Here is a 72,089-nt window from a genome sequence, read left to right on the forward strand (position 1 = left end):
ATAGCTTCAAAGTCGACAGATACGGCTGCCACTTTTTTACTCGAGCTAGAGCATAAGGGAAAGGAACTCGGCGATACTCAAGCTCCGCTTTAGAGGTTGCGGCGCAAAAAACTGTTGTTGTGTTGCGTTGGATTTTATGGTGCGTAAGCAAACAAGGCTATCATGCGCTAAGAATTAAAGGCTCTCGTTTGCAGGCTTCATTTATGGATCCTTGTTGGCATCTATTCACTTTTCTTCCTCCTTTATAGATACTCTTGTGTCTGTACCCCTACTGTTTCCCCCATACTTGGTTGTATACAGCTGTAGGATACCACGTTATGTGAAAAAAAATTACCCGACGGGCGAGATATCATTCCAATCTTTAGTCGAGCTGAACGTATTTGCTTACATGTTCTAAGGGAAGTGTGTCGATCTCTGGTCCCAAGGGTGCTGGGAGGCCACATTCCCCTCATTCCCTCCCATCTTAAACACGAGGCCTGAGCTGGCAGTGCTTGGTTGCCAGCTCTGAAATGTCATGCAATCTCGTGACATCACATAATCGGCCGACGCTGAGAACTGTGATGCTGGAATTTCTGGAAAACGCTCTAACTTTAACGCGGTATTCGACAGTTTTAGCGACGCGTATTAGTGCCTCTGCTGCGCTCGCGGTGCTCGCTCAGCCTAGCCAGAGAGTTGGCGACAAAATTTATTTTTTACATTTCATTTATTTTTAAAAATATATTTAAAATTTTCATACCGAACTTAACCGCGGTAGATAAACGCTCATACAAGTCAAGCTTTCCTATTGTGCAGAGAGTTTACGGCTGCCAAAAATCATTTAACACTTATTCGTTCAAGTATGGCAATGTTTATATGTGTATATCGTGAGGCTCATTTAAAGGAACCGATACGCGAGCACAAAGCGTACTTTTTAAACACGGATAAAAACATCGCCAGAAGCATTGCTCCTCCGAGGCCTCACCAGGACACACAATGCTTATATCCTTTAGTAAACATTTCTAAAGCTAGAGGACTAAAAACCGAAAAGGCAGTTTTTATTATTATTATTATTATTATTATTATTATTATTATTATTATTATTATTATTATTATTATTATTATTATTATTATTATTATTATTATTATTATTATTATTATTATTATTATTATTATTATTATTATTATTATTATTAAATTGGCACAGCATCCAGTTTTCTGTTTAGGAAAAACAATTTATTCGTGTATTATTGGGGTTATAGTGCCTTTTCCGGCAGCCTTTTTACTTTCTCTGAAGGGTACTGCGTATACACATTCGGCAATTGGCCTCTTGCTCTGCCGTAGAAGGGGCCCATGCCGTCCCTGGTCGGGACTCAAGCCCATCATAGCGGGTCGGGTGCGGGCTCAGTATAGATATAATAAAGCAGACTGGGCCCGGCTCTTACCCCCAACTTCGAACCCGGGCCCGGATTCGGATTTGGAGTTGCGGATATGAGCCGAGCCGTCGTGCCTCGGACTCGAGCTTGCCCTAAGCTCCGGAATGAGGCCGGTGTTGTGATCTAATCGAAATCCATTTAGGAATCTGCTATGGCTCGTCTAATAGGCACGCGTAACACCTAATTCTCCGTTTAGATACATAGATTCTGTTTCACTGACCGATGGAGCAATGCTGACAGTTCTTGGCATCAATTTCGTTTATCGTCATTTATTGAATGAACCATGTGCATTTAAATACACACACGAGCCGAAATAAATGGTTTTAGCTTTATTCCTGGCCTAAAATGCTCAGCTGACGTTGTGCTATGCGTGTCTGCTAGTGCACGGCTCCGGCAAGATCCCACGTAAATTGTATGGTATAAGCAAAATACCTTATTATCATTATTACCTGCCTTTAGTAGAGACCATTTATCATATTCCCGCATAACTGCTTCTCCTTTCTGTTCAAGTCATCAGCCGTTATATAGCTGTTGATTGCCACGCGCAGAGTATCAGCCCAAAATTAAAAAAGAATCAGGATGACCGCTCTGCTCTTCTCTGTGGATATTTCTCTTTTTATATCAGCAAGGGACAAGTATAATGACACCATTGCCTGAAATGTTATTGAAACACGTAAAAGTACACCCTGAACTCCGTCATCGCGTCTCGTCTCTTCAAGAGCGCACTATTATTATAATTCTCCACGATGAATGAAGGTTTTGTGCCGCGCGGCTTTGAGACGGCTGTTCGCACCTTCGACTCGCAGAGGTCGTGTGCGACTGTTTATGTAGAGAAGCGACTGTCGCAAATGGTCGCAAACAGCGACAGTCGTATGCAGTTAAGGCACTGCTCCATTTTGCGGACTTATTGCGACTCCTGGACGCAAACCGGTAACCGACTGGCGGTGCGGCCGAATTGAACGGAGGTTAGTTTTGCATCCGGTTTCTCGTTATTGATGAACAGTGAAGGTCGACGAATCTCGTCCCGAACGAGACGAATTCGTGAAAACGTCGCTTTTTGTGTGAACCTCGGTCGAGCTGAGCATCTCCTTGGTCGCGTGCGATCGCCTGTCGCACTCCCTTCGTGACTTGCAAGTGAGAACAAACGTTCAGCCAGTTTTTCATAAAGCGAAATGTTCCAGGCCTTAATTCTGTACCACTGCTTCCACGTGCCTGGCTACTTCAGCGCGCGCTCTCGTAGAAGTGAACGGCGAGACTGTGTCGTTCATGGAAAGGACCTGCTTATTGGCTCGTGGACCCACCCTTTGAGAATGAATGTTTTATTTATAGTTCAATTTTAATTATGAATTGCAAAGTTTTATGGCGTACGTAAAGTGTACTCCCACCAGCATAAATATCTGCATGCAATTTCAATAGCGGCTAGAATTGTAAGTATAAAGAGAAGATCAAGGATGAAAAATTCAAAATTCTATTTAACCCTTAGGCGATGAATATCCTTGACAGGAACTCCCGAGTCAGATGCCCGCTGAGTAGAAGTTACACTCAGTCAAAGAATAAAATTACCAAAACAGCGGAAGCCAAGGTTCTGGTTAGGCAAAAGCGCCATCAGAGTGCACCAGTTTTGCGTTGTAAGGCAATGCTGTGAGGTTTTAGAAGAGTGCTAGCGAAGTTTTAGTCGATCTCTATCATCTCTTACTTAGGGAAGCTAACTCGTTCAGCAGATTTCAACACTGCATGTTCGGGCACTAACACGAAAGCTGGCAGAAACCTTACGAAACAATATTATGTCCTGGGTATCATGACGATTCAACAGTATTTCTATCACTCATCCCAACAGTAAGTTGGACTCTTAAATAAACCTTATTTAAAGTTTTAGAGGCAAATGTTTATGTGCGTTTTTGGCTAGATCCCTCTCATAATTTAACATCAGTCATTTTTGTAGGATACCAGGTCCTTCGTAAATGACATTATAATACTACCATGTGTGAATTCATTATTGTTATATCGACAGCTCACGCTGAGTAAAGGGTCCAGATAAAAACATTGACTCTTGACAATACCAGATTGCGTTACAATAATAAAACTACTAACTAATTCTTATCTTAGAAAACGTATTTGGATAAAAAAGATAAATTTGCCGTTTAAAGTACACAGTGCTTAAAAGCCGGCCGCACTTTTAAAAAAATGAAGCCCGGAGCTCCCACGGCTAAAGTTAATCTTATCTTCATAGAAGGTTACAATTGATTTCATTAACTTCTTATACAGTCTTCATCATTTTCTAGAGCTGCGGTTACCGCCCACTGTCGATTGCGACGATGATCTGCATCCTTTTATATCGACTATTATATTCGTTATTAGTTTCAGAAACCCTTCGACGTCCGATCATGACGAATACAGATGACTGACCACTTTTGTTAGCACGCTTGTGTATATCTTGGTTTCATGAATTCACCTTTAATTATTCTAGAAAGGCAACAGATCTCTACTTAGGCGATCAAGAAACCAAACCTGATATCAGTTCGCCAAAGTAAAATTTATATTCCTATTTATTCTTTCAACAAACTAAATTTTTACTTTTCAGATGAAATCCTTTGCAGCTGCAGCAAGCAGCGAGTGCCCAATTGCCTAAGTGACAATTCTGAACGTTTTTGCCACCGCTCGTGCGTTTCTGACACATGTCTGAATTGGGTTTTACGCCATGCTGCTCTCGCATTCGTTATCGTCTGCGGCTCATGCATGAAAAAAAAAAAAATAAAAGTGGACATTTCTGAGAGTCTCGTCCGTGCGCGCTTATGCACAGGAGTGCGCTGCATCCGGATCCTGTCTTTGGAGGTCCCCCAGACGGTGGTTGTGGGCACGGAGGCCCGGCTGAGGTGCGCCTACGACCTCGAGGGAGACGTGCTCTACTCGGTCAAGTGGTACCGAGACGACGTCGAGTTCTTCCGCTTCGTGCCTTCTGACCGACCGCCCGGCCAGTTCTTCCCCGTGGACGGCATCAGGGTCGACGTGAGTGCTATCACCTGGCTCTTAGAAGACGATTCCGATGTGACATCCAAGAAGTGCTGCATAGTTCTGGCGCTGTTCGTTAAGTTGTAACCATATTGTGTACAGACATCACGGCGTTAATGAATGCTTAACGGGTTAATGTCAGGCGTGAAAAGTTTAACGGACACATGCCCCATTCTTCTATTCTTATATGGGAGAGGCGGGGGAGAGTGGCAGGAGGGTGGAAGTAATTTAAAAAGTTTCCAGGGGCAATGTGGCGGGTGCTACAAAAGCTGCTGTCATTTTTCATGTATGCTTGTCATTTTGTTGCTCAGAGCTCCGAAAACGCCGACGAAGGATTTTGTGTAGAAAGGCACTGGTAGAATCAGACAGATAAAACTGTCGCATTATTAAAAAAAAAATTGTTTATGTCTAAGCATGGCTTGAACCTAGTGATAGAACGAAAGTTGTGAATGTTGCAGCGAATTGTGCCGCCGTCACAACGTTCGAACGAACCTTCTGTCCTAGCAACTCGCTGTTGGCGTTCGCCTCTACCAACTACCGAGTTATCGGTCTTCGTCTTCTTTTTCTTGCCCTTTTTTTCGTCTTATTCTTCTTTTACTTCTTTCTCTTTTTCCACCCCGCCGGGGTGGCGCAGTGGTTACGGCTCTCGACTACTGTTCCCAAGGATGGGGATCGGATCCCGGCCTCGGCGGCCGCTTTTCAGTGGGGGCGAAAAGCAAGGCGCTCGTGTGATGTGCGATGTCAGCGCACGTTAAAGAACCCCAGGTGGTCGAAATTTCCGAAGTCCTCCAATACGGCGTATTTCATAGCCTGAGTCGCTTCGGGACGTTAAACTCCACAAACCAAACCAATCCTCTTTTTCTTCTTCTTCCTTTTCTTTTTCTTCGTCTTTTACTTTTTATTTTTCTTCTTTTTTACTCCTCAAACTCCTGGCCTAGCTCTCGGTCTAAACCACGTGACAGTTCTAGGCAATGGCATACGGTGCCGCGGTACCACACCGACGGCTTGAGAACCTAGCGCAGTGTAGCTTTCGCGATAAAAAGCTGGTATTCTTGTACTTTCTGAATTCACGGGGTTACTTGAAAATAAGAGATGGAGCAACAAGCAATATACTCGAGTAAACATACCGGAACTGGCCACAACCAATCCTGAACAACGCCGTTCGAACATAGTATTCCGATTCTCAAGTGTGCACTAGCCCCATGACACCCATCGACGCCCATCTCATGTGCAGATTTCGGACAGGGTCACTCGAAGGAAAGCGCTTTTATATGTGGGCGTTAGCTGCTCTCCGGCGGCATCCATATCCCAGAAGCACAAAACAGGCAGAGAAAAAAGGCGGACTGCCGTAACATTGTTGTGCGAATACTGTAGTGCCTGCCAAGCGCAGCAAAGACTACGTCCGAGCCGACGCTGAGAGGTGTGAGGGCTCTTCCCAGCACGCTTTAAACCTTTGTTATTAATACGGTGAAGTGTTCCGCTGGTAATGCACAGAGCTGGAAAAGAAGGAGGCGTGTGGAAGATTGAAGGAGAGTGCGAGAAGAATCGCTCGGCTTTCAATATTTACACGCGCGCACTTTCCTTTCCGCTTCACTCGTTATTATGGTAATGAAGTGTGCGCCTGTAACTTTGTTCGCGGCGCGTCGGGCCGATGCGACGGTGGGGGCACGAGTGTTTGAGGGTGCGTAATGCAATGCAGTTCGTGCTCATTATTCTGCCATTTTCATATATGCGCAACATCCTAGCAATCGTAATGGGAATGCAAATGGCTCACCTGCGGATGCCCTTCGTTTGTCTTGATTTCTCGAACGATCGCAGGGACCCATACCACCTCTTCCCCTCCGCTTCCCTACCTTCCTTTTCTGCGTTCCTCGAGCCCTCACCGGCCGCTACCCAGGCCGGAGGCGGCGGCTCGCACCGCTGGCTGGATTTATGCGCCCGCGAGGTGTTGTGCCGCTGAAACCCACCGCTTGCAGCTCCGCCACCTGTCGTCTTCAAGAGTGTCTCGCGTGGATGCTCATGAATTCGACGGGCCTTACCTTGTCTTGCTCATCCCCCCACCCTCCCCACCGATTTCCCCAGGACGACGAACCGTGCGCGCGTGTGTGAGACTGAGACGGCGGAGACCCGCGAGATAGCGTTTTTGCGGGTCTCCGCGCTGTGCGTAACGTGCGAAAGGGCGAAAGGCATGCGGTTCGGTGAGTCTCGCTCCCCGCGAAGTGTCGAGCCCTCGGGTGGCGAGGAATGAGTGTAGAGGGGCGACAGGGAGAGAGGAGGTTACAAATGCATAACAATACCAATATTTCCTCTCTCTTCGCTGTGCAGATTCGTGAACCACCAGGAGCAAAAATGAGCACATAAACAATGAGAACTTGTGTCGCACTACTGTACCGAATGCGGGGGATTTTTTCTCGGTTCTGACGAGAAAACTGTAATTATTGCTCACGTTGATCTTTTTTTTTTGTATTTTGCTCTATCTCTTGGGCTCCGCTATTTTGCCTTAATTTGCATGCAACCATTGCTAAGCGAATGTACATAGTAAGAGTTGTTTCACTGTCTCGCGTAAAGAGTGGCTGCTCGCGCCCTGGTAATTTTTCTCATCTTCGCCATGAGTTGCCTGAGTTACATGAAGCCTGTGGATGACGAGTCGGGCAAAAGAGGTTTCCACACAAGGAAACACCAGCTAGCGCATTTTGGACGCTTGATGTCCCACACTCACTTCTGCTGTGATGACTGTAAATGATATAAAATTTCTGCAGCATTCCACTTTATTGAAAGGTGTTAAACATTTTATTTTAGCTGCCTTAATAATACCAAGTAATTATCTTCGTTTCGCGCATACACGAATATCTGCTTGCATGTCAAAGAGCTTTCAATATTTCAGCGTCATGGAAAAGCAACGATACTCAATTCGCATAACTCTGTGCACAAGTCATATAAGCTCCATCGTAGCAAAGGTAGGAGTATGAGTATAAAGAAACGAAATTGAGATCATATTTCAGGTTTATATACTGCAGCGCTCGTGACGAATATGCTACAGAGAATTTATAGCGCTGTGCTTTTGTTTTCTTATTTTTTCGCCAGTCGTTTATTCACAGCCAGTTTTAAGAGGAGAAAGGGGACTTTTGCTGAGAACAGATAACTTGTGAATATAATTTTCACTTCCAAGTCAGAAAGAAAGTAGTAGACACTAGATGCACGCAGAAAATATATGCGCCGTCTAAACGAGTTCAACCGTGACTACTTTGAAGGAGCCGCGAAATTCCTTTATTGTGCATTTATTTCACCTGCAGTAAAGAAATAAAAGACATGAGCTAAAAACACCTTTCCGTGTTTATTTTTGCGTTCACTGGTAGACCTTGCAGACGGGGTCCCGATGAACTAACCTGCGAGCTAATTCGTGAGTTCAACTTAGAACCAATTACCGCGGTTATCGAGAGCCTTATTAGACGCCGACAAGTCTGTGGCACGTCCACACAATGAGCAGGTGCATGCTGCCAGGCGTTGAATTTGATCAAAATGCGGGGTGCTGTCTCAGCTAATCGAGAGTTCTATATTAGCGGACGTACGTCAGCTAAACACTATCTGCAATCCAGCATGTTACATTTTCGATATTTGCAGATGCAAAAGCATAATTAATGATCGTGGCGCGATCTGGACTTTACAAACTGAACCACTTCTACATAAACCCAAGCTTCTCGTTAGGCCTAGAAGCTGCTTGATGGCCCAACCCAACGTCATTCATCCATTTTGCGGTAGTGAGATGAGACGAAGCGAAAGCCTTATGCTCGAGTTATAGCATGCAAAAGTGTTCCCTCCAATGCGAGCGGCACTTCGGATTTATTGTTCTGTCATGTTGGCTATTAAATATCATTGGACATTTTGAGCATCTGCTATTGGAGCTTACGCTATGTGTATGTCGCCGTCTAGTTTTTTTGGGACGTTTCTCTGCGTCCGATCTGTGGCGTCTGGTTCTGGCGTTTGCACCAAACAGGTAAGGGTAAAAAGAACACTTTCAAAAAGACACAAACTCGAAATACAGGTCCTGTTCAATATGGACACCTTTCGGCCTTTTGTAGGTAGGTTAGCATATGTTCGATGCATATAGATTCATCTCATTTGCTGCAGAACAACAGGTAGGCATGTCAACAAAGAAACATTTCATTGGATTTCGGTGCTCTCGACAGATGGGTTGATAAGATAGAGAGAAACGCCTTTATATTTTTTGCTGAATCCCGTTGTTGAATTCCGTTGTTCAGCTTTAACGAAATTACAGTCTCGGCATTGCTTCCCCTGGGTTTCAGGTGCGTAGTAAAACGATAGTGACAAGCTGCTAGAATCTTCTTAGTGGATATGTCTAAATCGAAGGGGATCGCGCAATAGTCCGATGCATCGATAATTCGACATATAAAACATGCCAACAGATGAGCTTCTTTGTAACAAAGAAGTGTCAGACAGTGTGCTCAAGCCAACGGTACGCTTCTTGCAAAATGTGCTGCAAGCTGAAGTATTGGAAGGCCGAAGCCCGCCTCAGGAGTGGCGACACGCCCGGGCCACGTACGAGCACTCGTGCGCCGAGGGTCACCTCGCGCCAGGAGACAAACAGAGGAGTTGAACCCCTCGTGCCTTTCCATGCAGGCGAGCGCGTTCTATAAATATCTGATATTGTCAGATAGGAGTGTTGAAGCTCGCGCTGCTCACGCCTAGCCACCAGAGCAGCGTGGCGCAAGTGCCGTCAAGTTTGGAGTTCACATCAAAGCTGCTGTGGACGGTTCTTTTGGAAACGTCACCGCCCAGCAGGAGAGTCATTATAACATTTATGGTACACCACATATGGTATAATAACACAGTTAAACCAGGGTGCAGTTGCCTAGTATGGCGAATAGTCCTCCTGCAGATCATCATGCCAGGCATCAAGCCTATAGACGCCATGAATGCTACTGTCGAGTCCCTTATCTAATTGAAGCTTTTTGTCGATGACTGAATAATTTATTCTCGCATAGGACAAGCTGCGACGAAATCAGAATAAACCGAGTACTCCATTCTTAAACGTCCATAAATGGAACATGGAAACTAATCACACAAAAATAACTTTTACGCATTACTATCAAGAAGAGTGTGCGGTTATTTTTCTGTAATATTAGAGCAAATACACTATATATATACTAAGTATTTAGGAGTCCAGTTAGACATAATCCAGTATATATATATATATATATATATATATATATATATATATATATATATATATATACTAAGTATTTAGGAGTCCAGTTAGACATAATCCACAGTCGCATAAGGAATTTACTAATATGGACTCAACAGGTCCCCAAAATCTTTGCTTTCTAAGTAAAAAAGTTAGAACATGCAATTAAAGAAGTCAAATTTTTGCTTAAAAATATTTCATCCGTGTTAGGTTGGAGTACGTCTGTATCTTCTGAAGCCCCCCTCTCCCCAAGAAAGTTTTAAACGATAACCAGTAACGTGCTGAAAGAATCGCCACTTGTTTTATTTTGTCTAGATTCAGAAGGGCGGTCTAAATTACTAAATTCACGTGGACTCGAGTTACTTGAAATTCGAAGGCTGAAATTCAGAATAAAGCTATTCTTTCAGATAGTTCAAGTGCATTTAAATATAAGAAAACATAGATATGGCTCAGTCCGTGGGAAAATGGAGTGCGAGAACAAAGCACACTAGACCAATCAAGCCTTACGACACACGTGTTGATGGTTTTCGCTACTCTGTTTTTGCTGATTCGATTGAAGCATGGAGTGCTTACCCGTAGAAATTGTCCAGCAGACGGACGTGCGTAAATCTGAGAATTTCATTGTTATTGTGTCGGGCGTGTTCAACGTAATGTTATGGGGCGTTTTGCCTGTTGTGCATTCTTTATATACACTCCCTGCAACGACCCTGAAGCTAACGTTGACAGTATCATTATCAATAATATAAAAATTAAGCTCTAGCAGGTGCAATTCACTCTTCGCCTACTGGTGAGATTATTTGCGCTTGTATGGCTTAGGCAGGTTCCCCGTGCGTAAAGCTGTCGAAATTATTTGAGGAAACAGGCAAGTAGCTTGATTTTGCCCAGGAATTTACTATAACACCTATACCTACCAAGTACACCTCGCGGAGCCTGCGATGCCATCGCAAAAGCAACGCGAACATGAGCTTTTTGGTCGTGACTGCTCGTCCGGCATTCTTAAAGTACCTTTCATTGTGCGAATGTGTTGCGCGATTAAGTATTCTGCTTAACGGGAAGCATGGGGAAACTAACGTTCAAAAGAAGCGCTGGACTCCCATTTATGCCCTTGTGATGTTTTTCGGTGGCCGGCGCCTTTAAGGACCTCGAAATCATCTAAGTAGCACCAGATCTTTAGGCGTTTTTTGTCGTATATTTCTCGGCATTTGTTTTTTCTGAAGCCGCAGTGAGATACTAAAGAAAAAATGTTTTCAAGCCAGCAATAATCCTGTTATAATTCAGTCCTTCCTGCAACATGGGTGTCATGAGTTATTTTGATTGTATTCCTGTGCGATCGCTGTTAAGGTCGTTTACCGCTAGAATGAAATAAATTACTAACTCCAGGACGCTTGATCGCTGGAACTGCACCGTGAGAAATAGGTAATGTGCAGAAATTCTCACCTTTAGACCGCTTTCCCGTTCAACAAGGCTCACTTTGCAGCTTTTTTTGTTTTTGTGGTCTCGGAAAATATTCTCATCAGCTGTAAATTCAATTGCAATCTGTCTGTGACAGATAATGAGAATCAGCCTGTCAGTCATAAAGAGTTATTCCCAAGGGCGAATACGAGGCCTAATGAGGAATTAAAAGCCTAATACTTATTAATCCAATTTAAAGGGTAGGTCACACTGTCCGGCTTTGCAACTTGTCCGGTTTTGGCCCACGCTTCACTAACTTTCAGGTGCATTTCGCTGGCAAGCGCCAAATTGAACGTCTAATGGACAGTTGTGCGAAGAAATTGATTGAAACGCTTCGCTGCAAGCACTAAAGATAGTGAATAAAAACGCTGATGTTGATTTGCTCACCAATAGTAACGTTTTACACGTAAACCGCCTGAATAAAAAGAACAAGAGCTATTTAAAAGAGGTTATTCACGATAATGTGGCATATTTGCACTCATTTAGCTCAAGTTGTCTTGAGAAGTGGTGCACCCACCACTGTTCACAAGGATGGTCTAAAATTCAGTTATGGACTCACGCGTGTTTCCAGCATGTTGTCAAATCTTTTAGGCAGCACTGTAGACCTATGCCTACCTGCTATCTGTTTAATAGAGTGGACAATTAAGCATGGTAGACACCCTTTATGCAATGCCATTCCTGTCTATCACGTCCTTTTCAGTTGCAACGTTCAAACAACGGGACCGTGTTCATCCGCAATGTGGACCACCTCACCGGCGGCAATTACAAGTGCGAGGTTTCGGCCGACGCTCCATCTTTCAAGACTATGTTCGTGGAAAAACTCATTCGGATAGACTGTGAGTGTCCCAAGTCAAACCACGAGTATTTTTCGCTTGACATGCGTGTGTACGTGTGCGTACCTGTTTGTGAAAAGGAAAGAGTAAGCTAAAGCTATATATTTCGGCCAAAGGGCAGATTATTTTCCTTGGAAAAATTTGTATTATAATACGGAAGGTATTGCGAAAATTATATGTACCAGATATTAAGGTGTATGAATTATGCATGTGTAGGGGTATAGGTGCATCCTTTTCATATACGACGTTCCTAAAAACAATTGACAATAAGTTAAATTGCGTCGACATCAACTGACAGTGGTTTCCATTCGTTGTAAAACATGTTTTAAGGTGCGTTCAGGAACACCCGATAGCCTCCTTACATACTCTGACGTCCTTACATTGTTTCTTTGGTTCTTGACAGGATCGGTGCGATCTGGGTAACTATCTCTGGAATAGTATTCCTTTATGGCTTCATTAATGGCCGCATAAGTTCTAAAGGGATCGCTGAGAAGTTTTAACATAGTGTAACCAATTTCGTGGAGAAGAACAGAGCATAAGCGATAGATTAACGAGACTAATCAACTTATCCATGGAGGTCGCCTGTCGAGATTGTACAGAGATTTCTTCGTGGGCGCACGGAATTGCAAATTTCCTTTCTAAATAGTTCAATTTTAGCTTGAACCTCATGATGTGACACCGGGGCTTTGAGGGACGCCGCAAAAGGAAGGTTCCTGAATAACTTAACCCGCTTGGAAATCTATACTGTGATGCTGATTTCGCACAGCATAAGGCAGATTCCGTATTTCGCCTTTGTCGAAATATCGTTGCCACGGCAGGAAATGGAACCTCTACTTTAGATTCAGCATCCATGTATCATGCTCACTTAGCCATCGCGAGCAATGAATCTTCTTTGTGGCCTTAAAATTATTTGAAGTGTTCCTCGTGACTCTTCGAGCACTTCTTAGATGTATATATCCCACTCAAAATATATATATTATACCAGACGTGCAGGCTACTGCTTGTAACTGGCAGAATTTTTCATTTCCCGTCATGCATATGGACTGGCTCCTGGATCATATTCGTTGAAGTGATCTCGCAGATCCATTATATTGCATTGCTAGGAGAACTAATAACTTAAATAACACTCTCAGTCGACTAATAAAATGATGACCACGTTATTGGTGCTCAACGTAAGCCGTGCCGAAAGCCTGTTCCCCTGCCGATGCGGCTGGAACAGTACGTTTACTTTCCAAGCCTATTAATAGCAGTGAAATTCACAAGTTAGAACGCAGGCTCGCAAAACCCGCTTGAAAAGGTCGTGGTCGGATTTCATAAGAGCTTTGAAGGAACGGAGAGCAACAACAAAAAGCCGACGTGCAAGCTGCAGCAATGCAAGCAAGAATAGGACCAGAGTGAGGCAACTGCAGTCAAGAGGCCAGAATTTGGTTAGAACGGATGTCTTTAACTGTCTTTAAACAAGGTTAACCGAGCGAACAGTGAACATTTTATGTTTCGTATCAGCAAGATCACATCTTTCTGCACTTAGTTCACAGCATTTCTCAAAAAGGCAAACCAGTGGTGCGGTGGTTACGGCGCTCGACTCCTTGCCCAGGGAGGCGAGATCGAATCCTGGCTGCGGTGGCAGCTTTTCTGTAGAGGCGAAAAGCTGCCCAAAATTCAGCACGCTTGCGGAATTTCATTACGATGCGATTAAACTTTAAGGTCTGCCATTTGAGGCCTCATTTATGATCTTTTGTACGGGCAGCAGTGTATTATCGATGACACCAAGATTTACCGCACGTTAATAGCCACTTCTAACTTACCCGACCAACTTTATAATTTTGTAATATACGTCGCGCAGCTTTAAACAGTTTATGAAGTTACATCATTTTAGCCTCTACTTCACACTTTCAATTCACCCACGGCTGTTTTTCTAGAATAAGTTTTGATGGAATCACTGCATCACGCGAAACATCAACGGGCGTAATTTGGGTTTTCGTTCTTTGTTTTTTCTTCTTTAAAACCATTGGATTCGGCGCCTCAAAACGGTGTAGTGAAAAGTACCCGAGGGCAGTCAATGAAATGGGGTACGCTTATCGACTTAAAATGTCCGAATGTAAACTACATAAAAGTATATAGAAAGATATAAACTAGAGCACTCCGCGAAATCAATTTGGAACTTTCCAATTTGTAAAACAATTGATGTTACGGTTTCTCACTCTAATTCGTTTAGTTATCCCGCGATAGCCTAGCATTGCGCAGCACACCCGCGATCTTGCACGAGACTGAAGGTACAACTTGAGCCTCCCATAGGGCCATAATAGAGCATATGCCAGCCGCTAACTAGAGCGTATCTGACACCGCGGCGGTCACCGACACATGGGGTTGTTCAGTTACCATGCCGTGCCGCTAACAGTAGAGAAGCTAGAATGCTGTACTTTTCCGTATAGCGAGAAATAAGGTTGGGGTAACTCGCGGACACTCACATAATAAATAACAGGACATACGAAAAAAAGAAAAAAGGACGCGCGAACATACACTAATCTGCGGTTAGGCTTACTTGCAGCCCCCATTCTTGAGACAGACGAGTAGAGAACTATTTTGTGCTGTGTCATGCTAGTTAATAAACGTTAGTAAAAGCGCGGCGTATGCGAGACGTTTGTTAAAGGTTGTGCGGCGGGCTTACCTCAAATACCACTGATGCCTGATCACATAAGTTGGTCTATTTATACAAGCAAACCCATTTTCTTCCATTGCTAATGCTGTTTTGTTAGCAGGGAAATGAACCGCATGGTTAAGACCCGAACACTGCGTTTACGTTGGCACAGGTATTACAGTGCTACTATTGATTTTGAGGACTAACGTGTGGTCAGCTTTAGATCATAAGGTCGCAATTTCCTTCTCAGCAATTTCAATTATTCTGCTTTTCATTATTTGGTATTTCGATATAAATATTTGATGTCTTCAATTCCTTTTATTCATAACCGTACCCTTTATAGCATTCATGAATGCATTCTTTTGCACTAACTAAAATAATCCACCTTCGCTAGCCGAGTGGCAATTTTTGACAGTGAGTCGCATACAGCTGTTTGCTAGCCCACCAATGCAAGGCGTTATTAGAGTAACAGAGATAAGGGCCTTGGTGCAGTGCCAAAACGTGTTCAAAAACCGCGACATTTTCCTGTATATCGGTGACAGATAATACTTGGACTGCTATATTAATCAGCATTGCGTATATCACCACCTTCACTTTCGCTTTTTGAAAGAAAGCCTATTTTACCGTTCTTGAGTAGCTTACTAACCAATTTCTCTTTTCATCTTCCTCTATTTTCTTCCTAACTATTTCTAACTTTATCCTTCTTTTCCCTCTCAAACCTTGCAGCCTCCTCCAACCGTGTTGACGTTCCACCTGCGGCCAGGCTCCTGTTCCTGGCGCTTGTGTCCTCTCTCCTTCATCTTACGTCAGAGCGCTGACCACGTGACAGAGCCCACCGTGCACCAAGCGGAAGCTCCACCGCGCATTGCTCAGCTAAGATGGACTATGGAGTTGAAGAGATAGCGTCGAGTGCCCAATGCGAGGAATATCGCCAAGAAGCTCTCGGTTCCGGCTGTGGGCAAACATGAACTTGCGACGTCGCGTGTGGTCGCATTGACATTTTTCTTTTTTTTTTTTTTTTGCTCCGTTACTTTGCCCCAAGATGACAATGTGTGGTCGCCCCGAACTTTATGATCGCGGGCACGCAACCCACTTCCTCTGCTTGTCAATGTACGTGCGGCCTATGGATAGGTGGTCACCGACTATGTGCCCGGAACTAGCCTTCAACCCTCTACCTCCAGACGCTTACTACAGCTAGGGTGAAGAAGGAAGGCACGAACAATCTCAACTTGAAGATGTTCTATAGTGAATATATGTAGCCAGATTGCTCTCACAGTGTAAAGTGGCAGCATAAACAAAATTGTCGCTTGGAAACCTTCTTAGGGAGGTTCGAGTAGCCATCTGTGGGCTGTCCCTGACAGTTTTTCCAGTTTTCAGGCTCACTTTCCCTTTCGCTAAGTGATGTCAATAATATACCTAGACAAGAGAATCGCAACGTTTGTAAGATCAATATTACTTTGTAGTGATCATGTTATGGCTGTTAGGGAGCCCAAGTTCAGCGACGTTAAATTTATGCCAGGCTGAGATAGTTTTCGGGAAGTCTGTGTTTCAAGAAACAGCTCACTTTTGCTTCTTATTTGGTCAGTCGTCAGTCTAATCACGCGTAATTATTGGTAAGGCAGAAAAGCGGGCTTCAGCGTTCGCCCTTCATGGGCTCCCTGCTGTGCCGTACATCTCTCTGATATCCGTCGTTGTGGAACATACACAAGTTTTGTTAGCGGCTACCGATTTCGCCGCTGTAGTTATTTTTAGCTGTTGTTTTGTATTAGATGCCATCTTTCAGGCGACCGATTTGGGCAAATGTGCAGGAGCCGGTGCTGTCAGCACCAAGCGTTCGGTGGACAACTAAATCGCGCCGTGACAGAATCAAAGAAAAAGGAGTCTTTTCAGTTGGCACTGACAAGCCCAAGGCCGCCTATTTACAAATTGCATCCGTGAAGTGGCAGATGACGCTACCGCAGCCAGGACTCACCTCACACCGTGTCGTGTCCCAGTTAATAGCGTGAGTACACTGTGCGCTACGAGAGATGCACATACGCCTTATTCATGGGCTTATTCATGCATTGTTCTCAATCATGGGCTAGCCCTTTCACTCTTACTAAAGTCACTCCCATTCCTGCCATCCCGGCTCAGTCCAGGTGTCCATCCAGTTTGGCAGGTACATGGTCTTTTACTTTCCCCTTATTGCTAAGCAAGGCGCTCTCGGTCGCTATGACGTTCGAGCGTCCTTTGTTGCTTTAGGCGAGCGCATTCATAGTCAACAGAGCAAAAACAAAACTGTAAATTTACGATTGGTGGCACCACAAAACCGCTATGCGGCCGCCTCAAAGTTGCTTCCGGGCAATGCGTTGGCGCCACCCGGCAAGACGTCATTGCCAGGAAACACTGCCACTTCGTTTCCATTCCTAGAGTTGTCATGTGAGTGTAAGGCTGGCGTCAGCCTCATGGAGGAACAATATTGTGGTGATGCTCAAGCGAAGGATCCGGTACGTCAACGAGGAACCCAGACACCTAAACGGAAAGAGGCGTAAGAGACCGTCCTGTCCACCTAAGTATCCGCACCCTGAGCAGTTGCCCGAGAAAAAACGCAAGACCCGCACGAAGCGTAACGTGCGGCCTGGCGACCTCCACACCACCCGCAAAAGATAAGAACAAGTGCAGGCTGCCAGCGTCGAAAGTACCTTCGAAAGGTGGCAGGACCCTCAAATGTTTTATGCCTGCCTGATGGACTCGCTAAATCCTTAATTCCAAAAGCATAAACCGCAATATAATAATTCATAAAAGCACAAGGAAACAGCTGCCAGGCCTCAACTTCCGCATCCCCACAAATGCCCAAGTAGCAGACATATTTTTATGCGCTGGAAGGAAGAGATATGCTGATATTAAGCCTCATGGAGGAGTCAAGGGTACATGTGAGAATTTGGCGAAAACTATTTTCCACTATTTTCTAGTATTTTCTGTCTGATTCAATATTTAATGATAAAATAGCTGAAGGTGCGTACCTACTGTGCGGTATAGAGGAATATTAGTAGGTAGACCATTCTGCATATTTATTTTATACTTGCATATTACTTATTAAACAACCGGTTGCATCTGCGGAGATAATTTTCGTGTTCCATCGCACTTCAAGGCAGCCCTAGTGCTCCGTAAATGAGGTGCGTTAATGAGCGTACCATCAACGTGGTTTCTCTCTTATGTCTAGGAATTCTATGAGTGAGAAGGAACGTTTGTAATGGCAATGCTTAAGCTTCCGGTCCCCGCATGTCTCTGATATTTGATTTCCTTTTTGCTGTGAAACCTATAGTGCTGATTACAGGGTTGTTCCTTCTGTTCGCATCAAAATAAATTTTGACACCAAGAACATTAACTATAATAATCTAACTCTTCTTTACTCCTTGAGATGCATTTAGCAATGGCGCAATTTAGCAGGAATAGTGTGTTCCTGTTTCTGACCAGAACAAAGACATTGTCGTCATTGGGGCAGCGTTTCATACAAAAAATTCTTTCATGAGAATTCGAGTGTAATATCCCTTTAGTGATACGTATTCCGCCACTAGAAATCAGTACATATTTTGCTGTTAAAGGCAGTTGAGTTTTTTCGTTGGGATGAAGTAGGCCTCAGCCGGACTAAGAGGATTTCTCCTGAAAACAGGCCTAATGAGCTGGCTCGTCTCCTGAAATTAATGTCACAACATAATGTTTCTGGCAGATGCGTAGCGAAGCTGTAAACTAGGTGAATTTCTTGTTTGGACAGAACATGTGGTTATAGTACTGTTTAGTTACTTTCTCAGTGCAATCATTTCAAACCATCATGTACATATGCCATCGCTGTTACATTCAATTAAACTGTAGCTGTTGCACCACCTGCTTCTTTGCTTCAATGGTGCCTGTGCTTACATGTAATAAATTGTTATTATATTAAATGCAACTTTTCGCCGTACGCATTTATATCATTAAGGCAGCAACGCAGAAGTCTTTGAGAAAGAAGCAAAAACATTTTTTTCCTTGTTTTTTTTTTTCTTTTTGTAGAAGGAAGGGCAGGAGAGAGAAAGAGAGTATATTCAAATCTTAAATAAATAGCATTTTTGTTGAAGAGAGGGAGGGAGAGAGAAAGAAAGTATATTCAAATCTTAAATAAATAGCATTACTTAACACTTCTCATGTCTGATCTGCATTGATACAGAAAGACGCTTAAAGGGTGCAAAAATATCATAAGAAAACAATTACCTTTAATTCCGTAGCCTTTAGGCTAGCAAAACGAAAAACAAATTTAGAAGCTTAAACACAAATTCTGAATGCTTGCCTCCTTTAAATGTCAGGCTATAAAATTCCTCAAAGCTTTCAGAACCTGAGTCGCTTTGAGCCGTTAAGCCCTTAAACTAAACCAAACCAAACCTTTGAGAACGGTGTGCGGCGCATACATAAGTCAGTGTTTGAATAGGTCTTGTGCATTGATTGGCCTCTGCGAGGGAAACCTTTAGCACTAGCCCCACTCACAGCCTTTACTAGTGTCTGCAAGAATTTATCTCACCTGAGCGATTTCTCCTCTCATCCTTATTCTATCCCTGACGCCCAAAGTGAGGTGTCTTTGAGAGAAATGGGCCAAGCTTGCGTCTTCTTCTCGACAATGCACTTTTCCAACTACGTCAGTCTGCGATGCGGAATCCGTTTTTCCCGCGGCACCCAGCACACGCTTGGAATAACGCCTTTTCTTCGCCGCGATTCCAAAGCCAGGGACAATGCCGAAACTGTCCCAATTTTGTTACAGCCGCTCCCTCTCACCCTCTCCCTTACTTCCCGTTTATTTTTCTCCTCTCCAACCAACCCTCGATCTTCCTTGCCGCGTGTGCGGTTGCAGACGCTCGGCTTCGGTGAGTTCATCCCTGGAGCCCAGTCGCCCTTAGCGAGCGCACGGCTGACTGAGCGACTCACGTATTGCAGCCGTATTCTTTTTTTCTTTGGAAGGTTTACTTTGCTTATACACCTTTTTTCTCCCTACGCACCTTTTCGTTGAGCTGCCGCAGACGTCTTCCCCACTCTCCTGTACTTCCCGCCGCGGCCCCTTCCCTCTCCCAAAGCAGACAGACATTCGCCCCAACTAGGCGCGATGGATTTCTTGCTCTTTCAATCCTCTCACTTTCGTCCGAGGCTTTGTGGAGCGCGCTTGATTTTGTTCAGACTCCTAGACCCCCCCCCCTCTCTGTCCCATCCTTCGGTTGGTATTGCAAAGGTGCGCTTTGTTTCTGATTTTTCGCTCTTCTATGCGTTACACTCGCTTCCCATGCATCGACGCCCCACGGCCACGTGTTGGCTGAGCAGGCAGGTGTTTTTATTCTTCAATACATTCTCGTTCCTAGCTAACATTTTGGTTTTTCTTATTTTCCTCTCTATTTATTTCCTCTCTCTATTTTACATTTGGCATGGAAATTTGGACGTAGTCGTTGGAGGTGCCTTTCTATACCGCTAAGCTCTTCAGGCGTCTTGGCATTACCTATTGCAGGTTGCTTACACCTCGGCCCCCCACCTTAAACACATGCCTTTTTTCCCCTCTTATGTTTCTTTCTACCGTTTCTCTATTTGGCGAGGTGCTTTAGACTTTGAGTTCAAGAGCGAAGATGAAGCCTGAGGTGAGAGTGCGCGGTCAAGTGTATACACCGCCACGTCTACACTATGAAACAGAGCGCAAACAAAAAGAGAACTATTTGTTTTCGTTGCAGGGGGTATTGATCCTTTCGTGGCGCTGTTGTCCGGCCTTTCCCCACTCCTTTTCGCCTCTCTTTTCTTTCTTTTTCTCTAGTCGGGCTGCTTGAGTGATTTCAAGACGTCGCCACTTCGGGCTCTTCCGCTGCCCCCGCTGGGTGCCGATGGAAAATGGATTGGAACTGCGTTCGCGTTGTTTACTTGCATTGCTTGTTCATCCGCAGTGCGAACAGACGGAAGGCAAAATAAAGCGAACCATAGCTTGTTTGACGCACACTCGGTTTCCATTATGAGAGTCAGTGAATCAGCGTCCCCAGGCTATTTCTAGAAAATAGCTCTAGAGGTATATACCGTCAGTAGTAGCAGGGAAGCTTATCAATTTATTCGAGAAGAAATATTTCCCCAAACGCAGACAGAAGGGCTTTAGTTTTGCTTTGAACAATAAAGAATTTTACGTACATGAAGAGCACGCAAGATTCTTTTATCGCAGTAAAATACATGGTGGGCCAAAACAACAAAATCTTCGCAAGAAATTGCCTGCCTGCACGAAACATAGCATAGTGCAAATAACAATAACAACAAAAAGCTAATGCTACCCAAAAGCACCCGCACTGTATTGTAAAATACAAGATTCTGGCTTCGAGATTCGAGGTGAGTACAGTTATTTTATTATTTCCTAAAACAGAATGCTTTCATAAGGATCAGCGATCTTTTCATCAGTCGGACATACACTGTTTGTACTTAAGGACATAACCAAGAGATTGATAGTTAGGAAGCAGTGTCCCACAGCAATGGTGTTTCGGCTTAGAACTGTTAAATTTTCGAATTTTCTAACCTTCTCTTTTTTTTAATTTCTCGCAAATAGATCATTCTTCGTGCTCGTAGAAATGCTAAGAACAAACTTCAGTCTTACCGTTTTACTCAGTGCATAATAATGTGACTCTCGTTGTTCATATAGAACATTTGAATTCAGTGTTCTAAAAAGTACCAAGTAAGAGGACGGCGTCGAAAACCCAAGGTATTTGTTTGATAGCTTACATGCCCCTTGTTTCTGTAGAGCGAATATAAAATAGAAAGATTAATGCCTACAATTTGGTACATGATGAACGCCGTAAGGAGAAATTAGACTTAAGAAACCGTTACTTCATAAGTTCGAGGAAAGTCTAAACGTCTTCGGTCAGAAAAAAAAAAAGAGGAGGGTGAACCGAATATGGAGTGAAAGCATTAGCTGCGGATGAGATAGCGTTCTTCTTCTTCTTGTTCACGGTTGTTCAAGGTCATTCGTGACTGCGGCCACGGACTACGCGACAGGCCGAAATCTGACGTAGTATTGCTTTCGCAATAAGAGTGTAGCACTACGCATTTCTCAAAAGTAGGCAGTGCGAAGGAGTCATTACTTTAGAAGCCTGGGTCACCAGATTCCGAGTCATCTACTACAAATGTAAACGTTTTCGTTCACCCTTGCATATCACGGCACCTTTCTGTGCCGATTCCTAGCCCTCAAAACCCATAAGATTTTTTTTCTGGTGCTCACCATATACAATATATATACATATAGCAAACCACGAAAAGAAAATCTGCCGGATTGTTAACTCTAGCTTTAATGGTATGGCGCGAAAGCTTTAGTGGCTCCCGTCTGTCGGCTATCCTTGGCAATGGTTGTTCGTGTACAAGCGACTTGCCACTCACTTAATTGCTAACCTTTCAAATGCTTACAAGCATACCAAGAGATTAGCATAGTGCCTAAACTATCGCCCAAGGTCGCCCGACAAAGATATACAGCTCCGGTTTCACCGATCCGTAGACGAACGTGCGCGTGTGGCCCGTCAATGCGCGGCCATTACCCTTGCCATTCACCTCCTACCAGAGTCATACCAGTGATTTTCGCGCGCAATGCTCAAAACCACAACGGCGCTGCTAAAGCCGCGTTACCTTTTGGCTGTCTCGTTAAACTCGAGCGAAGTAGAGACACATTTGAACTGCTTGAACATAAATACATTAGAGGAAATCATACACCGTATATTCACGTATTTGAGCGTCTTCATCTACGTACTACACCAGCAGGCTATTCTTTCTTGTGTTTTTAGGTCTGCTGCAAACTTTCCCAGCCAATTACACATTGTCCTAGAATAGAGAATGTGTTGCCAATATCGTGTAGTTAAGTCAACATAGCCAGGAGCGTTAGTACCGTCACGTCGTTTTTTGCGTCCTCTCTATCAGATCGTGGGGCAGAAAAATGTGCAGTTTTGCAGTGCCGGCAGCAGCGACCTGGACCGCAGCACGCAAACGCGGTGGCACAGTCTCTGGGGGCTGGCAAGCCCTGCCGGACAGTAGACGAGAGAAACAGAGAGGGGGGGGGGGGGGGAGCTGCAAAAAGCGGCTGCGGCGGCGGTCACGCGTGGCCATCTCCGCGAAACAGCGCGCCGCGACAACTGAGACGTCTGGATGGGCTCGGGTGTCCGCCTGCATCGTTGTCCGTGCTCGGAATAAAAGGTGTCAATCTCGGACACATTGCGCCGCGGCCAGGCCGGGTGGCAATAAAAACGCAAGCGCTCGCACCGCGCCCAGCCATCCGTTAGGTATAAATGGAACCTTGATGCTCTCCCTTTCTTCCCTCCATGCCTGCCAGCTCTGCCCTTAGGATCATCCCTATACCTCTTTTTCTTCTATTTTTCCTTCTCCCTTCTCTTGTTTTCTTCCCTCTTCCCGTAGCATTTGTGGTTTCATGTTATGCTTGGCTCTCTTCGGGCCCCTTCTTCGACTTCGCCCCCCCCCCCCCCCCCCTAGTTAAGCTTTCTTTCTGTTCAGGTTTTTCTTGAGGAGCCGCTTAGAGGTTAGTCTTTTTTCTGTCCTATATTCTTTCTTTTGTACCTCCTTTCCCTCTTCCCCTGGTGCCCTTCTTGAGTCACCTTTCTTTTGTTACACAGCGCAGGAAAAACACACGATGCGCGTCTGCAGAAGTGGGGCCGTGCTCCCAATGGAATACTGATGAGCATTGCTAAGCTCATTGTTGGTCGTCGATTCAGTATTTAACCCTTGTATTGGTGTCCCTGTTTCCTGTCAGATAAAGCGCTGGGTACACGGAAAGGTTTCGGCCCCCGAGGTTTGAAAGAAAAGCGCCAAGCTTGGTAGCATTCTCGTTTTGTGGATGTTATTATAGTGACTGGACGCGGCCCGGGCTTTGTCGTTTTGCGATGCCCGGGGCGTGTTGAACAATGGGTCGCTGATAAAAAGGCTTGCTGGAAGCACCCAACCTTGAAATATATTTATGGATCTACGTGGCAGGCCTACATACCAGTGGCACCCTGCTTCTGCCAAGTGCTTTGACTAATGTCTGCTAGAAGGCTTTTTGCGCGCAAGGAGAAAACCGCTCGCACCTTTCTTGTTTTCACAGGCACGTGGCCACGTTCTCGTGACAAATGTGCTTTATACATCTAGTGACTCTTGGCAAGCAACATGGCCCGAAAGGTGGCAAGAGGTTGTGCTCCTTCGGCACGGCACAGGGAGGTTAAGTAAAGGTTCTTCTAAATCGTTCAAGCAGATTGTGTTCAACTGCGGCTCCTATTATGCATAGTAAGACGTTTATGCTATCTCCCTCTCTCTCTCTCTCTTTTGTTCTTGCTCTAAGTCTGATATTCATGTCGTTTTATTGGCTGTAAAAAAGTGAGATTTAAAACAAGTTATTATATTCGACGCCTCATTTATTATCTCGTAGTATCGTCCGTTAACACGCTGCAACGAGTCATGTTAGCTTTAAGCACGGAATGTTTCCCTTAGGTCAAATTTATTCACCAATAGCGATAGCACTTCGATGACCATGCAAAACGATTCTGGCGTACGATTGGACCCACCGCTATGGGTCTAGTGTTACACTAAGGTAGAGAACTCGGGTAAAATCCCCCCAGCTTTCTTTCTTTCTTTCTTCCTTTCTCTCTCTCTCTCTCTCTCTCTCTCTATATATATATATATATATATATATATATATATATATATATATATATATATATATTCGCTTCCTCATTCGGATCAGGTTATATCGCATTTTGCCTGCTTAGAAAATCATTCATCGTGAACAATTAATTTCATCTGGCTGTAAAAGCCTCTGTTTCGTCATATCTGGGGCAAAAAAACAAAAAAAAAACAAAAAAAAGAAGCTCACTATGCTGCAAACTCAGAATGCAGCCTTTATCTCCAATCCATCGCCTACTCCTGAGTGTCACTCATATATGGTTCCAAGTTATTGAGCGTCTACCACATACCCACATTTGAACGTCGGCCATGAACATATAAATATTGCTTGCAGTTTACCGGCTAATCCATTTCTCTTTTCATACTGACCCCATCTGTCCTGCTCTGTGCACTAGTCTAGAACAATGCCTCTGCTCTCCTGTGGTTGTATGTAGTCATTTAATTTCCTTCTCTTTCCCCAGCCTGACGTTCCTGACTGTAGTCGGCGTGGCTGGAGGACCAGGTTGCCTTGGTCAGCCAGACATGGGATATGCAGACAGCTTATTTTCGTTACCTAACAAACTGCCTCACCCTCATTCTGTTTGTCTGTCTGCATGTGAAATTTGGGGCGATAAGCTAAGGGGTTTAATTTCTTTAAGAAATTTAATTTTCCTACGCAACACCATAGGGCTCAAATACAACCTTCTCAGCTTAATAACAGCCCTGCAAGTTAATGAGGACACGAATAACTGAGAACACCTAATCATGCATATCGGAAGAGGCCAACTACAAGAACAACAAAATTATGGCTCCTCATTTTTTTTTCTTTTTTTTTTTTTACTGCTTGTGTAAATGGTAAAATTCAAACAGGAGCTATATGCCACAGAAGCAGGAGCCCAAATACGGAATCGCAAAAACGTTGAAGAGATTCAAAATGAAAAATAAAGGTATCTAAGGTTGTGTTACTTCGGGTGGGGGAAATTGAAATTAACGCACTTATCAGGTTTTGCACGCCCATCTTTCACTATAGTCCCATGAGGCGTAAAAGAATTCCTTCCGAGAACAGATAAATGACAACGAAGTATCAGTTTTAATTTCCTGGCCGACAACACTCGATACCGCTGGGGTTCAACGCCAATGCTATTAAACGTGGTACAAAATAGTTTCATCATATCGCGGATCCGGAAGAGCATTGAACTGGGAAGCTAAAGTGTGTTTTTTTTTTTCGTTTTTTTTTTTTTATTCACAGCGCACATGCAGACATTAAAACTTCTAAATTCCAACAGTTGGAGCCCAGTGCTCATCTGTCACAGATTCTTGCTTTTGGTCAATTCTTACGTCATAAAGAAAAATAAAAATAAATTTCTGAAAAATTTCTCTAAATACTATTCTCTTGACAGTGACAGCCTAGAAGGGCCGCCGCTCTCATAGAAAAAGGCAAAACAGAGTTGAGGCTGCGGCTCCACTGAAGCTCCTTCTCTCGCCAAGCGGCGCTAAGCGAGATCGGCGCCGCTGGCCGGGCCGCTGTGCCTTGTCACTAGGGGAGAGCGGGGCCGTCGTCGCTAAGCGCCAGGCCCCGAGGTGCCATCAACTGGCGCCGGAGAAGCTCTCCTAGCACGCGAGCTGCCGCCATCATTGGCCTTTCGGACCCGCGCACTCACACCCCGCCACACCCTGTCCGCTTCAAATTATAATACTTCACGCAACCCAGGACACAATATACGCGCACTGCGTGGCTCTCCCTCGCCTTTTATGGGCAGTGGCATCACCGCGGACATCGGTGCGAACAGCCGGACCACGCGTGTGTCTCGCTATGTGCCGGGATCATCCCCTTCTTCACTCTCACCATCCTTTTTATCGCCCCTTTCTGTTTTTTTTTCTTTATGACGATAGGCGTCGCGCTATTATCTGGGCTCCTGCTGCCGGGGCCCTCATATCTCGGTCGTACCTGTTCTCCTGGTTTATTATTCTGTGGAAGTACACATCGTTGCCCATTCGAAGCCGGTAACATCCTGTCGAAGGGATTTCTGGTAATGACTGGCGGTCTCTTGAAATCGCGGTCTCTTTGGGTAAATAACGAGACGCCGTCTTTCTCCTCTGTATTCTTTCTTTTTTTTTTTTTCAACTTTTAGCGCGCATCCCGGTGACTCCTCTCTTCCTCAAACCCCATTTTACCCTCGTAGAGCTTCTAGGCGTATATCGCGATGTGCCGATGGTGATCACTCAGGCACAGAGTCGAACCAAGTTCGTTGACACCTGCCACGGTGCTTATGCTCGCAGTTTGTAATGCTAAGAAGCCCGAGGTGTCCGCAAACAGAGCGCCACTCTATTTGAATGCGCCTGCGGAATCGTCGCTTATGAGAGGAGTCGTCGCCCGTTCCGGAGACTGCGCTTTAATATCGATGCAAAGTACCCACGGATTACGAAAGTTCTAAAGGCGTTCGAATGGCGTACAGCACTGCATTAAAAAAACTCCCCACATCGCTTTCGAGATTCGTTGAAGCGGATTTAGCCGGGCAAATTAGACGCTGTGAATGCTGTTGCGTCTTGTTGGCAAATCTCACAAGCACGCTTCCCTGAATATGATATTCAGAATCGGAGAACTTGAAAGGGGGGGGGGGGGGGGGGGGAGGGTAATCATGTGGCATTTAACGTCTCTAATGAAAGACACTTTGCTTTTTTTTTTTTTTCAGGAATAAGAGAAAAGCATCGCAGCGATCGATCATGTGCTATCATTTTGGGCAACTAATCGACTGACATCCGGCGTCTGTAATATCAGACATCCAACGTATTGCAGCCCCAAGAAAGGAAATTGTAGCGATCGATCACATGCTGTCATTTCGGGCACCTAACTCAATACGATCGGCTGTTTTGATTAGCCTTTTATGCTTTGACATGACCATTCAGGCCGCCGCGGCGGTGTGGGTGGCCTAGCGAAGAACGCGAAAAATATTAAGCCAATGCAAGGAGCTGTCTGAAAAGATAATATTTTGGACTCCAGTGCAAGGAGTGCAGTTTGGAAATTGCAGCATTAAAAGTGCGCATCAAAGCCGTAAAATACTGTTCCACAATGCACATCGAAGGATATACGCCGTAAAATACTTGTAATATATAAATCAAGAGTTATGAATAATCAACGATGACGCTAAGTGCAAAATGTTTTTGTTATAAGGCTTGCGGTTTTTTTTCAAATACTTAGCAACGTCCGCTAGGCGGCGCCGGTTCTGTTTATCCAAGTCAAGTCGTTAATCATTAGAAATCATCTCCAAACTGTTCTTCTAAGCCATGCGCAGAAATGGAATGATAATGCTGGGGGCACAATTTCGATGCCAGGAGTTATTTAAGAAGAATCATGCGACGAGGTATTCGTTAGCTGCGTAGTTTGGTGTGTATAGAAAATATGACTGCTGAGAATTTGGAAAAGATTTATGTTATCAAAAAATTTATTTATTTCCTATTTTCCCGTGTACATAAAATTTTCCCTGCTTCCTTTTGCATTTTGGAGCGGTCAACTTGATTGAACCGTTTATATCGAAATGAGGAGCAGAATAAATAGTTATTGACAAATTTGTATTTGACATTGTGGTTTATGTTTCTTTTATGTTTCATCTTTCTTCGTCTTCGAAGTGGTGCCATACGCCTGTAGAAAACTAAAGCGACCGCACGACCACCTTACCCCGAGGAATAAAAGAACGCCAGTCCCCCTCTCGGGCTTCTATAAAATACCCTTTTTTTTTTTTCCTTCTCGAGGATTAAGAAATTAAGGACGAAAGTAAAGAAGTTGAAACAAGGAAACAGTAGATGTAGGTTTCTTTAATCAGTGCATCCACTGGTGCTGGGCACTCAACGAGAGCTCGTTCTACCACAGGACATCTTTCCAAACAAAAATAAGAGTGAGTGCAGCGTACATTTCTCATATAGTCCGCAACTGGTTTGCCACCTGACACGAAACAGTCATGCACAATAGAGGTGCTCTTTGCTTCAAACTGTGTAGTGTAGGCCTGCCACATCCTTTTCACGTTAGAATGAGAGAAAGAAGATGGCTACACAGCATGAAAGAGCCCTGAACAAGGGTAGAGGGGGGCTTCAGGTAACCCTTCATCCGTTCATCATTTCAGGCTCTTTCATCTTTTTCACGCGGAAGGCACAAAATTCAGCACTTACAACATGACAACGTCTCCACCCTAGCTAGCCATTTATGATCTTACGCAGCAAAAACACACGCCATTGCGGCATAATAGTGAGAACGGCCTGCATAACGTAATGTAAGACAGGTCCACGACTTATATATGACACGCAGCTTTGAAAGATACGAAACTAACAGAGAGCTTGCTGCTTTAGAAAGTAATACGCCGCTACGTCTTTAGACAACGCCGAGAAAGACGTCACGGAGGAAGTTCTTTCAGCGAAAGAAATAATTCATTACCATTCAACCTCGTTAAGTGTACTATCAAGATGAAGAAAAGTGATTTGCACCCTCATTCTTCCTTATTCCTTAGCACAAGCCACGAGCCAAATTCACTCTTGCAATAAAAAACTTCATTCATTCATTCATTCATTCATTCATTCATTCATTCATTCATTCATTCATTCATTCATTCATTCATTCATTGTCAGTTCTAGAGTCGCCTTACGGCATTTTATTCTATTAGAGGTAAAGTATACGTCTAGCGTCTTGGGTGCACGATGTACCACATTCATCTTAAAGCAAGTGGTTATTGAGGTGCGTCCATTATGTTCTAGTACTTTGTTACATGCCCGTAATTTGCATGCCCATATCTTTCGTTACATTCAAGTGTTTCGTCTTTTTTCCCCTCGCCTCAACCCTACAAGGCGCAAGGCATTTTGTCACTTGCCTAAGTGACAGGCGGCATACTGCTTTTCCGCCTACCAGCCAAAGCAGGATGTTCTTGTCACGCGCCACTCGTCACATGGCAGTGGCCTCAGAACCACAGCGCATTTTTTTCTTGATGGGGAGGTCCTTACTCCTATTGCAATAAAAAAGATTGACGATCAGAGCCTTAAAGCAAAGATATGTATATGAATACAAACGGGAGCACGGGAGCGTTAGGCCTACACTAGTCGCATCAAATCCAAAAACTAGGTGGCATACCTCTACCCTCCCGAAGCATCTCTAACTGACTCCATTCGCTGGAACAGACACGACCACGCGATAGCAGAGATCAAAATCTAGCCCATCAGGGTACGCCTTAACGACGGAGACGCGGATCGTGCTTTGCACACTTTCCGGAGTTACTACAGGAATTCTCAATTCTCCTTCTACATTAAGGTCTTGAAACAGGCATCATCAGCGCAACCTTTAGGCGCCCCACATCCGGCGCATGCTGCTCTTTCAACTTGGTGTAGATTACCGGACTGGTTCAAGTCACTTGTGGCGTTCTTAGAAGCTAGCTCAACTCCAGAACGTATTGACGATACCTGAAATGGCTCGAGGTCCATGTGTGAAAAATATTAACCTGGAGCGAGTCTTTAAACTCAACAGGCTTATTGCCTTACCCAAAAAGCACCCCTTGTATGGCTGTATTATTGCCTTAATTCAGCGCGTTTAGTTATCTAAATTCGGTCGCTTGTCTGTATTGGCGTCGGGGTTGCTGTCTTAACCTAAACCTAGTCTCTTTTACTTTGCCCTGATTGAGACTACATGTATGCAAGATGCTACTTATAATAATACTCTTTATTTGCAAGCGAGAAAGACCAACAATCAGCATAAATGCACGACGTCCATCCGGAAGTGCTACCGCATAACTTTTGAGGATATTGAAGCGCCCCCTTAGTTAGCTTACACTCCTGACCAAACCAATACAAATAACCCTTTTTATGACGTCTGCCATTGCAGTCACAAAGGTCACTGAAGAATTACAATTGCAACTCAAAATGTGCGATTTTTATTTACGTAGTCTTCCCGCGAACATCTTGTATGTCGCTTGTCAGTTGATTAGTTTAGGAGGTTTAACTTTCCAAAGCGACTAGCAACTCAGGCTATGACAGAAACTGCAGTGGAGGGCTGCGGAAACGTCGACCACCTGGGGTTCCTTAACGTGCGCTGAAATTGCACAGCACACAGAAGCCTTGCTTTTCGCTCCCACCGAAAAGCGGCCTCCGCGGCAGCTTTTCGATCTCGCATCCATGGGCACAGTAGTCGAGTGCCCTAACCACTGCACCGCAGCTTAGGAATTTGCATCTGTGTCCTGCGGCGTGCATTGGTTTGCATCCTCAGATGTCATAATCTATCCAAAGCAGAATGGTCTCATGTATTCATTCCTTCCACAATTCGGGCTACCAAAATTGCTAGCGCACCCCCTAACAGACAGAAGGAAAATCTTCAGGCTGTAGGCTTCTGACAGGGACTGGGAGTAACCATATACTGCTCATAGGCTTCCTAGTTGTGACAAGGACATAATCCCAATTACATGGCTGGTGCAAATTTTCCGGCGGAGTTCTTCTCCCAGTTACCACAGATTCAGTACTTTGACATTTGTTTTGATTACGCTCGCATAAAAGAAAAGTATGCTGATCAGGGTGAAAGTGAACGTGTAAGCGATACTTCACATGACATGATGTCGGGAGAGTGAGACCCCTGATTTTATGAGATAGACAGGCAGAGGGGCAGACACAAAATCATGTCTTTCTTATGAAACTTCTTATTGCATGGCACCGTCACATATGCTCTTAAAATTCTGCAGCAGCATACGATGACTTTGTCTGAAATGTAGGGTTGAACACGACAGCGTTTAGGCCCCCCGTTCACTTGAGAGCCTGCTGCACAGGCGCTGATCTATCGGAAAACTTCGGACTGGTCGAAAGGTTTTCGAATCACGACTCACAAGTAGAGCTGCGGACTTGGAAAATAAACGAATTGGCTTTTAAAAAATTTACTGTGGTTGTGATTAAATCGAGCGCGGAGCGTTTGCTTTATGAGTCTTGCACGTTACCGCTGAGTCACGCAGATACTCTTTTTCTCCACAAATGGTATTTATTCTACGCGGTGATAAAACAGAAATGACTTAAAGACTACGTGCAAGGCACTCAACGCTTGGGGAGCTACGTTAGTTTCCCAGAAAAGCCGCCATATAAAGGGAAGCAAGATTAGACCCCGTAAAGACAGCGGAAGCGAGTTTGGTAGAAAGTCATTTTGCTGATAAAAATACTCAAGTTGCAACATCATTTAAATAACACGAATTCCCAGTGCAACAACAAGTTCAATTATACGGTTCAACAAGCACATTTGCTTCTAATTCAGAAATTATGCCATAGTACTCTGGATTAGCTTGAAAAAAAAAAAAAGCCGCAACTTATCGTACATGGTAAATGTTTAGAAAGAACGTCTAACCTTCACGTTATATGCTGCACGTCGCATAACAAAATCGCGCATTAGCAGAGTATCAAACAGAGTTCAATGGTTTAAAGGGTATGATACGAATGCCAGTTAACAATATATGTGAAGTATTTTTCTTGTGGACCACGTATTAAGAAGCAGAGCTTGCATTAAAGAAAAACGATTTTGATGTAAGGATAAATTGGAATTTAGCGCTCCCACGTTGTCACATCATAATTATTGACACAGAAATTAAAAGAACGATCCAGTGGCGACAGTAAAAGCGGATTCATAATGGACAGGGCATTAGGCCACGCCGTCACGTTCACACGGCTTAGTTTAAAGGTTTACAATTATGTTGCGTGGTGTCTCAAAAAATGTGTTAGCTTCCTAATGTTTGTTATTATTATAACGAGCTTTATTGTAGGGCAAGCTCTCTTGCTAAAGCTAGGTCCACGTATACACGCTTGCAGGTCTCGGCACGAAAAGCTTATGCTCGCGTCTCGTGCCGGCGCGCTGGCGCCAGGTCATTTTCTTTTTTATAATCACCCCCAGGAGAAGGGGGAGCCAGCCTGGTGACCTAAAAGGAGAACAATACGTCTGGGTCGTAGTATGATTTTAACCGAGAGACATGGACGATCTCGCGCTCGCGTCGTCGAAAGTCTGGCGAAGGTGTGACGAGCTCCAGAATGTAGTTAACAGGTGAGATGCGCTCAAGGACTAGGTATGGTCCTTGATATTTCGGCAGTAGCTTGGAGGAGAGGCCAGGTGATGTACAAAGCACACGTAACCAAGCACGGGCTTGCGGAAAAAAAGCTGTCGGCGGCGTGAGCGGCGTCAAAACTATTTTTTTCTCGGGCCTGGTCGGGAGATGTGAATGAACGGGCGAGCTTCCTGCACTCCTCAGCGCATCTAGAGGCTTCAGACACGGTGGTAGCATCAGAAGAATCAGACCGGTAAGGAAGATGGTGTTGAGTGGTGAAGATGGCTCACGTCCATTTAATAGGAAAAATGGCGAGAATCCCGTAGTGGTCTGCGTAGCGATGTTGTATGCATACGTGACGAAGGGTAGCAACGTGTCCCAGAAATGGTCGGCAGCCACGTACATTGACAACATATCGCCTAAGGTTCGGTTGAATCCATAAGTCAGACCATTAGTTTGTGGGCGGTAGGGCGTAGTAGTGCGATGAGTGATGACATTGCTACAGCAGGGATGAAACCATTTCAGATAAAAAAGAAAAATTGCCGACGATTACGTTACTTCCTAATGCGAAATTTGAGCGCAGATCATCAGTTAATTCACATTTTTGATAGAATTGAGGCAAAGATTTCGAGCAAGACACGTACGTACAATTACAGACTTTTTTTTTAATTTTTCACGCGTATTCCTTTAAGAAACACTCCACTAACAGTTCTTGGCTGTCATGAAAGAAGCTTTGCGGTCGTAGAAATGAAAAGAGTAATTAGGTTATCGGCAGGACGAACAGATAGCAGCGACTGACTGACGCCGCTGACGCCGCTGACGCCGCTAGCGAGTGAAGAGAACGTGACTGCGTTTGGGCTTGGGATACACGCACCTTGGTCCGCTGATAGCGAGCCGGCGTTTCGGCAGCCGGAGAGTACCTTCGCCGCCGCACAGGAAGAGAGGAAGAGGGGGAGGGGGGGGGGAGTGCGCAGCAGTCCGATAGCATGCGTGGTCGCCGCCTCAGAGGAAGCGGGAGGGAGGCGGGGGAAGAAGCGCGCGCTGCCCCAGCTGCGGTGTTGGTTACAGGGACAACGCCGTCGACGCCGACGCCAACGGCGACGCGAAACGCAGGAACGGGCGCCAAAGAGCTGCGCTCTAAAATACACGACCACGGTCGTTCAGCAGTTACCGTGGCGTTCTATGACGAAGGATGAAATGGTGTAAGATGAAGGCAGTAACATCGCGTGCCGTAGCAGCAGGTAGAGTGGCGGTTTCGGCGTAGCGGGTGAGATGATTTACCGCTACAATGACCCAGCAGTTTCCGGCTGCAATGTAAGGAAGCGTGCCGTAGAAGTCAATGCCTACTCTTTCGAAAGGTATTGATGGGCAAGGGAGAGGCGTGAGTGGCTTGCGGGTCAGTGTGAAATGAAGCGAACATTTCTGAACGCAAGTGTCCAGGAATGACAACCAGCCATTTGCGGCCAGAAGAACTATAATATCGGGGGTATAAGAGGCCATCGCGGATTGTGAAATTAGCAGCCTGGCGGCAAATTGCAAGAGGTGTCTAAATGGGCGAAGTGTCCGAAAGATCTCTGGGCTGCCCGACTGCCATTTTGGTCAAAGACAAGGAACTGCAGTCGATGGTGGAATAGCAAGCACTTTTAGGGAATAACAGAGAGCGGGACAGTGCGTCGGCGTCGTTATGCTTCCTTCCAGGTCGATACACAACACGAATATCATATTTTTGAAGCCGTAATGCCCAGCGAGCGAGACGACCAGTGGGATTTTTAAGAGAGGATAGCCACCACAGAGAGTGGGTATTATTGGGTTATAGAAGCAATGAGTGTGTATGAGCACCATCTCGCAAGCCGCTAAATTGCGGTATATATATGAACCAGGTATTTAAAATATTTTTGCTGTGCTTCGCAGCGCCATCCGACATGTATACAGCCAAATGCGAAATGGTGATATTTCAATCACTGCTTAAGCTACCACTGGTAAGCTTGGAAGCTCGACGCAAGTGGTCGTCGGCAGTGTATGCAGTATGGTAGAGTGCGGGCAAAAGGGCCCCAGACGGGAACTGTTAAGGAGCGCGGAAATCTTAATTTTGGTTGCATATTTCTTCTTGATAATGATACTTGAGCAATTATACCACATATATCAGCATGCTGTTTTTGCCTATGAGAGCTAAATAGTTGTATCAGAATAATTTTCTCATCTGTTGCAGTTTAGGCAGCGCAGCTATGGCTACAATGTCGCATTAAAGTCCAGATCATGTACGGATGAAAGATCTGCGGTATAATCGCTGCTTACTAGTTCGTTGGGGTTACTGCTCACGGGGCATGTTGACTTTAGCCTTGTAGCGCATCAAAAAGACAAAGAGCTCTTATATCGCGGTAAATGAATCTCTAACGTGAGTCAGAATTAACGTTGACGACAGCGCTATGGATCAGTCCTTGAAACCGAAACAGGTCAGGAAGGAAATACGATGGTAAATAACTTAGCGCTCGCGGGAACTCAACAGGGATTGAACTGGTTATAGTTATGCCCTGCGCCTTATTGCAAATAAAACACGCAGCCGAAAATTTGCTTGACATACTCATTTGACGCTGTCGCAGGATACCTTTAAAGGCGGAACTTAAATATTCCCCAATTTAATTTTTTTTTTTTGTGCCGCCATCCCATGCTTTCTGTTTTGCGCTTTACCTATCTCTCTTTACAGAAATACTGTTCATGCAGAAGGTGAATGTCGCACCGTTGATTTGGAAACAATTTCTTGTTTTATTATATGTGAATATTTGCGCTGTTTGTCACATATTTCTTTTTTCTTTATTGGCTGCTCTCGTCGTCATTATTTTTTCCACTCGATGGTCCTTATGCATCACGGCGCTTTATGCAAGCATGTAATGATTCCTGCGTAGAGCACGAAAGCTATATTTTGTTTTCAAAGAACATTTATGCAATTTACGGAAACCGAGTTCACGACAGCGCTTCGAAAAAGATAAGCACATGCCCATGCGTGCGTGCCCTTGTATGTAGTTGTTTGTACACTCATCACTCCATTTCTTTATTACCATTGATTTCTAAACGTAATGTCAGGCTCTCCCAAGCTGCTGTCCATGTACAGTAATGAGGTAGAAATAAGATACGCTTAAAATCTGTTGAAAATGTCGGCTTAATGATTTTTTACTTTTTATTCAGTTCGTTTCAGAACCGAAGCGGCTGTCATTTTAAAAGGTACGGGCTCTTTTTAGGAAACTATGCAACATAATAACCTGCTGTCAAAGGTAAACGACGTTTTATAATGAAGGATAGAAAGAAGTCGGTTCATAATGCCGCAATCTTTTATTGTAGACGGTCGACAAAAATGCAAATATTACCTTGTCATGCAAAGTACAGTCAAAGACAGGGCACGTGTGTTACCACTGGGCATGCAGGATAAGTGTTCTGTGCCACTTGATTGAAAGGCACGTAACAATATGCCTCTACTTTTCGCAACTTAGTATGTTGAAGGCATATTTGACATTTTTTTAATACATGCTCTTGTGTGTGGTGTACGTGGGTTTTATTTTTTTTTTAATAAAGAGCTCCTTTGGAATACGGTATGTTGAACGTTCGTCATGGTTTATGGCTCATTAAAGGCGGTCTTGATCACAAGTTAAATATGAAAAGGAGACCTTTGCATTTGATTATTATATTTATTCATCCCTTGACGGTGCAGCGGTGGGTAGGGTCAGAATATCGCCTCACGTGTAAGAGGACTGTGGTTCCAAATCTGGTATTGCGCAATTCACCACACATAAAAAGAAATGATATGTCCGCGTGTCGGTGCAATTGCATATACAGGTGTGATGTGCGACCTAAGCACAAGCTCAACACACCCTCACCTAAGCAGCAGTCTAACATGAATTATCGATACCAAATATCATCTTGCCTTCGAACTGCAAGCGATCTTAAACGCCATAGAAGCGGTACCTGCTGACACCACGTATAAACAGGTTCACATTATGGCTCACTCTCTAGAAGTCTTGAAACATTTAAAAACGTCCTCGGTACCCTTAGGGTTACACCGGCTATATATATGCTGCTTGGCACCCTTACTCAGGGCCTATACTCATTTAATGGGTCCAAGGCAACACAGATTTGAATAACATCGCAGCAGATGTGCTTCCTTATGCAACAGATATACCACAACCTTACCCATGCTTCTTTGCCACCAGATCCTCTTCTGACTATTTAAAATCTTAAGCATCCTTCAGAAAACATGCACGTGCTCTCAGTTCCCCGTGTAAATACTCCCCTTCCCCCGAGTCTATCAAGGGGGGGAAGTAGTCTCCCTTAGACGGCTAAGAGTCTAAGTGGTCCTTACACCAGCAATTAGGCACCAGTGGCGAAGTGAGAGGATACCAGTTCCGTACAAATGCCCTCGCTGTGAAGCACCCGCTTGAGACACCACTGTCCAGCATCTATTATTGGCATGCGCGGGAACTGAGCAATATTATCAATATTATTCTCCAAAAGGCACGACTTTCGCCCACTAATGAGTCCCTTTTGCAGTGTGGCTAGCGAAGAATATTTAAGCTAGCAGTTTGTGTGATTTGTTGCGCATGATTGGACTGCATGCCAACTAATTTTTGTAACGCTATAACCCTTAGTACTACCTTTTATGGCGTGTAGCAAACCTAACGCAATAAATAAGTACCACCTGATCCCGGGGACCACCTCCGGAAATACGCCCCCTCATCAGAACAAGATTTGGCTGCACTTTCGTATTAACTACCCGTCACCCTCATGAGGTCCATGACCCTGAGTCCCCAGCGGCTGCGGCGGAGCAAATGACCACGGTGGTGGTCAGACCTGTACCGCTGAGGAGGGTGCTAAGAACATCAGGCTCCGGACAGGCCGCCACTTGGAACTGACTCTGGCAACGTTTAACAAAAAAAAAAAAACTGTCATGTGAGGCTAATTTAGCAGTACTGTTCGAGGAACTAGCGGGCATTAATTGTGAAATATAAAGGTCTTAATCAGGTTAGGAAGGAAAGTGAAGCATATACTAAAAGGATGCCGTATGGTGTTATCGAGGTTTCACAGACAGAGAAGAACTAGGCATAGGGTTCCTTGTCAATAAGCATATAGCTGCAACATAGAGGAGATCAATAGCATCAAATAGAGCGCGGCAGGCATCGTAATTAAGCATAACAAGATCAATTTATTGAAGGTTGTACAGGCTTGCGGCCTACATGTAATGGCGAGTCAGTCGAAGGCTTCTATCAAGACACAGAATCGGCAATGTGTAAATTAATTTGAAATATATGATAATGTGGAATTAAAAACACTAGGAGACATCAATGCCAAGGTACGCAAAATGCAGGCTGGAGACCAGGTAGTGCATGAGCCTGGAATAGCAAGGAAATTATTAGTCGAATTCTTAGAACGCAATTATCAGGAATACCTTCTACAGCAAACGAAAGAACCAGAAGTGGACATGAAAAAGCCCTAACGGGGAGACTAAAACTAAAACTAACTTCGTACTGTGTTCTATTCATGGCATTGTGCAGGATGTAAATGTATCGCAAGGGTGAGAAGTGACCACAAAATGGTAAAGTCTCGATTTAGTTTAAATTTGAAAAGGGAACGAAACAGGCTAGAAGAAGTCAATCAACGAATTGGCGATGAATGGTAACGCAGATAAATTCATGATCTCGCTGGAGAACAGCTATTCAGCTTTATCAGACAACACCACATTAGTGTCAGAGATATTATTACTAAATGCCCTGTGGAAGAGGACATAAGGTTAGTTTGAGAGGATACCAGTAAACTCAAGCAGACAAACCAATAGACTGAATAGAAGTGATAGAGTAATCACAACTAATCTAAAATTGCAAGATATCTGACGTAAGAAAAAATAATATGGAGATAATCCACCATGCACTAAAGAACGGTGGTAGTCTGGAAGGAGGGAAGAGGAAACTCAGTTCAGTTCAGTCGTTCAGTCGTGTCCGACTCTTCGTGACCCTATGGACCATATCACGCCACGCTTTCCGGTCTCTCACTATCTTCCTAACATCACATAACTTCATCTGCAGCGCCTCGAGGATGCCATCTAAACATCACGTTCGCTCTTCTCCGGTGACCCTCAACCTTTCCCAACATCACATCTTTCTCCAGCGACTCCTCTCTTTTCATCAGAATGGAGGATCAAATTTTAAAGTTAAAGCTCAGCTACTTTGGTCATCTGATGAGAAGAGGAAACTAGACATTGGCAAAATTTAGGAGTGCTAAGGTACAATGTAGGCATTGTGATTACTACAGTATGTTAGGGATAATGAAAGTAGCCGAGGAGTCCCACCCTGGCCTATACACTAGCCTAAGTAATCAGCGCAGAAAAGAGATTAGCAATAGTGAAGAGGAATCTGACATCATTATATTAAAGAACAAGGTTTGGTTTGGTTTGGTTTGGTTTGGTTTGGTATGGTTTGGTTCGGTAGACGCCGTAGTGGAGTATTTTAAAAAACGTTTGTGAGCTTTCAAAATGTGGAAAGCAACCGTGGAGAACCAGGTAACTGCGGATTCGTTGAAGAACAACGGGGATATCATGCTAGAAAGCCTGCCACCCTATATACGCAATAACTTATGACATCGACGGTAGAAAAACTTTAAAGAAAGCTATTATCTCAATCCATAAGAACGAAATTGAAAAATTGCACACTAACCAGCGTACTGTCCGTTACGAACAAGGTATTTACAAATGTAGCTGCTAATAAAATAGGTCAATCTAATCAGCCAAAGGACCACGCAGGTTTTCGGAAAGGGTATTCTACCGTCGGTAATATGCATACTATCAACAAGGTTACAGAAAACTGTTTCGGAATATACGCCGCTTCTATACAAAACATTCATTTACGATAAAAAAGTATCTTACTCAACAGAGACCGCACCCCTCATGCGGATTTTATGTAATCAAAATGTATAAGAGACACATGTGAAAGGACGGAAAGTAATATAGTGATTGAAACACAACAATACTCTTTTATTAAGTCAATAATGAAGTATTGTTATATTGCTTTCGTTGCCAGGCCCCTCATTTTCACACGGGGCTGGTGCTCTTTCTTCGCCGGCCAATGATATGTTCATCGTCGGTGTTAGGCAAACAGACACAATCTCTCCAGTACTTTTTCCCCGCTTTGTTAGCGAAAGCTTACAGAGAGACGGATTTGGAGCACTTAAGAATAAGTGTAAATGGAGAACACGTAGGTAATCTTAGATGCGCTGGCATCATATCGCTGTGTAGCACAGAGGACGAATTGCAAAGATTGATTAACCGTCTAGACAGGCAAACAAGAGTGGTAGGCAAAAATTAACATGCAGCAGACTAAAGTAATTAATGTTCAACAGCTTCGAAAGGAACAGCAGTTGCGGTAGGTAGCAAGGAGCTTTAGTAGTAAAAGAGTACGTCTACTTATGACAGGTAGGAGTTTTAGATCCGGATCAGAAAAGGGTAATATATAGGAGAACCAGATTAGGTTCGAGTGCAATCGTCAACTGCTATCACATCATGAAGGGCAGGTTGCCAGTATCCCTCAAGAGGAAAGTAAACAGCTGTATCTTACCGGTACTTGGCCATGGAGCAAAAGCGTGGAGGCAAACGAAAACGTCATACTTGAATTGAGGAGCATGTAGAGCATTATGGAAAGAAAATGTAGGTGTAAATGTTATGGACAAGAAGCGTGTTTAAGGGGTCAGCGAACAAATTCATCGATTTAACGACGTTCTATTTGAAATCAAGAGAACGAAAGGGCATAGGCAAGTCATTCAACGCGAAAGAAAGATTATTGATTTTCAGCAATGATGACAGAATGGATTCCAATGGAATCAAGGGTAGTAGAGGGCGTCAGTAAGTTAGCTGGGCGAAAGAGATTAAAAAGTTTTCAGTGATTAAACGGATGCAGCTGGCACGAGACGAGGGTACGTGGCGGGATATGAGAAAGGCTTTCGTCCTGCACTGTGTATAGTGAGGCTGATGAAGATGATTACGAAGGCATCGCCAAGTGCGATCTGATTCGTTAAGCATACCACACACTAATGGAGTCTTTGTCAATAGTGCAGAGCTCACGGGGCATGCTTCTGAGCAACGTCGTACAACTTGTAATGCATTTTTATTGTTCTCAATCTCTTTATGGTAAGACTTAATTTTGTCCTAACCTCTCTAATGAAGATGACCTCCAATAATAATAAATCAGTGTCATTACACGACTCAGAATCCGACCCCCTGTGCCCAACACTTTTGACAAAGGCTATATGTAACAGGCCGTGTTGATTGAGAGAAGCAACCTTTAATTCATACTGCCAGCATTATGCAGGGCTTTAAAAAAAAAAAAAAAAGCAAGAAAGCAACATAAAAAGAAACAAAATACTAGCATGCAGATAATAGTATTAAGATAATGCTTATTCTTATGCAGAACTCGAGTGAAAAGGACCGCGATAGTGGCTGTAATCAATGAGCCCCAAATCACGAATATATATAATAAAAAACAACAAGCTGTGTTTGTTAATCGGAAGAAAACTTGCAAGTTCTGAAAAAAAAAAAAAAAATATATATATATATATATATATATATATATATATATATATATATATATATATATATATATATATATATATATATATATATATATATATATATATATATATATATATATATATATTGTCAATGCTTTTTGCATATCTTTGAAATAACCTAGACTGTAAACCAGTGTGGGGCCAAAAATTAAACTCTTGTCTCTTTCTCGAAAAGAAAAAGACATTCAGACGAATTCATTAGTACATAAGGAGCTGCAAATTTTGTTCTACGACAATGTCTGGATTTCCAGTTGGGATGACCTAAATAAATGTTTGAATATATTCATATTATTCGGATGAATTGCAGTTATGTGCAGATAATATTAACTTTTTTTTTGTTTCGCTCCGATTTCTAACACGAGAACAACCGCAGGCAGGGACAACATTGAAGATTTTCACATGATATGAAGCAAGCAGCATATCCGTACAGTTTACAAATTGTTCATAGACTGCTTTATTATTATTAGAGAATAGCAACAATAATAACGATGCTAGTTATAATTCACTGGGTACTTTATAATCACGAAAGATAGGATTACTGCCCTGCCAAATATATGCAGTGTTCAAACACGCTACGAAGTTTAAAATGTCATTCCTTAAGAAAGCACAAACAGCGCCAATGGACACGTGAACTGAACAAATGAGTGTAAAAGAAGCGTTACGAAGGAGTAAAAAGAGTTAGCTGCAAGACCCGATGTTTTTCAAATCTGGGAACAGTTCAAATGCGCAGAGCTTCGTAATACCGTGCTTTCCATTTCCAGCTAGAAAAGTAAAATAAGTAGAAAAAAATACAGGATCAGGACAAGAAATTGGCGTATGCTTAAGCTCCGCCCTTAGTGGTACATCGTGTAGAGAGCTTTATAAAAGTGACAACACTAAAGAGAATACGAAAATAGTGGTCAGAAGCTCCTTTCGCGGATCCTCCTTCGCGCACACTCGCCCCTCGGCGGTATGCGCTCACGCCGAGTTTACAAGGACATGAGCAATATTTGAGCGCACCTCTATCCTTCGAACAGCAACTCCCAAGGTTATTCAATTGATCGTTCGACCTTGAGACGCCGCGCAGGCCTAGAGCGAGTGCTCCTTCCCACGGCACTGCCCTATTCTTCGTCTTCCTGTTGCAGTAGCAGAACCCGGGGTGACCGAGCTATCGTACCGATCATTGTCACGGAGCAATCAAGCAAAGGATCAAGCAGGGTTTCGGAAACGCTACTCTACTATCGATCATATCCATACCATCAATCAGGTGATAGAAAAATGCTCGGAATATAACCAGCCCTTATACATAGCATTCATTGATTACGAAAAAGCATTTGACTCAGTTGAAACCTCGGCGGTGATGCAGGCATTGCGAAATAAGGGGGTAGACGAGCCGTACGTAAAAGTGCTGGAAGATATATATAGTGGCTGCACAGCAACCATAGTTCTCCATAAAGAAAGTAACAAAATTCCCATAAAGAAAAGTGTTAGGCAAGGAGACACAATCTCTCCAGTACTATTCACAGCTTGTTTAGAGGAAGTATTCAGAGACTTGGAATGGGAGCAGTTAGGGATAAGGGTAGATGGAGAATACCTCAGTAATCTGCGATTTGCTGATGACATTGCCTTGCTAAGCAACTCGGGGGATGAACTGCAAATAATGATTGATGACCTAGACAGAAAAAGTGGAAAGGTAGGCTTGAAAATCAATATGCAGAAGACTAAGGTAATGATCAACAGCCTCGGGAAGGAACAGCAGTTTACATTAGGTAGCGAAATACTGGAAGTAGTAGGAGAATATGTCTACTTAGGACAGGTAGTAACCGCAGATCCGGACCATGAAAAGGAAATAACAAGAAGAATAAGATTGGGATGGAGCGCATTTGGCAAGCACTCGCAGATTATGACTAGCAGCTTACCGGTATCGCTCAAGGGGAAAGTATACAACAGTTGCATCTTGCCTGTACTCACCTATGGGGCTGAAACGTGTAGGCTAACCAAGAGAGTTCTACTTAAGTTGAGGACAACCCAGAGGGCTATGGAACGAAAAATGGTAGGGGTAACATTAAGAGATAGAAAGCGTGCAGAGTGGGTCAGAGAAATAACTCAAGTTACCGACATTCTAGTGGAAATTAAGAAGAAGAAATGGACATGGGCAGGACATGTAGTGCGAAGAGAGGATAACCGATGGTCGCTGAGGGTAACAAACTGGATTCCAAGGGAAGGAAAGCGTAGCAGGGGGCGGCAGAAAGTTAGGTGGGCGGATGAGATTAAGAAGTTCGCAGGGGTCAAGTGGATGCAGCTAGCACAGAACCGGGTTAAGTGGAGAAATATGGGAGAGGCCTTCGCCCTGCAGTGGGTATAATCAGGCTGATGATGATGATGATGATGATGATGATGATGATGATTGTCACGGAAGCTCTCCGCTGTGATAACACGTGACAAGGTCAGGGGTGCAACTTCTTCGCCGCCCCTTTGTTTCTCATCATCAAATCGCAGCTTTGGCAGACGAGGAAAAAGGCAGGATACACACACACAACTTCAGCGCAGGCCTCAAGCTGAGTCTGATCAGCCAGCGGATATAATTCGTCGAGAAGAAGCAGCGAAGAGAAAGCATGATTGATTGGCTCGCTGTAGAAACCGACGAGCGAGAAGCTCGCATAGATAAGAAACGCCAGTATGACCGTGTAGTTATGCTCAACAGAAGTAAAAAACTATTTGGCTCCAAGTCATTGTTTGACGGTTTTCGGGCGTCTTCAGTGGTGCCTCTTCGTTGAATCTCCAAGCGTCCTCTACGTCGACCTTGCCCACCTTTAACCATGTTAACAGAGCGTAATCTCGCATAACTAAGTTTAACCGGGATAAACCTCCGCAATCATCTAAGGATGTAGGCTCCCATATGCCGCCGTTTCGCAGTTTGTGGCATGTTTACGAAGGGTCGCTTTTAAGTACACCACTGAAAGTCGTTGATTGAAATCTCCCACCGTTTAGTGTTTTATTTCATGCTTGCGAGATTGGGCTTATTCTCTTAGTTATTGCCTTCGTAATACATAGTCGTTACTACACAGTAGCCATCTAGCATGTTCTACAAAGGAGTACACCACACAGATATAAAACTGCTTTATCGATGGCATCCCCCACGTGCCTGCGTGGCCTGTGGTGGAGGCGAAGACGGCGTTCCGTTTGGCAACGCTTTTTAGACATTCTTCACATTCTTCCTTACTAACGTGCAATCGGCCTCTGGTCTAGATACTGCTTGGGTTAACGCCAGAAGCAATGATTATCGTGATTCTTCCTTATACAACCAGTAACCAAACCGGTTACTCCGTTTTCTGGCATGACTACTTCGCCAGGCGGATATACCACGTCCAAGATAAGAGACGCCCTGCGAAATGTCGTGGATTTGGAGGAAATTATCCCAGTCGGACAACTTCAGATGTCGCATTTCTGGATGGTGACATGAAAATCGGGGCAATCGGAGGGAAAGCGTGGCTTGTGTGGAGATTTACTGTTTGAAACTCATCGCTGTGCGTTCGTAGATCTGGAAACGAAAAAGGCGAATCTGAAACTTATCAAGCTTCATTAACGTTGTGACGACGCCTTGATGCTCGAGGCTTTGGAAGTTGTATGGCAAAGTGACTTAGGTTAAATGGAGAAAATGTAACGTCGCAGAGCTGGAACAAATAAAGACGCATATATCCGGCATGCGACTTACTCGCATGACGGATATATGTGTCCTCCTGACGTTGCATTAAAGGAATACATCATGAATGTCACTGAAGTAATATATCTGACTGATCACTTTCCTGACACGACTGTGGCATAGTTTTTAAATTGCAGCGCACCTACTATTCACGAAGAATAAAATTATGCTGCGCAATCTGCAAAAGACATCGCGTCACGGCCTTTGGGCAAGATGTCAAAGCAAGCTATGAAGAGGAGCCACCTGTGATCTGTGAAGGCCCTATGAGTGCCTCTACTTGGACTTGAGTCTCTGTAGGTGTGAGGAGGTTCTTTAAAACCCACCAATCAAATTTCTGATTTAGTGGGACCAAACAAACACGAGACCAGACCGGTCAAACTAAGAACACATCTTTTTATACAAACACATTAGACTAGACAAAAACACAACAAATAACAAATGACGAGCTTAACAGGAAAACCGAAGATGAATACAAACTAATAACAGTCACCGGACGCTAGAAGAAGGAAGACCATGCGGACGCTCTCGGTTGCGTGGGCCTGAAGTGGAAGGAACGTCCGGTGTCCGCATGCACTTGGATGAGGCCAGCAGGTGTCTTGGCGGCAGGAGACGCTCGGCCGGGGCGAGAAGGACGCCTTAGGTTGCCGTGCCGTGGCAGAGACGTCCGCTTTCTAGATGCGTCTGTCCAGGCACCCAGCACGAATCCGAACGTGCGTGCTGGCTACGTGCTCCAGGAGCACAACAGACATCGGCCACTCTCAGGTGTGGTCACATGGGTCATAGGACTGGTGGATGCGATTGGCATGAGCTCCGTGGACACTTCCGGTTCTGGTATCCCGGGTAGTAGGCCAGGCGGCATGCGATCAGCCGCAGCTCCTTGACCACCCGTCCTCCAGCAACACTGCTCCGCCGATCTCTCTCCTACGTGCCAATTCCCCTGACGCGCCACATACGTGTGCCGTTTTCTTCCTCGGTTAACCCTCCTACCGAAATATGCAAATACCGTGTGGCGCTAGCTCCTTACAACAGGCGCATCTATCTGGTCTAGTGCCTGGTTTCAGGGTCTGGTAACCTCGCTGCCGCTGACAGGCCGCTCCAGGAACACCAATCCGCAAGACCAGCGACAGCTGTTTTGTTGGGCCTGCAGGATTGAGGCGGCACATGGAGCGCTGGACTGATGGCTCCACTCAGGAAGATGAGGAAGTATAAAACAAAAGTTTTTTCCTCCTCCTCCTCCTCCAGGAGCACCGCGCGCAATGCGGCCTTGAATCCAACGAGGAGGATGATCAAACAAATAACAATTGGCTGTGGTTTAGCTTCGGTTAAACCTGTGTGAAGCGATAGCTGCAGCATGGTTTACACATAAAATTGATTCCAGTTGCCCCTTTATTCTTCTTCGGTCATTGTTGTTGTCGGTCTCGACACAGAAGCGGCGACGCCAGTGGCCATCTGGGCTGCTCGTCGCTCATGCCTTGCAGCGTCGTCGCGGAGCCATTTCGCAAGACACTTTTTACGTTGTTCCGCAGTATCCGCCACTTTTTTTGGCTTTAGCCCATTTTATTCTCATCCGCAAACTCTCAGCTCGAAATGCATTTTGCTGCCAGCTAACGATCGCAACGAGCACTACTGCTCCTTTGCTCTTCCTGCGAGTCCATGGTGTGGCACCGGCTGAGGAGCACGTGGCGCCTGTATATATCTCGAGATTGACGTCAGCGATATTATGTCTGCACGTATCCGCTCACGCGTTAAGCTACTTTCCATCTCAGTTGACGTTGCCCATTGACCTTGACTTTGACCTTGACATTTGGTGGAAACATATATAGCTACCCAAAGGAGTTCCAATTTTACCTCGAAGCTGTTTGAAGGTCATCGGAAGCACACGGTGACCATGGCTTTACCTCGCATAGAGAAGCTATCGCTTCTAAATGCCTCGCAGTATCCGAAGCACAAAGAGAACAAGCCGGTTCAAGCAAATCTAGGAGGTTTACCGGCAATGCAGAAGGGCTTAGTCGTCTAGAGACAGGCGCATGAAAGCGTAAATAAAATCATGGCGGCTTTTTAAGAGTTTTTAAGAGTTAAGCGAAGACTGAGAGTGAAAAGGGGAGGACACAGAGCCCTTTCTGCCAAACTATTAATAATGTCTCTTCTCCTGGCCTGACCAACATTATTGATGCCGAAGGCCGTTTGCCATCCTGTGATTTTCTACACTATAGGAAGCCAAGAGCGCTAATTGTTTAGAGCTTTATCATTGTAGCGCAGCGTATCAACCACTTTGAAAGCACTGGAATGCGACTGGCGTGTAGTTCCGATGACCGACTTTAATTCGTGAGTGCGGTCCCATTGATTGCAGCAGTCCTGCGACACATAGTGGAAGGAGCAATTCTTTCGCATGTTAAAACATCTAGGGCTTTCATATATATATGAGCTTTATGTCGTGCTCCCCGATCACGTACGCCCATTGGGGAGCATTCTCACACTCGCTTATATCAGATGTATGCACCTTGCACTCTTGCTTCTCGCAGCCTTGCGTGAAACGGTGCGGGCTCTGGTCACTCTACGGCGGTTACCTGGCACTGACGGTTCACAATTCAGACCGCAGCACACGCGCTTTAGAAGTTAAACTCATCGCTTCTAAACGACCAAAAATTTGGCAGCACAGTGCGGTCGCGACTTACGTCCAGTTATCCTTGTGCATGTTGTTTCCTACAGACTGAGAATAGTTAAACCAAGGAGGGCTTTTGATAGCTATAGAAATTGACCCTCTCCTGTCCTTTTATACGAGACATCAGGAGCTGACACTTAGCAAAAATTATATGACATGTATACATTCGAAGGTGAATTTTCTCATGTCAAATGTCAACTGATAAGTTATGATGCAGACCCATACAGGGGCACTCGAAATCGTTCAAGTGCACTTTGCATGGTGAGCGCTCTGTACGACAGGCTTTGCTTTGCGAGCGCCCTCTTCCGGCAGCAAAACTTATGCCTGGAATGATATGCAAAGGAGCAAAGGAAAAGAAGGGAAAATGTCTATTTCAAGTATGTATATATACTTCAGGGGGAGGGCAAAAGGCATACAGTGCGATTTTCGAAGTTGATAAGTATAAATAGCTAGCAGTAACGCTTACAAATAATCTATCACAGTCTAAATATATTTCTAATATTTCTGCTTCTGCTTTTAAAAAGTAATGATTTTGTTGTGTTTTAAGTGCTGTGTTCTCGTCCATTCTGTGACTAGAGCAGTGCGCCTTAATGCACAGACCCTGGCACCCCTCTCCGCGCGTCGCTGCGAGAACTCACCCACTCTCCACTGTCATCGGGATGCCCCAAAAGCGGGCTCCTTACCCTCCTCTTGTTCTGGTAAGCAACCTCCATCTGTGGACGCATGTTCCCTCCGCTTTTCGACCGGCTAGTTCGGCTTCCGCCTCGGCCGACGCTGGTCGCACCCTCCAGAGTGTTTAATGAACACTTAAAAGTACAGCGTACTTCTTCGCTACATTGACGACGCGCGAACACGACAACTTTTTAAAACAAAGCTCAAAAATGCTCCCGCGAATACAAAGCCTTTAGCATATAATCCATGCGTAAGGTTCAAATTAGGATATTCTTCGGTACTCTGGGATTGGTGTACCAAAAAGGACATGAAAAAACTCGAACGCATTCAAAGACAAGCTGTAAGGTTTATAATCGGGAAATATAAATGACTAGATTCACCTTCTTTGCTCATGCAAGAACATCATATTCCAATATTACAAGTATGCCGAAAAATAAGCCGACTTCTGCTTCTTCATAAATTTATTTCAGGAAGAGAGAGAGAGAGAAAACTTTTAATGAGCATATAATCAGTAAAAATTCGCAGGAGCTGGGTGGTCGGTGCCCCTAGTCCAGGGCTCCGCTGGCAGCAGCTGACTTGCGGACTAGCTGGATAATCCAGGCTTGCTGGTCCAGGTTGTCGCTGGTCAGGGCCGCCTCCCACTGCTCGTGTGTCGGGCATGGCACTATTAACGTTGGGTCAGGTTTGTCCTGGCATTCCCAAGAGATGTGATAGAGTGTGGGGCTTGCACCGCACCAAGGACAGTAACTCGTGTATTTTGTTGGGCTTATCTTATTTAAAATTTGAAGATTAGGGAATGTGTTTGTATTTTTCTCCAGTCTATAGCGTCCGAGGAAGGAAGTTGTTTGTGTGGTGGTGAGAAAATTCTTCTTTCTAACCGTAAGTGTTCCAGCCTGTCGCCGTAGGGTCCTAGGAGAGGGGTGAGGTAGGGATGGGGATCCGCCCGGTTTGTGAGAGCTCGGGCTAGATCATTCGCTACCTCATTTCCTTCTAGGCCTTCGTGCCCAGGTGTCCATGTAATTGTGTGCGTCTGGGAGATGGAACGTAATATTGCACACGCTCTTTTGTGAGGTTTTCCGGCCAGGTAGTCCCTGCAGGCTGGTTGAGAGTCCGTCACTACGTGTGATGACTTCTTTTGGTTGTCTTGTGTTTTTATGGTGATGGCTAATGCCAGTGATTCCGCTTCCGCAGGATCCTTGGCATAGATCGAAGCCTGAATAATTGGCCTCTTCTTGTGGTCAACTGCAGCTATTGTGAACTTGCCAGGTTCGCCGTAAGCCCCTATGTCCACGCAGACAACTTCCGCGTCTTTAGACAATTGTTTTTCCAATGATTTGACTCTGGCTTTCCTTCGACCCTTCTGTAACTCATGGTGCATGTGCTTGGGTATCGGGTTCACATAGATGTTGTTTCTTGTGGATGTCGGAATTTGTGATTTGATCTCAGAAGTTCTTAGTGCCTGCCATAGCCCTAGTTTTGACAGGATTTCCCTACCCGCCTGCGTTGTTGTTAGGCGTTGTTTCTGACTCTCTAGAACCGCCTCCTTGAGCTCCTCGAAGTTATTTCAGGAAAAATTATGTTAATCCTTCCAAATTGCACTCAGCAAGCTACTACCAGGTGAACAAGGGATAGTTCACAACACATACGGACTCCGATGTTTGCAAAAACAAACTCCTATAAGAACAGTTTTTTCCCAAACCCGTGAAACAATGGAACGAATTACCTCCAATTGTCTTTGAATCCAACGATTTCCTAAAAAAACTAGAACGTCTTTTGAGTCTATCACAGGCACCCTGAGTTGCAGTTCTTGATTATCTTTTTTTTTTTTTTGCTAGAATGAAATTTCGAATATGAATACAATGGAATATAAATAGAATGAAATTTGCAGTTTCGATCTTTGTTTCCTCGTAATTTAGCTTTTTATAGTGCACGTTGTATAGCCGTTGTATAGTGTTTCCGACGTTTTCTGGATTTGTGTCCCTTTTTTATGTCACCTTTTGTCGATCCTGGTTATTATTGTTATATAGCCTGTTCACTTTGTCATATTGATGTAATGCCCCTCCTGTATAGAACAAAACATTGGCCTGCAGTATTGCTAAATAAAATGAAAGAAGTAAAATAAATACAGGCCCATCCCCCTGATGCACCTGGCACAGTAACATAACGTAACTTGGTCATAGCGTAACAAGGCATCTTAGTTATAAACTTGTAAGTGAATTAATGTCTGTATTTGCGGACCCTTGATGACGATGTTTCGTACCAATCCTGATATACGTTACTGAGACATTCTAGCTCGTTTCAAAGCTTTAGTGACCCCCTTTATCAAAAGCTGATGGTTGTGGTAATAGTGACATTTCGCGGGACAGGGGGTAGTGGTAGTATATATATATATATATATATATATATATATATATATATATATATATATATATATATATATATATATATATATATATATATATATATATATATATATATATATATATATATATATATATATATATATATATAAATATATATATATAGCAATGTCGGCTCTCATAAGACTTGAGGAGGTTCCTGGGGCGTCGAAACTAAGTGTGATGTGCCCACCGTAGGTGCAATTCTTGAATCGCGCTCCAACTATCATGCTTAGGTTAGGTTATGAAACTTCATATGCCTACACCGACTCCAGCCAATCTATATGCAAAATAGTGGCACCGTTAGGAATGCTGTACGACGAACGACTTCGTCATTATTTTTTATACAAAAGTCGGAACAACTGATGCCTAAGGAATCCCGGCCACTGGCGAGCATATATAAACAGACGACAAGCATCGGATTGCCTCGTGCACGGATGGGGATGAATGCCTTCAAGTGCCGCAACTTGAAAGTTCGGCTTGCTGTGTGCGTTATACAGTCGCTCGATGACGTCATTCATTTGCAAGTTTGCTGCCCAACTATGATTCAGTTTTTTAGAAGCCTCGGATATACAACATTGCTGGTTTTTCCCAAAATCGATGAAGGAATGCTGCCAATTAAAGCTGCTCGTTGAAAATGCTATCGTGAGGAGCTTACGGATATTTCGTTATTCAATATGTTCAACACAGATTTGCGGAAGACGTTTTATAAAGTCAATATTTTTATTAGTAGGTCCAAACGAGTAAGGTTTCAAACACGATATGCCATTTTTAAAGACGAAGTATGCTCGAATGTATGCTGCATTTCTAAATATCATATTCCAAATGTAGAAAACACCAGGTGAGACTTGTTTCTTAAATCGTGACACACAACATAACCGATTCAAATGGCATGCTACAGTTGAGGCAGAAACCTAGATATTTCGCGTCGCGAACTGTTACAGGTATTAAGAAAGGCATTAGACATATGTGGAAGCACATCATCTCAGCCTCTTCTTGAGCGAATGAGTAATTATATTACTGTAATTGTAGCCCCACTTAAATATTTAGCCTGCGACTTATTGTCGGCCCGAGGCGAAAAGCGTGTTGCACTCGTCAGACGATGTAGAGAAGTTTCCACCACAGCCTTTATTACTAATGTCTTGCGTCGGTATCAGTTCGCGGCGTTAAAATGAACCCATTACGCTGTAAATGATTCCCCGTGTGCATGAGACATGAAATAATTCAATGGAACATTATATGCTTCATGTCCCCGTACAAAATTTAAAGGAAACAAAATGAGCCTACTAGCGCTGAAGGACAAAGATGAAGCCTCGAAAAGAAGAAGAAGAAGAAGAAGATTGTTTATTGAAAGCAAAGATATGGAGGTTGGCCGGGATGATTAAGTCCGGCCTGGTGACGATGTGGGAGAAGGCATGTAAAAATAAACAGGCATGGCAAGTTCTTTGCTTTGCCGAAAAGAAAACTCAGAAGCGGGCTGCAGCGGCGTCCATCATGTGTTCTCATATCTAATGGCAGCCATGGACTCGAACCATGTCTGGCCTGACGAGATACCAAAATTGTCGCACATGCATAAGCGGCGGTGACGGTTACCGAGACAGGTCGCCGTGCGGCTGCTGGCCCGGGATTTTGCGCGGCAGCGTGTTTCTCTCGCTTGAGTAGGTCAGAGTCCTGCCTCAAAGTCTGACTCTAGTTGCACTACTCAGCATCGGTCCACCGAGTCCGAGAGTGGCATACCAAACCGGCCTCTTTTTTGCCCGCGTCGCTGCAGACGCGGCAACGATGGGCATTGTCCATCGCGGCGATGTGAACAGGGAAACCGTGGCCGCCACCGATGCCGGTCACGAAGGCGGTGCAAGCTGCCTGAGGTCGGAATACGTGAGTACGCAGCGCCGAAACCCTAATCACCGGCGCGCCAGTCGAGTTCTACCCAGTTACCCCCCCAAGTCCTCGGCCTTTCACATGCTTCTACCCACTTCACTTCCCACGCGAGGCTTCCTTTCCCTCGCGTTTAGGATTCCGCAGTGCTTGCCTTCTGCCTACTTTCGGTATCCCTTTGCCTCCATTGTGCTATGTACGCATTGGAGCTCTTCGTCATTCCTTCTCTAACTGTGCCATTCCCACCTCGCCACCCCTCTTGAATCTCACCCCCTACACCCACCCTCCTCTTCTGTCCCTCCTGCCTTTCAAGCCCCTCTTCCAGACTGTACTATGTAAATGGCGCAAATTGTATCACGCTCGTCGGCTTCGAAACGGAGTTTACGGCCAGTTGGAAGCCAGAGAACGAGAGAGGCACTTGTAGGTTGAATAGAGCTGGATGGTAGTCATGTCCTATAGCGCCTGCTTCCCGTGCTCTCTCAGTTTCTTTCGTCCACGCTGATGCCTTGAATAGAGTTTAACAGCGCCGATTCCGTTGGGAGCGAAGCATGCGGTATCTGTTTCAGCGCTAAAGAACACTGTTTGAAATTCTGAGCTCACCTAGGGAGAAGGGGGGAGGGGGCGGGGGGGGGGAGGCGGATCGTTACATTAGTGCGGGAAAAAAATGCTACCCACTGTTGTGTCTGCCGCCGTACGCGGTGGTAGGAACAGCCTATGGAAAACACATGAAAATGTAAGCTTAGGGGGGAAGTCAAATTCGATGCATACGCTTCATGCCTGTACTTGGGACATTTTTATGAAAAAGCTGCGTTTACTGAAGTCGAAGTTGCGGAAGTGTCTAAAAGCAAAGAAACCCAGAGAGCTGATGTGCACGAATAATTTCATTTGGGAGATATTGGTTCATTCATGTAGTTCCTTGCTGCTTTATAATTGATATTTGAATACATTGGTAATATTTGAATCATTAGTACTTGAATATGTGCCCCCATTGTTTCAAACATATTTATTAGCATAGAGTAATAAGCTACTGCGTTATCTTTACGACGACCTGAGATAGACATACTGCCCTTCTTTAACCAAGCCCCACAAAGGTTCCTACGTGCCTATATGCGTAGTTTATTTGGCTAGGAACTCAAGAGTCTCAAGGAGCACGATTCCCATCTTGCCCTTCCACCAAAAAGAAAAAGCCTTAATTTTCAGTTCCTTCGAAATCGGCCGTGGCTTGGGATATTACGCCATACGTCGACCTATCAGTGCACGGCATCACCAATCTTCGGTGCCAGGAGCATGCTGGCTATTTTCCCCCCACAAAGCTGACAGCGCCCAGGCTGACAACGCTGGGTATTCTGCAGAACGGGGTAATTAACATTTTCGCGTTAATATTACTGCTCTCGTGGTGAATATCGGTGCGAGCTCTCCAATCCTGCTCGCGCTGCTCTTAATCCTCTCATGGAAGTACACATGTTGAGCAATATTAAGCGATTCGCTAAAAAAAAAATACTTGGTGTCCATGTTGGCTTTAAATTATTATTATTTTTAATTTTCCTTCTTAGGTGTCCAATGTCAATGAGTGACTTTTTTATGGCGTTTCATTGCTGCAGCAAGTTTTGTGTTCATGCTCTTACTGCGAAGGCTTTTATTTGGGCTAGTTGGTTGCTAGACGCCGTAGAAAGTAAGGAAGTAGAATGAAAAATTCAAAAAAAAATTGAAAATACTTTGTAGAAACACTTTCTTCCCGGAGTAAAATTCGATTGCAATTCTAGCGTGTGTTCTGTCCACCTACATTGTGTGTGCGTCTCGCTCGCGCGCTAGCCACTACGTCAGAACCCTATGGCTGAGACAGAGGGCGCGCGTGTGGAAATTAAACATTAGAAGAGAATATCCGGCCTATCTTCGGCCTCACCTAACTGTTCACATGACATGGCAAGATATTGAATCTGCACGTAACAGCGGCAATTTTGCACGAAAAATGCTTGTCGCTTTATTATCTATATTATCTTTATTATCTATTATCTATAGATGCTAAATCAACTGAATTCACCACTACAGAGCAAGTTCAAGTGTCGCAGTCTTTTGCGAGGGGATACCGGCATGGCTTTTATTGCGTAAAATAGAGGCATCGTAAGGTGCAAGGCTTGAGAATTCGTTGGAGGTGCTTCGATCTCACTTAGATCTCTCTTACGTGCGGTAAGGCGAAAGCGTTTCCTGCAACTCTTTGTTCTTATTTGCTTCTTTTTCTTCTATTTTTTTCTTTGCTTCTTTTGCTTTTTATTTTCTCCTTTTATTGCTTTTTTATGTACTGTTCTTACTTTTCCTCTTTTGGTGGTACTTTTTCCTATTTTCAACTGTCTGTACTGTTTTATCTCTTCTACTACTTTATTATCTCTTTACTCGAGTTTTCGGTGTAACGCAATGAAGAGGCCTGACATTAAAGCTTTGCAACGTATTCGCATGTTGTTGTTTTTTTTCGCTCAATAATGACGTATTGTGCACAGTTTCGACATCTGGGGCTGTTTTGGCGTCTGCACACTATATCGACCTCCTTGGCTGCTTTGACGTCGAATTCACTTGTTTGGCTCTAATTAACTAATTACCCCTCGAATTCATCATCATCATCAACCTGTTTATACCCACTGCAGGGCGAAGGCCTCTCCCATATTTCTCCACTTAACCCGGTTCTGTGCTAGCTGCATCCACTTGACCCCTGCGACCTTCTTAACCTTATCCGCCCACCTAACTTTCTGCCGCCCCCTGCTACGCTTTCCTTCCCATGGAATCCAGTTTGTTACCCTCAGCGACCATCGGTTATCCTCTCTTCGCACTACATGTCCTGCCCATGTTCATTTCTTCTTCTTAATTTCTACTAGAATGTCGGTAACTTCAGTTATTTCTCTGACCCACTCTGCACGCTTTCTATCCCTTAATGTTACGCCTACCATTTTTCGTTCCATAGCCCTCTGGGTTGTCCTCAACTTAAGTAAAACTCTCTTGGTTAGCCTCCACCCCTCGAATTACTAATTACTTATTGACTAATTAACTAATTACCCCACATCAACTAAACTTTGCACACGGGCACATGTTTTCACCCTTTACTTGATGCGACCATTCTTCTACACGTCAATCAATTGACTTTTGGGCAATGGCAGCGTGACACCCTCAGCAGACGCTAAACTCGTGTCGACGCTGATGACCCTATAAAGGCTATCGCCTTAAAACGAAAAATTAAAATCTGTCCCGTGGTTTCCGCCATACAACCTCGCTCTCTACGCGCCGCTTGGGATGCGCAAGTACGGCGGTGAATTTCGCTAGAACATAATCTGCTAGGAGGCGAGAGATACACCTGCGTTTATTCCCAGATTGAAGTCGCTGATCCTGGTGCTAACAGGATTCCAACGCTCCCTCTCTGTGTCTAACGCGAGACGAGCGCGCACGCGAGCTACGCTTAATTCGTACCCGGGGCTGGCGCGGACGTTGCGTCCCGGCGCAAATCTTCGTGGATTCTATTACGCGATGTAATTTCTCCGCCGCCATAATTACCCTATTTGCATTGCATATTGGTGCGCAGTGTCGACGGGCGCTTGCACGCGAGCTGCATATGTATATTTGAGGGAACTTGGTGTCTTAAATTTTTCACTGAGATTGTGACCTTAACGACGAGTTAATTATACGGTCAACTTCATTAACGATAAGCGTGAGCAGCATTAAGCCTTGTCTCAGCAATTGAATCCGAGTCTATGAGCACGTTTTTCATTCCCCTTTATTCTTGATTAAAGAAAACTGCCGGAAGCGGTCTTATCATCGATGGAAGACACTTTATTTATAAATTTCTCACGATAGTAGTTGAGTCTTCAGTGCAAACATAGTACACATTTGCGCACATAATACGAAAAATATCGGAGTCGAAAAGAAGTCGCAGAAAGGTGCTTTGAATTATTTTAGTGCTTTAGTTGGCTGCAACGACCGATTCTCTCGCAAATTCAATAACATTGGTAAGCTGTAGGGCACATTTCGCCGTTGCAGGTAAAATATTTTTCTCATTTTCTCAGCACTTCAAACATTACAGCTGGCATAACAGCTGTACTGTCAGAGCTTGTGATGGCGGCATTTTTGGAACGAAGTTTTGTCTGAGGAAGATATTTTCTATCATTTCTTTAATAGATATACGAAACAACACAATTTCCTTTCTGGAACGGGTGACAGAAGAAATTTCGAAAAGTTCTGCGCAAAGCTAAACGTTATTTCCGCCTTTAAGCTCCATTGTTATGCCGTAGGAACTAGTGAATGTAGAATTTTCACCATTGCAAAAAAAATTAATCAGTTATTGAAAAACCATGAAACGTGCTTCATTAAAAGCATCGAAGTGATTAGATTTTCGCTTAGTGGTTACTGTGGTCCTTTCACTCTACTGACTAGCTTTGCTCTATGCGACGGGGCTTCGCGTGCGGAACAGAACTTTTCTTGAATGTCAGATAGGTAGAGGTAAGTAAATGTGGCGCTTATAGACTGTGGGGATAGGGTGGCCCGGATCGGAAAAGGCAACAAATGGACGGGTGGGAAGGTGGGCGGGTGGGTGAGCAAGCATCTCACAAAAAACGGGATTACGGTCGGGAGCTGAATGGTGCTGCTGGTTGCTCCACTATTCAAGTTTCTACATAGAAAACTCCAATATTTTAACGTCGTAACGTGAAAGGCCCTCTTCAGCAGCAAATCCGACGTCGGCGCTGTCGCCAATAAAGGCGAACAATCACTGGAGTACCTCTGCAAGATGGTATCACTTTTTTTCCAGTTTATATGATTAGGCACTGATTGGTCGTCTGGTTTTTGTCACGTCACTAGACCTCATAACATAGCCGAGTTGATAGGAGCTGCCACCAGGGGAAGCCTTTTGATGTGGAGGTTGAGATGGAAATTAAACTCTCCGGAACAGTTTGCATCCCGAGTAAGACGTGATCACATGTGGGAAAGCAGGAACTTTCCGGCTTGCGCAAGCTTAACTTTAAGTGACACCGTGATTTGACGCATCACGCACATTAAAATGGGCGCGGTCTTCACCCTTTGCAGTCAGAGCGAGTGTCTTGTCTAATTTCTTTAATAATTATCTGATAATTTCTTCCTCCAAAATGATATACGTGAAAGAAAAATTATTCAAATATGCTGGAGCAGTCGAAATCGTTTGTTGAAAAAAATCGCAGTTATTTTTTATGTCTGTTCACTAAACACCTTTCCAATAAGAAAGGGGGCACTTGAAAATTAAAATATTGATACAAATTGAAAGGACGTCCGCTCAGCGAGCTCAAACCCGGGCATTGCTAGAATACAGATTTCATAACTCCAGGAACGCAAGAGATTAGTAAGAAAGAAACACATCAACGAATTAGCGGTAAGGAGGAGGACAGAAGAGTTCAGGATCTCGCTACAGAATAGATATTCAGCTCTAACCGAGGATGGCGGCATTACCCTAGAAGGAATGAACAATAATTTCAGAGATATCATTACTGAGTGTGCGGTAGAAGTAGGCGGTAGGATAGTTAGAGAGGATACCGGTAAGCTGTCTAAGGAGACGAAAGATTTGATTAAGAAAAGCCAGAGTATGAAAGACCAGATCGAATTGGCCGAGATATCAAAGGTAATAAATAAGCGCAAGGTGGCCGATATAAACAAGTATAACATGGAGAAAATTGAGTATGCTGTAAAGAACGGGGGAAGCCTTAAGGCGGCGAAGAAGAAGAAATTGGGCACAGGCAAAAATCAGATGTATGCGCTAAGCGACAAGGCGGGCAACGTCATCACGAATTAGGACAACATGGTCAAAGTAGCTGTGGATTTGTACACATCTCCACAGTAGCCAAAGTAGTCAGGACCGAAATGAGATTTATGGTAGGGAAAAATATTCAAACTTTCCACCAGTGATGAAGAACGAGGTCAAGAAAGCATTAGAAACTATGAAAAGGGAAAAATCAGCTAGAGAGGATCACATAACTACAGATTTGTTGAAGGACGGGGGAGATATCGTGCTAGAAAAACTGGCCACCCTGTATACGCAGTACCTGGTGTCGTCTACGGTACCTGAACCATGGACAAATGCAAACATTATTCTCATTTATAAGAAAGGGGACGCTAAGGACCTCTAAAATTACAGACCAATCAGCTTACTGTCTATTACGTATAAGGTATTTACTAAGGTAATCGCTAATAGAATCAGGGCAACCTTAGACTGCAATCAAGCAAAGGATCAAGCAATTTTTCGAAAACGGTACTCTACTATCGTTCATATCCATACCATCAACCAGGTGATAGAAAAATGCTCTGAATATAACCAGGCCTTATACATAGCATTCATTGATTACGAAAAAGCATTTGACTCAGTTGAAACCTCGGCGGTGATGCAGGCATTGCGAAATCAGGGGGCAGACGAGCCGTACGTGAAAGTGCTGGAAGATATATTTAGTGGCTGCACAGTAACCACAATTCTGCATAAAGAAACAGAATTCTTACAAAGAAAGGTATTAGGCAAGGAGACACGATCGCCCCAGTACTATTCACAGCTTGCTTAGAGGAAGTATTCAGAGACTTGGAATGGGAGCAGTTAGGGATAAGGGTAGATGGAGAATACCTCAGTAATCTGCGATTTGCTGATGACATTTCTTTGCTAGGTAACTAGGGGGATGAACTACAAATAATGATTCATGACCTAGACAGGAAAAGTAGAAAGTTAGGCTTGAACATCAATATGCAGAAGACTAAGGTAATGTTCAACAGCCTCGGGAAGGAACAGCAGTTTACATTAGGTAGCGAAGTACCGGAAGTAGTAGGCGAATATTTCTACTTAGGACAGGTAGTAACCGCAGATCCGGACCACAAAAATGGAATAACAAGAAAAATAAGATTGGGATTGAGCGCGTTTGGCAATCACTCGCAGATTATTACTAGTAGCTTACCGGTATCGCTCAAGAAGAAAGTATACAACAGTTGCATCTTACCTGTACTCAACTATGCGGCTGAAACGTGGAGGCTAACGACGAGGGTTCTACTTAAGTTGAGGACAAGTTAAGTTGAGGAAGAGGGCTATGGAGCGAAAAATGGTAGGGATAACATTAAAAGATAGGAAGCGTGCAGAGTGGGTCAGAGAAATAACTCAAGTTACTGACATTCTAGTGGAAATCAAGAAGAAGAAATGGGCATGGGTAGGACATGTAGTGCGAAGAGAGAATAGCCGATGGTCGCTTAGTGTAAAACGCTGGATTCCAAGGGAAGGAAAGGAGCAGGTGGCGCCAGAAAGTTAGGTGGGCGGATAAGGCTAAGAAGTTCACAGGGGTCAAGTGGATGCAGCTAGCACAGAATCGGAATAATTGGAGAAATATGGGAGAGGCCTTCGCGTTGCAGTGGGTATAGTCAGGCTGATGATGATGATAAATTCAAACGATCCAGAAGAAAAAGTATATCCTAGCGCCATCACATGATGAACAGCCGAGCCGTAACGCGGTCGAAACGTCATTTCTCCTTTTGCAGTTGATGAGTCGCTTTTGACCTACGTCATTGATATTTCGTGGCGTATTCATTCATACCTAGATGCCAATTTCTCTCTCACCGCATCATCTTTCAGCCGCTATCAAAATAACTGATTGTGTTTGTCCAACTCTTGTAATCTTGTATTAAGGAATACTGTTTGTGCATGATTCCTTAATTACTGTGTTCATTAGATTAGTGCGAACCATTTTCAGTGACATCGGCACCTTTCTAAAGCAAATTTTTCTCAGACCACCTGTGTATACTCCCCGCCTCTCCCTGCTCGTTGTAGGAATACTCGTCGTTTTTTCCGACTCCCAGGAACAAACATCGAAGAGAACAAAGAGGCCAAAAGCAAGGCAAACGCAGAAAGCGCCAACCTCTTTGAGAGCAGTTTAAAGGGCGCCGCTCTAGGACCAGCCCAAAGAAGCGTCTTCGTCGTGGCGCTGCTGCCCGTGCTCCGTTTTCTCCGGGGAGGAGGTATCTGCAAGGCGATCACGTTCGCTGTTGCGGCTAAGAGTGAGGAAAGTGCCCCCCTCCGCCACCCCCAGGCCGCTTTTGCTGCAGCGGGTAGAATGAACAGGCCATAGCCGGCTTTCTTCTCGAGCCTCACCCCGCTCCCCCCGCACTTCCATCCTGCCAGTTGTTTGCGGAGTCACACAGTAAAGGCGCAGCCAATGTGGGACACCCTCGACTCAGAAGTCGCGTTGCTATGCGATGCGGTTTTCTTACCTTGTTACTTCAGCTTCTCCTCCCTCCACGCCATTTCTTGTTTGCTCTCTTGTTACCTTTGATCCCATTAAAGGTGCATTCAGCTCGATCCGAACAAGATCTGTTAAAGTTTGGTTTCGCGCGGCAGCGCGCGTCGTTAACCTTTGGATACTCTGCAATTGAGTTTTCTATTTGCAATATTGGTGCATGTACAGTCTTTGCCAAAATTACCAGGTTCAACTTCTCGTTGCTCCTAACTCCGGATTCTTATTACCATTTAGAGGAAGGTAGCTAAGGCAGAGGCTATGCCTCGCATATTATTTTCGGCTTAAGACTGCTAGCGTGCTGAAACTAGAAATCTTTATAACCCGAAAGGGCAATATTTTGGAGTGAGGTTATTGACGTTTATTAACTTTCATTGTACTGGTATTGTATACGGTGCGTGCGCGTATTGAGCATGGACAACCATGCTTCCCTTAGCTTTTGTATGGGGCCGTCAAAGCCTTCAGTTTGAAGACATACATACATACATACATACATACATACATACATACATACATACATACATACATACATACATACATACATACATACATACATACATACATACATACATACATACATACATACATACACACATACATACATACATACATACATACATACATACATACATACATACATACATACATACATACATACATACATACATACATACATACATACATACATACATACATACATACATACATACGTACGTACGTACGTACGTACGTACGTACGTACATACATACATACATACATACATACATACATACATACATACATACATACATACATACATACATACATACATACATACATACATACATACATACATACATACATACATACATACATACATACATACATACATACATACATACATACATACATACATACATACATACATACATATATACATACATACATACATACATACATACATACATACATACATACATACATACATACATACATACATACATACATACATACATACATACATACATACACGGGCAGTACATCCTTTTGCACCAACAGATACATGCTAACGCTAAGGAAATATAGTATAACACACCATTTGAATAGCTTTACCATCTATGATCGCATTAAAGTGTTCATACAAATGTCGCGAAAACTACCGCCCCATTGAGCTCCGCCAGTGCTGAGTATCGATATATGAACGACCTGTATAAAATTTTCGGAATTGGTGCACAGTGCCCTCAGTCGAGGATGTGTCTGTGTCATGAAATTAAGAAGCCATAGCTCTTTCCTCATAAGACTGCTTGAGAGGCGTCTTCAGGGGAGAATTTTGTCGGCGCAACAAGTAACGCCGAAGGCTTTTCTCGTAACGAGTAATGTTTACGCATTTTGTCAGCATAAAAGACAAAACACGAACTTGCACTAGTGCCTAGCTTTTTTTTTTTTCCAAGCTGCGGTTGTTTCCTACAGAAATAAGCATACCACATAATTCCAAAATTGCTGCTTCTAAAACTAGTGTCAGAGTTGTGTTATCAACCTATCTTTTATAAACTTATCAAAATCTTTAAGTGGTGCTAACAGTGTATTAGCGCTAACACTATGTCAGCGAACATACCTGAAGAAAAAAAAGAAGCGAGGTTGTGCTTACTAAACACTTCTGAGCAGGCGCATGCAAGCATCTTTCAAGAGCCTTCACGTGTCAGCATCATTCAAGGAGGGCATCGCACGCATCGCCTCCCTCGTGTCCCTGAGTTATCCTTGTTTCTCTTAAGAGTGCGTTCTCGAAGCCTGTGAGCCGCATGTAAGGCTTAGTCTTCGCCGTTCAAACGCTGCGGCATTTTGACGCCTCTGGAAAACAGGGCACTGCTATCTTTTTGTCCCAAGAGGCGCTACGTATAACAACAGTCTCCATAGAACTAATTCTTGACAAGTAGCAGCGTTGCCTGCTTCCAAGCAATCAGAGAGCAGTGACACTTGGAAGTTCACCGCTGCGCAAATGCAACGTTTAATTCAGCAAAGTAGAGCTCTGGGCTAGTTGGTAAGACATGATTACTGGGAGGCTTAGCACGGAACAGACGTCTGTTCCGCGCTAAGCCTCCCAGTATTAACGTTTTATTGAAATGCGTAATAAATCGGTCCTGAAAGTTAGTCTCCAAATGATGTTCTTGAAATACACTGCGAATTTTGTTTACTGCTTACGAAGTTTGTTTCCAAAAACTATGAAATCTATACCTTGGCTTGTTTTGTTCAGGTTTATTGCAAAAGGCAGTCATTGTGTACTTTGCAAAGCCTAATAAGTAGACAATTAAAATTCACCTATAATTGTTTTCACTTTAGGAGACAAGGTTATATAGTGAACTTCTAGGCTGCCAACAACAAAGGTGAGCTCTTTATTTTATTTTTCTTAGTCCGGAATGTGCTCAAGATATCAGCATAAAATGAAATCTATACCTTGGCTTGTTTTGTTCAGGTTTACTGCAAAAGGCAGTCATTGTGTACTTTGCAAAGCCCAATAAGTAGACAATTAAAATTCACTTATAATTGTTTCCACTTTAGGAGACAAGGTTATATAGCGAACTTCTAGGCTGCCAACAACAAAGGTTAGCTCCTTTTTTTATTTTTCTTAGCCCGGAATGTGGCTCAAGATATCAGCATAAAATATGCGCATCTGAAAGCTTATTCACATCAGTGTCACTCATTGCCCATATAAAGATGGCGTCTCTGCGCTTGCTATTATCACCGAAACCACAAAACCTTCTGCCGGTGTTATAGACGCTATTGAAAAAAGTAACTAAATACTCTACTCGCTACGCTAAAAAACGGAACCAGTTACCGCCATAATTCAGCTCTCAAAAATAAAGATAACGCGTTACCTTACTGAAAAGTGTACCATGCGTTACTTTGCCTATTCTCCATGACCACAAATTTTAATCAGTGGGTCTAGGCTACAAGAACGCCTGATAACATCTTTATAGAGCTCATATTTCACATAACACTTCTAGCCAAAACAATAGCTTTAACCAAAATCTTGATTTAGCGAGAATAATTTCCAAAAGTATTCATAACCTTAGCAATGTTATAGTGTCCTAAAGCTAACCGTAGAGTTCATTGTGATGCCTTCTAACTGGCACATGGTGAAGGCGTTTCTGAATGTGACATTAAAAACAAACATCAATTCTAACTTCACAAAAAAGCATTGCTGAACTGTCAACATATTTGCAGTAATCCTGAAAAATGTGATGTTCCAGAGTGTTTAATGTACTGCTACTAACACAATAGACGCGTAAACTATGTAGTAATAAAGAAATGCCTAAATAGCACAGTTCCCAAAAAAAAGTTATTGGCGCACAAAACATTTTTTTTTTTCGTTTTATCCTGTATACTAACCGCAAGAAAATGTAATGCTTATGTGAAGGTGTTCAAAGTCAGCGTCGCTCGCTCAAGAATTCAGTGGCCAGAAACATTGTAGCAGTTGTAGATAGCAAGAAACAAAATTCTTAAAAAGCGCTAGCTAGAGTACTGCAGCGACTACTTTTTAGAAAATTAAACTTGTTTAATTTAAGCAACCGGCAAGTGTGTAAATGTGTGTTCGTGCACAATTTTCATGCTGTATAGTATTATCTCTCTCATCACTCTTAGTATTCTTTTAGTCGGGTGCATCTTTGAGAGCACCTGTATATTTAGATTATTTGAAACATCACTAATGAAGCTCTGCGCTTTTTTTTTTCATGAAGTGGGCGGAAAGGGTGAACGACTGGAATGAAAAGCAACTAGTAACGTGACACCTCAGGTTTCCAAGAATGTTAACTTAAGTACGCTACGCTTTGCAGTTCCGAAATGGTAAAGAGTACGTTATTAAGTTAACAAAAAAAGTAACGCGTTAGGCTAATGCTGACTTCTGCTAAATCGTGAAATACACAAAACCGCCTGTATAAATAAATAATGATAAAAAAAAAGGTCAACGCACACTCAACAACCTTTCTGATGTGTATTTCCCACGTTCAAAACTTCGAACTATACTTACGCTTTAAAAAATATTTAGGGATATTATCTTTAATGTGAACGGCTTTTAAATTGGCAATATAACAAATTCGCCCAAAATAAAAACACGATGTATATTAAAGATTTGCTTTAATTAATTCTGTAGTTATTAAGCTATGCAGCGTATAAAATTTGCGCCTTGCTACAGCCCACCTCCAAACCCCGCATTGAGGTATTTCGCATAGCCTTCAAAATACAAATTTGTAAAGCGTAAACGAATTACCAGGTATATCAACGAGCTCTCAGCTTCAGAATTGGGTTGTGCATAGCACAGATACTTTTGGGATGATTCATAGGGGTTTAATATAGCATGCCAAGGCGTCAAGTACGCATGCTCAATTCGCCTGGAATAGCCGAATGAGGACTCACTTCTGGCTCTGCGCAGGCAGAGTTCCCGTGTGAATAAATAGATCACGGCAACGGAACACGTTATGCGTAAAGTTTGTACATGGATCTGTTGCTTTTTTTTAATGTTTCCAAGACAGAGTTTCATGACACATACTTCCGGCAAAAAATATCTATTACGCAGCTGAAAGAAAGCCGTAATTTTTCATATTTGCTAATGAAGTTCATCACCTCTGAACAACGGGTCGCCTCTAAAGGATTGTTTTAGAGCTGACTTCTCGTCTCTTAACTAATTTTCTTAATAGCTAGGCTTCCAGTTGAAATAGAGCAGATAATTCCCTAAATATGAACTCTTCTCGACTAAGTGTCTGAATGGTCATATCTTGGTCAGGGCACATTACGATTTCGGAAGTTGCGACTACCTGCCAAAAGGGTTGCATCGATGTCTTGGGCATATCTACTGCTCTCCACGTTCGTTTGGCAGCACGTTGCATAATAAACTACTCATGACAGTTACGCTTGGCCTCATGAAATCAAATCACGTCCCGCAGAAACAGCTGTACAGTAGCTTAGAAACAGTTCATAAAGACCACGGGGCAGGATCATAGAGACTTATGCCCTTTGTGGCTATTAGCACCCTTGTTTTATTTCTTTTTTTTTTTTTTCTTTTTTTTTTTTTTTTTTTTTAGGGGAGGCATTGGGGTATCGGTAGCGTCATGAGCGGGACTTTCAGCTCTTTCTGCGAATTGGAGACTGCGGTGGCTGGACCTGATATAGAAGACACTGACCATATAAACCACTCCAACATACGCACTCTTAAGCAGTCAGATCTCGATCATCCTTTTTATGGCTTGCAATGGTTGGGTCGTTCTAAACATGTCGTGAAACAATGTCGAAAAAGAACACTTGATATACAAGCAGAGTGCAAAGCACGTGAGCTTAGCCCAAGGAGCCCATTGCATACAATGTCTCGGCCAAAAATTTCAAACATTTGAAAACGCATCGTAGCTTAGGCGAGTAAATTAATTTTAATACGGCTGACAGTCACCGGCCTACTACGAATTACTTTTACATTCTATAAACCTAAACAATTAGTAAAACTATTGAGGCACAGTTCAAAACATTATTGTTGCGAATGAAATATCAATGGAAAACGTGCCCAAAGGTTTGCATCAACGAAAAAGTTGTAGGTCGCACTGAAAAACAGCGGGCCGGAAGATTTGTTTCAACTCGCGTTTTACGTAATGTAACTTCTCTATCGGGCTTAGAAGAGAGATAGCAAATGAGAAAGTATCCCCGCGACAACGATTATCTTCACAGCAATCCCAGAAGAGCATCATAGAATAAAATCAGCTTTTTTATCGTGGAAGGCTCTCCTCAACAAGGCTTCGTGTGTGTAGTACGAAAAGATACATGCCAGCAGCTATTACGCGGTGGCTTTCTTCTTAAGTCGTATAAATCTGCGTAAGCACACTTTGATGCAAAAAAAAATTTTACAAAATGTGACTAGTTGTTTTTCAAGGCAATATATATAACTGGCACGTTCTACTTTGGAGCACAAACACGTTAAAGCATACTACGCCTTGTGATTTCAACAGCCGTCAGTTCATTTCACTGAGCAAAGCACCATACGGATTAATGGTTACGTTAGCTTCACCTCTGGTATATTCTACAGACGCTCATCAGCAATCTGTTGCGTAGCGAAGACCGCCTTCTGAACGTAATATAGCCAGGTCTTCCGGGCGGGGCATTTAAAAAGTGCTGGTCACCTGGAAGGCATTTTATTCGCTCGAGAGAACGCTTCGCTGCTCAAGGCAACAGAGCCTGTCACAAAAGGTTCTTGCTATACGACTTCACCCTGGTCCAAAATTTGCTAATCGTCGACACAACATTGTCGACGAACCACTGCACTTTGCCGGGGTAATTGTCGAGGGCGGCCGCTCCGGAGTCGAATAGCGGGTACTTCAAGTGCTGCTTCCAGTATTGGCACTGGTCTCGCCTCAGATGCGATCCAGTCGTGTATCGCCGAGGCCTGAGCGAGAGATAGGTGCTGTTGTTCCGTTGAAACTCGTCCCAGCGGATGCCTTGAGTGCTTGGGTTCCTGCAACGCGAAGTGGAGAAGGACCTCTTGTCACTCAGCGTTTATGACGTCACGCGATGACGCAAAGACAGAAAGAGAGAGAGGGGGCGCGAGGAGGGGGGGGGGGGGCGATAGCGGCGCAAAAAGGGCAAACAAGTGAGTCGACGTCGTCAGCGTGCGATTTCGGTTCTTCTGCCGTAGGCTTGTCTCAGCCTTTTGTCAGGCGACCTTAAAGCGCTGCGGTTGGAGAGGGTGTTGGCTAACCCACATCCTGCCCTACAGACATACGTTCGCATGACGTGCGCTTTGTGCTTGTCGGCTGGCCTCAAAAGAAGAGTCGCTGTGCTAGCCAGCCATGTGTGCTCAAATCTGGCGTTGCCGCAGATAGCTTATGATTCATAGCTGCCGTCAAATAATTATATATATATATATACAGGGTCTTGAATATTTGGGGGCTGGGATTTAAAAAATTGCTATGCAAAATTTACTAACCCATTCGAGCTGAAATAACGTTCACAAAGTAGCCAAATATAGTCTACGTTATCTGATAAGTGATTCAACATCGGTACTTGCCTAGATTTCTCGAAATCGAGAAAAAACTGCTCTCGGCGGCGTGCACAATTTTCGCAGAAGAGAGTCGAAAAGCTATTTTAACATGATGCGTCATCTGTCGAGCAGTGAGACAAGCTCCATCCCGGCCGTTGGCGCGCTTGCCTCGCTGCCCGACAGATGACGCACCATGTTAAAATAACCTTTCGACTCTCTTCTGCGAAAATTGTGCACGCCGCCGAGAGCAGCTTTTCTCGATTTCGGAAAATCTAGGCAAGTACCGATGTTGAATCACTTATCAGATAACGTAGACGATATTTTGCTACTTTGTGAACGTTATTTCAGCTCGAATGGTGTAGTAGATTTTGCACAGGAATGTTTTAAGTCCCAGCCCCCAAATATTCAAAACCCTATATATATATATATATATATATATATAGAGAGAGAGAGAGAGAGAGAGAGAGATAAATAGCGAGTTAGGAGACTGAGCGCACTGTGAACCAGAAGAGATACTAATAATGTAGCCTTCCACAAGCTTCAAAACAAAGTTTGTCGACGTATGTTTCGACTGGCCACCCCACTCTGATGGAGATTGCTTTCCAGTCTTCAGTCTTCATATAGGTAACATTCAAAAGGAAACAAACAAGTTAATTAGCAAAATAAACTGTATTTGGCGTTAATTTTGCAATTATGTTTCAAACTCGCCTATGCCTGCCATGCTATACCGCTGCCGTCACTTTGGTTGCGACCAGATCCAGAAAAGTAAGCGGAAGTGCTCACAATCTCTCTCTCAAGAGGCACTCACCCGGTCTTGGCGAAGGTGACCCACATGTCCATTATGCTCTCGGAGAAGCGCGCCTCCTCGTCGCTGTAGTGCTTGGGAAGCCGCACGGGCATGCCGAAGACGTACTGCACTTCGTCGCTGTGAGGAACGCCCATCCAGCGACCCCAGATGCTCGCTTCAGTGCGGTGCTCAAAAGAGTAGTAGAACACGCGGTTACCGTGACGCACGTACGTATCGGCGAAGTGCACAGATGGACAGACGAAGAGGAGGTCTCCAACCAAGTCAATTAGCCGCCGACGGAGGCTGTCGTGCTCACTAATGGCGCCGTCCTCTTCCGCATCCAAGTATACGTCGAACACGTCCTCGGGCACGGGTGAGTGGAAGGCGTGGAGCAAAATACGAGCTACTTTCTCCGTGTCCTGTCGTGAAACCTTTTGTGCGGCCTTGAGCGGATATAGGTGAGGGAAGCCGAGGAATAGGAAAAGTGAACCTTCGTTCGCGTTAGTTCCGATCAAGATCTCTCCGCTCTGAAACTGGCCGCGTTCAATCTGCCGCAGGTGGGACTTGGGCATGAACTCCTCGCCATAGACGGGCCTCATGCTGATGACCTTGCCTTGAGAGAAGGATATGTGTTTTCGCAAAATCTCGTCGGCACTCTTTGAACGAAGGCAACGCACGACCACGTCAGGGTGCGAAAGGAGGTCTTCGTCGATGCTGCTAGAGCAGCCCAGAGTGCGAGCGAACTCGTTCGAGATCCGTATAGCTTCTTCTGTGGTGCTCATGAAGGTGGAGGAGTACAGGCTGCCGCTCTGAAGGATGGCTCGCCTAAAGAGCCCACGACTCAGCGGAGACAAGAGGTGAAGATTGGCCGAGATGGCTCCGGCGCTGACGCCGAAGAGGGTCACTTGCTCTGGGTCCCCACCAAAGTTGCGAATATTGTTGTGCACCCACCTCAATGCAAGGAGCTGGTCGTGGAACGCTATGTTTCCAGGAGCGTCTTCTGTATCTGCTGTAAAAAATCCGAACGCCCCAAGCCGATAATTCATCGCGACCACAACGACGTCGCCCAGCGCTGCCATCACAGAACCGTTATTATAACTATGGCTGGCTGAGCCCATAATAAATGCACCCCCATGGAGCCACACCATTACTGGCATGGTTGGAGAATCCGTCTGCGGCGTCCACACATTCAGGTTGAGGCAGTCTTCGCTATGGCGACTCTCGTCCTCAAATCCAGCGCTGAGAAAGACGTTCTCGGGTTGTAGGCACGAAAAAGGAACCCTCGTTGCGTTCAGCACATCTTTCCAAGGCACGGCTGGCACGGGCTTGCGGAAACGCAGTTCACCCGTGGGTGGCTGAGCGTATGGGATGCCGAGAAAACCGAACACAATCTTTTCTCTCACAGAAATCGGAACTCCACGCACTGGACCATGGCTGGTCTCGACGATGTGCGGCGACGCTGATGATACCAGGGTGATCACAGCCAGCGAAACTGTTGCCACAGTATTCATGGCTGGAAAAAGAATCGCCATTCAGAAACAGCTTCTTTCTTGAAATGAGTCACGTAAGCGCTTGGGTTCCTTTACCAGTTATTTGCAGTACTCAGCAACTAATTTGCAACAAACGATTGTCTTTCTTCAATTAATTCATATTGCATAGCCTAGATTCTTGCTATCAATTACCGTCTGATGCTACACTACTACAGCACGACAGTATTTTTCGTTCAAGATAAACTAAAATAAAAACTTCTTGTGCATTCATGAAGGAAATGCTATTCATTCAGGTTTACTACGAGGAGTTCGGTCACCTTTTCCGTCCTGTCAAATACGCACAAATCCGTTCTCTCTAAGGAAAGACGAAAAGGATATGGATACCTTTATCGCAGTGCCGTACGAGATGATATACGCCAGGCATACAATACACGCAGGACCAAAAGTATCCTTCATGAAATTTAATTTTTACTATATACCTTCACGACGTCTATATTATTATTTTCACATGATGGACGCAATATTATGTAAGATATTCGATTTAACCAGTTATGAAAGCACTCACAATACCATCACAAATGTTGAGGCTGTAAATTCTCAAAGGTTCTTACAACATTACGCATAGCACTTTTTTCCTATTTCTACACTGTGTGTGCCACGTTCAGTGACACTTCTCCACATGCTATTAGGGCTCTTTTGCATCTCCAAGCTTTTTTATCCTGCATTTCCTTAGCATAACGGGGCAATCTACAACGCAAAAAGCATACGCGATGCTCCGCAGACTAAGCACACCAAACGAAACGTCAAAGCCACTCCTAATCTCAAAAAAAAAAAAAAAAAAAAAAAAAAATCACCTGGCCGTGTCCGTCCTGGTAGTGGCCGCATCCCTTCTGTCGGCAAATACACTGATCCAGATGTTAGGTGCTGTGAAACTTTCCCACTAGAAGCTGCTGATAAGGTGGCCGATTTCTTTGCTGACTGATAGCGTTTGTCATTCTTATCGCGGAAGCTTGTTGATGGATCGCCTACACCCGCTATCAGTGCTTGCATATGCGTAAGGCACAGCTTGCTCGCTCATCGTAGAGAGGACGAAAAATAAAACTTAAAATAAATATGCCTTCTACCTAGTCAAGCTTGTTCAGCAATAGAACGCTCTTAGCTGTAAGGGTTAAAACAACTTTTTTTTTTCTGACATTTATCTCACTGAGGCTAGAGTCTGCTTGTTCCAGCTGAGACACAGTAAAACACATTCTCTACCCGTTCTCTAAACTTAAATCGTTTGATCTAATTGATATATACAGTGTTAGTGTCTGTAAATAAAAGCTTCTTAAGTTCTGTCACTTGTTGCGCCTCATAAGACGCAACGCGTTACAGCAGAAGACTGGAAGTATACGCAATGTTTTCGTGTCCTTTTCATACAAACTGAAGTAAGTTTTATAGACTGTGTCACATGAACGTGATACGATTGACTGCGCACCTATGGCGCATGCATTGTAAACGCCTGTAAGTTTCTGATGAAGGACCCCAGTGAAACGCCTGCAGTATTTATGACGTAAATACTGCAACTCTATCCTGATGTCTTTCTTCTATGATTGTCCTCTGATATTTAGATGGCCTTTATAGGCTCTGGACCTTCATATGGCCCGATTTTTTTTTATACAGATCCTCTAAATTTTATGGTTGTACGAGAAATATATAATTGTGATCACAACTTGATACAGATTCCTATATTGTGGACATCAATTAGTTCTATAGGTTATACATGCATCCACAAGCATACTTTTTATATTTCTCCATTTCACCTGCTTCTTATTAATACTCCAACTTTAGTGAGCACATGTGGAAAAAATAAGTGGCATCAAGATCAAAGAATTATACAGAACATAAATTTCCCAACGCCAGCGGCGATAAGTCTTTGTGATAGCTTATATCCCTCGCTTATGGGTGCAACATAAGCATTGCGAATATCGTAAATCATTGCAGCTATGATCTACTGGTTAATCATCTAACATTCTAAGGGCATGGGCAATATAGAGAGTACATCACTTGCTATGCTTTTGGCAGCCGCATTTTTCCTCACGGCGACTAATCTGGGGAGTTTTTCGGAAGCAATATTAAAATCAGGTCTCAAACTGTCAGCAAGCACATGTTACTTTAATTGTTTATGTCAATAGTATACGAACTTGAATGAAGCTAGAAGCTTCTTCTATTAATATATTTCCAAATGGTGATTTACAATAAGTACAGCCTTGATGAAAATTCCTGAAGCCAAACGAATTTTGACTCAGCTGCAATGGTGCGATTAAAGAATAAAGGGCCCTGAAATGTTATAGACAGTTTCTTACTTGAGATAAGAATTCATTTACTTGCCCTTTAAATGCCCTTTGACCTTTAATGACGGCATGAGGGCCTCATTTTGCAGCTGAGA

General features: G+C 44.0%; 2 protein-coding genes across 2 annotated transcripts; one reads left to right on the forward strand and one right to left on the reverse strand.

The window, feature by feature from the left end:
* Nucleotides 1-2,158: 2,158 nt before the first annotated feature.
* Nucleotides 2,159-15,415, forward strand: LOC146185255 (uncharacterized). The gene is made up of 4 exons (XM_084607780.1): nucleotides 2,159-2,282; nucleotides 4,213-4,418; nucleotides 11,780-11,915; nucleotides 15,277-15,415. The coding sequence occupies exons 1-4, from the start codon at nucleotides 2,159-2,161 to the stop codon at nucleotides 15,366-15,368; spliced, it is 558 nt and encodes a 185-aa protein (XP_084463906.1). The 3' UTR covers nucleotides 15,369-15,415.
* Nucleotides 15,416-65,393: 49,978 nt separating this feature from the next.
* Nucleotides 65,394-70,547, reverse strand: LOC146185256 (acetylcholinesterase-1-like). The gene is made up of 3 exons (XM_084606215.1): nucleotides 70,516-70,547; nucleotides 68,193-69,684; nucleotides 65,394-66,859 (listed from the first exon to the last, which is right to left on the reverse strand). The coding sequence occupies exons 1-3, from the start codon at nucleotides 70,544-70,546 to the stop codon at nucleotides 66,586-66,588; spliced, it is 1,797 nt and encodes a 598-aa protein (XP_084462341.1). The 5' UTR covers nucleotide 70,547; the 3' UTR covers nucleotides 65,394-66,585.
* Between the last annotated feature and the right edge of the window lie 1,542 nt (nucleotides 70,548-72,089).

This window comes from Amblyomma maculatum, chromosome 6, assembly GCF_055883805.1.
Source record: "Amblyomma maculatum isolate TAMU_Amacu chromosome 6, ASM5588380v1, whole genome shotgun sequence".
NCBI classification, from domain to species: Eukaryota; Metazoa; Arthropoda; class Arachnida; order Ixodida; family Ixodidae; genus Amblyomma; species Amblyomma maculatum.

Bases quoted from the DNA above. Each gene is read 5' to 3' on its own strand.
- LOC146185256 (XM_084606215.1), bottom strand. From the start codon at position 70,546: ATGCGGCCACTACCAGGACGGACACGGCCAG. The intron at 69,685-70,515 runs GTGATTTTTTTT...TTCTTTTTCCAG, and splicing joins ACCAGGACGGACACGGCCAG to CCATGAATACTGTGGCAACA. The intron at 66,860-68,192 runs GTGAGTGCCTCT...TTCGCGTTGCAG, and splicing joins GTCACCTTCGCCAAGACCGG to GAACCCAAGCACTCAAGGCA.
- LOC146185255 (XM_084607780.1), top strand. From the start codon at position 2,159: ATGAATGAAGGTTTTGTGCCGCGCGGCTTTGAGACGGCTGTTCGCACC. The intron at 2,283-4,212 runs GTATGCAGTTAA...GCTTATGCACAG, and splicing joins GGTCGCAAACAGCGACAGTC to GAGTGCGCTGCATCCGGATC. The intron at 4,419-11,779 runs GTGAGTGCTATC...CGTCCTTTTCAG, and splicing joins TGGACGGCATCAGGGTCGAC to TTGCAACGTTCAAACAACGG.